At 35.0% G+C, this 72,089-nt stretch overlaps 4 protein-coding genes and 1 long non-coding RNA gene across 9 annotated transcripts; 3 read left to right on the top strand and 2 right to left on the bottom strand.

Annotated features, from left to right (window-relative positions):
* The first annotated feature begins 3,211 nt into the window (after positions 1-3,211).
* On the top strand, positions 3,212-7,308 carry LOC145158130 (putative E3 ubiquitin-protein ligase ARI8). The gene is made up of 15 exons (XM_079077066.1): positions 3,212-3,795; positions 4,142-4,266; positions 4,357-4,462; positions 4,537-4,627; positions 4,738-4,910; positions 5,000-5,104; positions 5,199-5,287; positions 5,358-5,465; positions 5,636-5,726; positions 5,831-5,920; positions 6,012-6,059; positions 6,170-6,241; positions 6,370-6,469; positions 6,551-6,677; positions 6,767-7,308. Exons 1-15 carry the CDS (start codon positions 3,631-3,633, stop codon positions 7,029-7,031), a joined length of 1,755 nt encoding a protein of 584 aa, XP_078933192.1. The 5' UTR covers positions 3,212-3,630; the 3' UTR covers positions 7,032-7,308.
* Positions 7,309-16,179: 8,871 nt separating this feature from the next.
* Positions 16,180-18,637, top strand: LOC145158133 (uncharacterized). The gene is made up of 8 exons (XM_079077070.1): positions 16,180-16,317; positions 16,899-17,067; positions 17,151-17,213; positions 17,312-17,369; positions 17,458-17,558; positions 17,648-17,692; positions 17,762-18,226; positions 18,301-18,637. Exons 2-8 carry the CDS (start codon positions 16,933-16,935, stop codon positions 18,469-18,471), a joined length of 1,038 nt encoding a protein of 345 aa, XP_078933196.1. The 5' UTR covers positions 16,180-16,317; positions 16,899-16,932; the 3' UTR covers positions 18,472-18,637.
* Positions 18,638-26,254: 7,617 nt separating this feature from the next.
* On the top strand, positions 26,255-28,353 carry LOC145106628 (uncharacterized). Of its 4 annotated transcripts, none has more exons than XR_013707612.1 (7): positions 26,255-26,358; positions 26,467-26,514; positions 26,656-26,728; positions 27,439-27,483; positions 27,709-27,848; positions 28,000-28,161; positions 28,276-28,353. It is a non-coding gene; the product is annotated as an uncharacterized LOC145106628 (long non-coding RNA). The 4 variants fall into 4 exon arrangements; XR_013707611.1 differs by having other exon boundaries at positions 28,000-28,031; positions 28,102-28,353; XR_013707609.1 differs by having other exon boundaries at positions 28,000-28,353.
* A 638-nt stretch (positions 28,354-28,991) lies between these two features.
* On the bottom strand, positions 28,992-32,269 carry LOC145158139 (probably inactive leucine-rich repeat receptor-like protein kinase At3g28040). The gene is made up of 2 exons (XM_079077076.1): positions 30,666-32,269; positions 28,992-30,596 (listed from the first exon to the last, which is right to left on the bottom strand). The coding sequence occupies exons 1-2, from the start codon at positions 32,195-32,197 to the stop codon at positions 29,123-29,125; spliced, it is 3,006 nt and encodes a 1,001-aa protein (XP_078933202.1). The 5' UTR covers positions 32,198-32,269; the 3' UTR covers positions 28,992-29,122.
* A 10,733-nt stretch (positions 32,270-43,002) lies between these two features.
* On the bottom strand, positions 43,003-46,320 carry LOC145158145 (putative WD repeat-containing protein C2A9.03). 2 transcript variants are annotated; one of them, XM_079077082.1, is made up of 10 exons: positions 46,111-46,320; positions 45,400-45,571; positions 45,111-45,269; positions 44,941-45,027; positions 44,744-44,878; positions 44,428-44,538; positions 44,235-44,326; positions 44,056-44,161; positions 43,700-43,786; positions 43,003-43,626 (listed from the first exon to the last, which is right to left on the bottom strand). In XM_079077082.1, the coding sequence occupies exons 2-10, from the start codon at positions 45,526-45,528 to the stop codon at positions 43,213-43,215; spliced, it is 1,320 nt and encodes a 439-aa protein (XP_078933208.1). In that variant the 5' UTR covers positions 45,529-45,571; positions 46,111-46,320; the 3' UTR covers positions 43,003-43,212. The 2 variants fall into 2 exon arrangements, with proteins under 2 accessions (XP_078933208.1, XP_078933207.1); XM_079077081.1 differs by having other exon boundaries at positions 45,111-45,278.
* Between the last annotated feature and the right edge of the window lie 25,769 nt (positions 46,321-72,089).

The raw sequence follows: 72,089 nt of genomic DNA on the forward strand, positions 1-72,089 counted from the left end.
TGATGATTTATCTTCTACTAATAGATACTCTTACAACACTGCTTTTCATAAGAACATATAAGATTTTCTTGAGGAACACTTTTCAAAAAGGATCAAAGAAACATTTTCCACAAAAACTAAATGCTTATGAATTCACCAGCTTTATGCTGATATTCTTTCAAAACTGCTTGTATTCTCAGGAAATCAGTAGACAGGTACCTGCTGGATTTTTAGAAGCTGGAGCAATAAGAGTCTTATGTTATTATTTTAGATACTTTTGATGTACCTAAAACAAGATTTCAAACTGATGTAAGCATTTTACTTATATATCTACCCACTGTATTGGTTGTGTTGCTATGTTTCCTATTATTCATTGGTTGTGATACTAAACATGACGTCCTCCGCCCCCGAACGTTTCCGCCGTTCCGGTTTGGGGGTGTGACACCAACATATTTGTAGATATAAAATAAATATACAGTTTGAATCATTTAAAACATGTATATAAAATCATTCATCCAACACAGACAACAAGTATTCAGATAATATGCACACATAACACGTAATTTATATAAAATACTTCATATCTATATGTAAGATGAAAGTAACTATGCACTCACCTGAGAAGGTGGTGACTCGGCACTCGAACAACACTTCATTACTCTCAACACAATTTTCCTCGGACAAAACAACGGGTTTTCTCGAAAAACCGGGCTTCGCTGGAGCAGCGTTCCCGAGCCGAAAGGCTCTTTTCTCGGGACTCCGGGAGCCTCGGGGCTTCCTTCGGGTGCTAGGGGGTTTACCTAGGCTTAGGGGGGGTTAGGAACCCTTAGAGAGAGAGTGTAGAGAGAGAAAGTTGAAGGGGAGAGGTGTGAGAAATGAAGGAACTTGACACCTCTATTTATAGGCTGATTTCCTGATGGACTCGCCGAGTCGGTTCACTGACTCGCCGAGTCAGTGCCATGTGTCATCACCTGATGGCTTTTCTTGGGGAGAAAGCCTTGGCCCATATTCAGCCACGTCACCCCTTTTGCAGCAGCACCCTGCCGACTTCTAAATCCCGTAACTTTCGTATACGAGCTCCGTTTTCAACGTTTTTTTTCCACGCGTAGGTAAAAACAAGATATACAACTTTCATTTAGACTCCATCGGTTAATTCTCGACCGATCTTAAATTTAACAGTAGGAGGAGATTAGACTGTTAAATGACCGCGGAAAATTCGTATCTCCTTCATACGGACTCCGTTTTCGTCTGTCTTTTTACCGTTGAGTTCCTACTAATGAGATATTCAACTCTCATTTAGGTCGCGTAAGCCAAAAACTGCTCGAACTAAAATTCGAGTTTCGGGTCGTGCACTGCTATGCCAAATCTTAGAAAATTCATAACTTCGTCATACGAAGTCAGATTTGGGCGTTCTTTTTTTGTATGTTCTCGGTTTAATGTACACTACAACTTTTGTTTAGATCACTAAGGCCAAAAAGTCTTTTACCGTAAATTCACTATTTACGTCTCCCGGTGCCGTGCCGGTTTTGCCGTAAAACTTCGACGGGCCATAACTTCTTCGTTATAACTCGGATTTTGGCGTTCTTTATATGTACGGAACCCTTGTAAAATATACTACAACTTGGTTAAGATTAATCCTTCTAAATAATCTTCCATCAAAAACTCATTTTTGATGCTCATCGTCTCTAAATTGACTAGCCCGGATCTACGGGCGTTACAGTATTAATATTTATATATATAATTTTAGACATAATAAAACAAGAATCAATGTTTCCTGATGGTTCGCGTCTTGCCAAGATTTAGAGGAAGCTAGTGTTCGAGTCTCACTGCTAGCATTTTCCGAACTTTTATTCTAATTTTTAATTAAGACACAAGATGCTGACGTGGCTAGTCCGTGCCTGCCAGCTAAGCCGAAAAAGGCAAAAATGACTTGTTGAGGACCGGGAAACCGGTTAAATGGCATAAATGAAAAAAATATTGAAAATGTTAGGCATTATTGCACCAAAAATCGTTAAAGGGACTAAACCGACAAAAATGACGAAACTAAAGGATTTTTATGTCAAAAGCCTAATATGTTATTAACAATATCATTCAATAATGATTCTTGAACATATAAATGCAACATTTTAGAGTTTATTAAGGGTCTTTTGAGGATTTTCTTGAGCACTCAGCTCCGTCTCGCAAGGTTGATTAGATTGTTAAACTAGCATTCAACTCTGACATTTAGATCTTACACATATATGTGATATGGTCTGAAGGAGGCTTCTTTGGCTCCCACTTTTATAAATATTAAACCCTATATTAGATGGAGTATATCTCTTTGTAAGTAATTCGAAAAACGACTTCTTATGGTTGATCATTAGCTTAAATGTTCTCATGGTTAATCCATTGACAATTATTCAGCCCCACTCAATTTTTTCTTCTGCTTCCATATTCATAAATGTTATTACCGGACAGAAATCCAAGAATTGAAAACAAAAATAAAATACATTGGTATTCTATATAATGTGTCTAAAAAGAAGCTGAAGATGGGAAGGAAACGAAGAATACCCATCTCAACTACACATAATGATTTGCTACTTTTACACCTATAAAGATCCCATGGACATGAGACAATGAGGCGATTTATGTCAATTAAAAAGAACAAAATACGTATACATTTTACATCCGAATATAGAAAATTCATAAATAACATACATGAGTAAATATCACAAATAACGCATACATCAATGTACTTAAATGTATATTTGTGTTCTAAAGTGTCATATTAATATGTATATAAACGATGACCTATCAAACATATGTGATAAAAAAATACCATATTTATTACATCCTATAACAATCTTCACACAACACGATCAAATATAGACAAATTAGTCTATTTCCTACTATATATTAAAGGTGATAAACTTATGAATGCTAATGATTTATTTTCATATTTTCACATATTGCTTGTCTTGTACCAAAGTATATACAAAAAAAAAATGTTTGACACTTTGACTAATGAATAAATTCTTCACACACGATCAAATAGACAAATTAGCCTATTTCCTAGTGTGTATTAAAGGTGGTGATAAACTTATGAATGCTAATGATTTATTTCCATATTTTCACATATTGCTTGTGTTGTACTGTTGTACCAAAGTATTTACAAAAAAAAAAAAAAAAAAAAAAATACATGTTTGACACTTTGACTAATGAATAAATACACTTATACGAATACAAGATTGACATGGTTTATTCTATACCACACGCCTACCCTAATATGGTCGAACAAAGAATTGCTAGGGCGAATTCTTGAATCTATCTCCCAATCCGGTTGATCCGATTAAACATTGATTGTGAGATTTGGGGCTGCGATCGCGACAATCGAAGGGAAATCAAGAATCGATAAACCTGTTAAGCGGCTTCTTTGTTGTTGTTTGTTTTGCGACTTTGCGTAGACCAACGAAATGATCCAATAAATTAAAACCCTTCCCACGAAATCGCACAATTCATCTTCAGTTTTCCCCAAAATATACCACTCATCGATCACCGTTTCTTCTCGTATTCCTGTCTGTTGGACTTGTATAATCATCTTTCTGATAATCACACCGCTAAAACCCTAGGTTTGCACTCCCCGTTGTAAAAATTTCTAGGGTTTTTCTCGCGATGGATTCGGAAGATGATATGCACGATGCGAACGATATTGATTCTTATGAAGAAGATTACTATAGCGGCGATGCGATGTACAGCGATGATGATGATGATGCTGGGTATGAGTTTTTGGATAACGCTTCTGATGATTCCGATGATGTATCAGTTAGTCGGCAACAGGTAATCGAATTTTACCGAATATATATTTCTACTCTCATACTGTTTATTCGTCCGATTGGATGCATTTTTACTATTAAATTTGGGGATTTTCTTTTATTCATCACTACCCTCTTCTGTTTCAATCATTCCAAGTTCATCATATAACAAGGCTTCGGTGGTTTTATTAGCTAATGATTCGATGATGAGTTGGTTCTAGGACATTGTTGACTGGTGTCGATTTCTCTGTTTTCTGTTCTAATATTGTTTTGGTTAACTTCAATGACAAAAAATTGTCGACATATATTGTTTTCTATCTGTTCGCTCTTGCCTCCATCCAAGCTTTATCATTTCTTCTTCTGTATTTCAGAAGAATTACACTATCTTGAAGGAAGATGACATACGCCAACGCCAGGAGGAAGATATCACTAGAATCTCTTCAGTTCTATCAATCTCAAGAGATTCTGCATGCATGCTTTTGCGCCGTTTTAACTGGTAAAGTGATTAATTTTTCCTAATAACAAATTCTTCTGTATCAAGATTTTGAATTTCTTCTATTTAATAAGTTACTATCTAACCCTGCAGGAATGTTAGCAATGTTCATGAAGCATGGTTTGCCAATGAAGATGCTGTTCGTAAAGCTGTTGGCATGTTGGATAATACCAATATCAATCCACCAAAAGCTGGAGAGGTAAGTTAGAGTAAAATGGTAAATAAGTTAATGTTTAGTGAAGTTTTTAGTCCTTATCTTTGTATCTTTTGAAGCTACCTTGTGGGATCTGCTTTGAATCATATACACTTGATAGTGTTAGTACTGCTGCTTGTGGTCATCCTTTCTGTAACACATGTTGGGCAGGTTTGTATTGATAATGCAATGCTCTCTGTTTTCATCTCATTATACATTTATATGTTTATAATTGGGATCCTGATTTCTGTTTCTTTTAATGTTTTTATTGAATCTGGTAGCTTACATTAGCACATCTATCAATGATGGTCCTGGATGTTTGACTTTGAGATGCCCAATTCCATCTTGTGGTGCTGCTGTTGGTGTGGACATGGTCAATATGTTGACTTCAGATGAAGACAAGAAGAAATATCGTCGTTACCTTCTTAGATCTTATATTGAGGACAATAGAAAGGTATGTAAATTGTAATTTATCTTAATGATTTCATAATCAAGATTTTGATTATACTTTTATTATTGATAATTTGAAATTTGATATGATAGACAAAGTGGTGCCCTGCTCCTGGATGTGATTGTGCTATTGAGTTTGATCTTGGAAGTGGAAGCTATGATGTAACTTGCTATTGCTCATACAGCTTTTGTTGGAATGTGAGTATCATGATTCAATAACTTCATTCATTTTTATAAAAGTTTATGTTTTTTCTTTATAAAAGATAAAATCTTTTTATTGCTATTGTGGTAGTGTACAGAAGAAGCTCATCGCCCTGTGGACTGTGAAACTGTGTCCAAGTGGATTATGAAAAACAGTGCAGAGTCTGAAAATATGAATTGGTAAATGTCTAAACTGCCCCTTCACCCTTGTTATCTTTCTTGTTTTGATGTTTATATAATGATTTTTCAGGATTCTAGCAAATTCTAAGCCTTGTCCAAAGTGCAAACGTCCAATTGAGAAGAATCAAGGTTGTATGCACATGACATGCAACCCTCCATGCAAATACGAGTTTTGCTGGTAAGATTTATGTTTTTTTTTGTTTGGTATATGGAATGGAATCACAAAGGGGAATGGAATGACTAATGAGTTATTGTATTCCATTATCATGTTTGTTATGTACATTTAGAAACTTAAATGAAATTAAGTTTATGCTTTATAAATTTAACTTTATAAAATTGTAAATGTAGGCTTTGCCTTGGTCAATGGTCAGATCATGGAGAGAGAACTGGTGGATTTTATGCTTGCAACCGTTATGAATCTGCAAAGCAAGAAGGAGCTGTAATAAAACTAGTCACATTTTACTTTAATTCAATAAAACATTACCATTATTCATTCTTTTAAAGTCTAAATCTTTAATCTTGTAATTCCACTTTCATTTGCAGTATGATGAATCTGAACGCAGAAGAGAAATGGCAAAGAATTCTTTAGAGAGATACACTCACTATTATGAACGTTGGGCTACTAACCAATCGGTATACAAGGGCATAATTGTAATTTTCTATATTGTGTAAATTTACGTGTCTGATATATAATAATACTTTGGTTCTTTTTTCACAATAACAGTCGAGGCAAAAAGCACTTGCGGATTTACTGCAGATGCAAACAGTTCATGTAAGTTAGAATTCCAATATCTTTTTTAGTAATATTATATTAAAAAGTTTTTTTTTTTTTTTTTTTTTTTTTTTTTTTTTTTTTTTTTTTAACATCTGGTAAAATTTCAGCTTGCAAAACTTAGTGAGAGGCAATGCCAACCCGAGACACAGTTGAAATTTATTCTAGAAGCTTGGTTGCAGGTATGCTTACTTATATTTAAACTTTAATATATATATATATATATATATATATATATATATATATATATATATATATATATATATATTCTAAATGATTTATTGTTTTAAATGATGGTTTTGTATTGCAGATAGTTGAATGTAGGCGTGTGTTAAAATGGACATATGCATATGGGTATTACTTACCTGAGCAAGAAGTAGCAAAAAGACAGTTTTTTGAGTATTTACAAGGTATGTGTCTATATTCCCATTTCTCCTTCCCCCACATTGTACACAAAATAAAAGTGGTAAATGACCATATTACCCTCGCAGGTGAAGCAGAGGCTGGTTTAGAAAGGCTTCATCAATGTGCTGAAAAGGAATTACATACTTACATTGATGGAAATGCCTCTCAAGAGGAGTTCAATAATTTCAGAACAAAGTTGGCTGGTTTGACCACGTAAAATTCAATCCTTCTCTTAAAGTTTTGATTTTTTTTTCTGGGTTTATAAAATCTTGAAAAAGTTATTATTATTATTTTTTAAATAGTGTGACACGCAATTACTTTGAGAATTTGGTGAGAGCATTAGAAAATGGGTTATCTGACGTGGACTCACACGGGGCATCAAGCAAAACAAGCACCTCAAAACACGCAGCAGGGACAAGTAAGTCAAAAAGTGGAAAAGGAAAGGGGCCCACAAAGGGTGGTGGGTCAACTCGGACCGATGATTTGACCGGGTGGTCATGCGATCAGTGCACTTATATGAACCCAAAGAATGCCACTTCTTGTCAGATGTGTCACACCAGTCGGTGATATTTATTAAATCAAAAAGTTGACTATGTGTTGACCTTCCGGAAGCAAAAGGATGAAAGGATTGGAGGGCATATAAGTTATTTCAATTTGTAATGTGGGGGTGGGGTGTATATAGATGGATGGTTGGGTTTGTTGTGATGATGACTGGTTGGTGGTGAAAGATGTGTAGATTTGATGTTGGTGTTTTTTTTGAATTGTGGATGGTTTGTGGTATGTAATGTTGTAATGGAGTTTTATACAAAAACTTGTTTATGTAGGCATGTTACTTGTTTGTTTAGTTTGTTTACTCAAAAGTATGTCATCTGTAAAGATGATAGCAATTGTTGGTGTTTCCTCTACCCTTCTTGCCATTACTTATGTGTTTAAGATGATGGTTAATGCAGAAGAAAACAACCATGCAACATATAGGGGAGAGAAGCACTCCAAGGAAAAAAAAACCATAATGTAAATGCCAACTAAGCAACATTAAGGATCAATGCACTACAAAAGAAGACACAAAGACATGATAAAAAAACAAGAAAACATATGTTATAATACGGGCATGCCTTTTTTTAGTTGGTGAATTGTTGGTTTGTTATTTAACAATTAACGACGATGTTGTTAATGTAATGTTCTTGATACATATTATATAATGTAATCGTTGTTCTCTTGTAACGTTCTTGTTCCCCATTAATGTAATGTGTGTATACATCAGAAACAACATTAATATAACAAACAAGTGCATTAACTTAGAAACAATTGCTTAGAATGGATGTGGGAGCCGGAGGACGAGACGAATGAGCATTATCCAGAGTTATTTCCGACAACAGACTTCGAGGACGAAGTCTGATTCAAGTGGGGGAGAATTGTAGCACCTGAGCCGTCAGGTATGCAGTCTTCGACTTAATCTATTTTCAATTCAAGTTAAGGTGGTGGAAGGATGGTGAGTACGCTGGGCATACATTATGTACGCATGGCATACTCGATGCATGCGCACCATCGGGGGATCCTTAACGTACGTTGGGCGTACCCATCCGTACGCTGGGCGTAATCAAGTCAGGGGCAAACCCTAATTTTTAGGGTTTGCACTCTATTTAAAGTCCTTAAGTCCCTCATGATCTTTACCCTCTCAGCCTCCATTGACCTTCTAGTGCAAATCTCGAACCCTAGCTTGCTTGAGTGCATCTTTGAGCATACATTGGTTATTTTGGTGATATTTGTTGGTTTTGAAGAAGGAAGGTTGGGAAGAAGCAAGTGAGAAGAAAGTGCTTGTAGATCCAGAAGTTTGGCACCATTTCTAGCCCATTAAAGGTATAAAGTTTTGAACCTTGATCATTACAAGCTTAGATCTAGGTTTAGGGTAGAAAATGGTATCTTTTGGTCCCATAGTTTGGATTCTAGGAGTATGAGCAACTTCAGGCCATATGAGTTGTCCTTTTGGACTCTTGGAAGTGTTTTTAGTCATAAAAATCGGATCTTGGTGGTTAAGACCCCACCATGCAAGTGCTAGTAACCATCCAAGTGAGTTAATTGACTTAATTCATGATTTGAGCCCCATCCTTGCATGCAAAAGCATAAAGTTTGCAACTTTATGGCTTAAGACGTTATTAGGGACTTGGATCTAAGTTTTGGACGTTACGACTTAATGGATTAAGTCATGGTAGTGTGTTTGGGTTGGCAGACCAGTACGCCATGCGTACTCCAATGTACTACGCTGCGCGTACTAGGTCAGCATCCTGACTCCGGATCAACACCAGCGTACGTTGGGCGTATAAACTAAGTACGCCGCGCGTACGCGGTCAGTGGGCCTAGAATATTTTTTGGGCTCGTCTGGTATTGGGCTTTGGACTTGTGTAAGTTGGGCCTCGGGCCCACCTGATTGTAGCATGTCATTTTTTTGGGCCTAAGGCCATGTTTGGGGTTCTTGGGCCATATTGGGCCTTAGAGGTCTTATAGTTGGGCTTGGATGCCCTTTTTGGACTTTGATTAGACTTGGGCCTTGGGAGGAGGGAGGCCTAATGAGGCAAAAATAAAGAAGCCCTTTTGCCTTAAGTCAAGACTTAGGATTTTGGACTTTCGGTTAGAATGTGACCTAATTTCTAATTAGGGTTTTATGCTCGTGCAAAAGGGAGAGGAGTTCGCGAGTCATCCGCTGAGTGCGATTTGATACCTACAGTTTGAGGTGAGCCTTCCTTCGCAGTATCCGTGGGTCGAAGGCACAAATGTCGGCCCACTAGTTTATGATGTAGTGTGATGATTGTCTTTGTGACAATTATCTGTTATGACTGTATTTGCTTAATGACTGTGATTTCTGTTATGATATTATGTGGTAGTAGTAGTGGGGGTGAAATAGACCCGGTATGCGGTTGAAATAGACCGAAGGGGATTGCAAGCACCCATATATGCTTGATAGTATTCAGTTAAAATAGACCGAAGGGGTAGGCAAGCACCCAGATGCTTGATAGTATCCGATTGAATTAGACCGAAGGGGTAGGCAGGCACTTAGATATGCTTGACAGTATGTTTATTTAGTATGTGGTATTTTGGGAAAATCACTAAGCTTTGTGCTTACATCTTTCAATTTATGTTTCTAGTACTTCCAGTTCGAAGGGGAAGGGCCCAACTTGATTGCACCACATTACTCTATGATTTCCGCACTTAGTGATTTAGGGAATTTGTACTCTGATAACATGTTACTATTATACTCTTTCGACTATTTTGATATCAGTTTCTTATGAATTGAATGAATTTAAAAACAAAATTTTATATGTATTTTTGGGACGTTACATACTTGAATTAAAAGCAAAGTCATTTTGGGTTGCCTTCAAAACTAGTAATTGTCTAGAATGACTTTTGGAGAGAGAGGATGATTTATTGGTTTATTATATGATTAATAAATATCAATAAATAATAAGTTAATATATTATGATACTAATATATTAATTAGAAATAGTATTATTTAATTAATAATTAATCAGAAATTAATTAGAATTAATTTTGGGATTAATTGGATTAATTAAAAGTGCAATGACTTAAGCTGTAATTGTTCAATAGTTGAGCAATAAGGTATTCCATAACCTTCCTATGCCTTGGATGGTTTTAGAGGCATATAGGGTTTTTAGAATATTCATTAAGGATAATTACTAATGTGGATAATTACCTAATTTGAAATAAAAGTATTATATTCAAATTAGGGTTTCCAGGGTTTCCTAGTTCATCTATAAATAGGACCTTTAGCCTACAATTTTCGGCCACTAATATTCTAAGAAGAATAGCCGAAAATTTCATCCCCTCCCCCCTCTCCTTAAGTGTTCTAATTGCTAGGGTTTGGGTACAAACCATCAGAGATATTAGATTTCTGGTGATTGCTTTCTAAGAGCTTCTTGAAGAAGGATTTGGTTGATTATTTGTAATAATAATCAAAAGGTATGTTAACCCTAATTCCTTGTAATTTTCAATTATAGTAGCGTTTCTTTAGGGTTCTTGATGTTCATAGATTGGTGCTATCAATAGAGAAAATTTAGATCAAAATAGGTTGCATGTGAACTTAATGGTTAAGTTTTTTCGCCACATGTTTTAATTATAACCTATAAAACCATCAATTATAACATCCATGGAGAGAAATGTTTTATTCTTTAAGAGAATTGTGCTATTAATTCACTCCAAACTGTATAAACACATACAATAATAACAAGTGGGGAAGATAGAACATTAGCAATCAATATCGACTAGGGAACACTATACTGATGTCTCATTGTATTGAAACACAATCGAAACACGATGGTAACGAATGACCGATACAATAATCACATTGCAATACTAGACAAATATGTAAAGATATAATCTCCAAACCCTTAAATAAATGAAAATAGATGACCTATAACTCTTTAACGATGAATATTTATGTCGGGATGGTTGAACGGAACACCAGAAACATACAAAACATTACTACTTGCAAAGAAATAGGTGCACACACATGCTTGACGACTTTTATTTGATAGACAGTTGAATCATCTTAAATATTCCCCATGAAAATAACGGGTGTTCATGGATGTTTATTGGTGATGTGTCAGAAAAGGTTTTCCAACAAGTCCGTATGCATTTATTCACGACAATAGTTATTGAGTGTTGCTTTGCATATCCCCTTGAATTAACATAAATAAAACCCCTTCTGATTTGACATAAATAATCTATTTTGATTTAACATTTTTTTTGTCATTTTCATGTTTGTTTATTTGTTTATTTTGCTTTTTTTTTTTGTTTTGTTTTATTATTATTATTATTATTATTATTATTTCATTTTTATGAACGATCCTACATATTGTTCCGACTATCATTGTATTATTTTTTCGTTCCGACTATCTCTGTGTTATTTTTTTCGTTTTGAGTAACTAGGTACTACTTTTTTGTTCGGACTAACTATGTTTGTGTGTGAGTTTTATTTAATGGCTATAAAAATCGCAACAAAATAATAACATCAAATAGTTCGAACTAAAAAAATAACACAGTGATAGTTCTAATGAAAAAAAAAACACATTGATAGTCTGAATGAAAATAATAATAATAATAACACCATGATAGTCCAAATGAAAAAATAACACATGAATATTCGGAAAAAAATACAGAGATAGTCGGAACAAAAAATAACACAGAGATACACCGAACGAAAAAAATAACACATAGATAATCGGTACGAAAAAAACAACAGAATGTTAGTCGGAACGAAAAAATAACAAAGGGTAATCTAAATGAAAAAAATAACATATGAATAATCCAAACGGAAAAATAACATAGAGATAGTCAGAACAAAAAATAACACAGAGATACACCGAACGAAAAAAATAGCACATAGATAATTGGAACGAAAAAAACAACAGAATGTTAGTCGCAACGAAAAAATAACGAAGGATCATCTAAATGAAAAAAATAACATATGAATAATCCAAACGGAAAAATAAGATAGAGATTGTCAGAACAAAAAAAAAAAAATAAGAACACAATAATTGTCTGTATTAAAAAAATAACACATACCAAATGACTTCTAACTCAGCGGTATCTGATGTTGCCTTCCCTCATTGAGGTTGAAGGTTCAAGTCCCGTCGTAGACATAAGTGGATTTAAGGTGTAGTTTAGGAGTATGTTAGATTTGCCGTTTAAAAAAAAATAATAATAACACATAGATAGTCCAGACAAAAAAAATAGCATTGAATAATTCAACCGAAGAAAACAACGCAAATATAATATGAACGAAAAAAATAACACAATGATATTCCAAACGAAAAAATAACATATTGATAACCTATATAAAAAAATAATACAAAAAGTAGTCTGAAACAAAGATAATCGGAACAAAAAAATAACACGAACGAAAAAATAATATAGTGATAATCTGAATGAAAAAAATAACAAAAAAATAGTCAAACCGAATAATAAAATGTACTTTTAATGTTAATAATAATAATAATAATAATAATAATAATAATAATAATAATAATAATAATAATATTATGTATTTATTAAAAAAACAAAAATAAAATAAAATAAAATAAAATAAAATAAAATAAACAAAACATCACATGGGGGGGGGGGTGGGGGAGGGGTATGTAAAGAAAAGACAAAATTGCAAGAATGGTCCCTGTGGTTAGGTCGAAATTGCCACTTTGGGCCAAACAGGTTTGGACTAGCAATTATGGTCCAAAGGTTTTCATTTTCTTGTCATTTTGGTCCAATTTACTTTAAACTTTTTTGTAATGACGATTTTGCCCTTGGATTTTGTTTTTTTTTTTTTTTGTTTTTTTTATTTAAATACTTTTATAATTAAAAAAGTAAAAAAAATAAGTCTCTCTCTCTCTCTCTCTCTCTCTCTCTCTCTCTCTCCCTCCCAAAACCATTTATCGTCCTTTTTTTCCTTACTAGATAAACACCACCCAAACCACCGGAGTCGGCCGTCATAACCAATAGTGTCGGAATCCTAACTCCACACATCTCATCTCCGCCACCCCCTCTTCAACGATTTAATCGATGGCCATTACCTGTTTCCACTTCCATTTCTAGTTTTGATTTGGGGATTTAAGTTCGTTGAGGAGGGTTTGAAAAGTAATTGCTAGGATTCTTTTATGAAATCGGTGCTTCAAGCTCTTCCCCTGTCAAACAATAAATTCAAACACCCAAACCAAACACCCACTGATTTCTATAAAAAAAATGAAGGCAAACAGCCGGAGCTGTTGCCTCGTTTCCAACCTCAACGACTAGCTGGAGACCCTTTCCCTTAATCAGATTCTTTCAAATCGAAAAAAAAACGGAGATACCTTCTGCGTTTGAACTCCAATCACCTAACAATCTATACTCGAACCTTTTCTCATCCTTCCGTCGATCCTTGCTAATAAACTGTCCCCACCGGAGATGCCTCCCTTCCTCCTTCGCACCTTACAGTTAGATGGAAACGAGCGAAACTTTGCTACTTCTTCACGCCTTCGTCACTTCGGTCTAGTCGATCCCACAGACAATCTCGGCCTGCAATTCCACCGACGAAGCCTTATGCTCCATTCTGCCAACGTCGTTGATTTTATCTATGTTGATTCCTTCGTGTTCGACTTCCTTTCGTTTGACAATCAGACAAAAACGGGGGCATATGAGCCCTAATTTCATTAAGTTCGACCACTTAATTGTATCTCATGAGATCCCTTTTTACATAAAAGCCCTAAATCATTTTGTGTTTGAGAGAGAGAGAGAGAGACGTATTTTTTATTTTTCTTTTACTTATAAAAGTATTTAAATAAATAAAAAACTGAAAAAATAAAATCCAAGGGAAAAATCGTCATTACAAAAAATTTTAAAGTAAATTGGACCAAAGTGGCAAGAAAATGAAAACCTTTGGACCATAAGTGCTAGTCCAAACCTGTTTGGCCCAAAGTGGCAATTTCGACCTAACCACAGGGACCATTCTTGCAATTTTGTCTAAAGAAAACCTAGTTATTTTGTTAGAATATAGTTGTGTGAAAGTATAGTTTCACGACAAAATTGCAAAAATGGTCCCCGTGGTTGGCAATTTTATGTGCTTTTGGTCCAAAACGAAACGTTGGTGCACAACTGGTCCAAAACTGGATCTTTCTATCGTTTTTGGTCCCTATCTAGTTAAAAAGACCAATATGCCCTTATATTTTGTTTTTCCAAATTTTCATTTATATTAATGTTTTCAGCTAATTGAAAATACAAACAAACACACAAACACACACACACGCTCTCTCTCTCTCTCTCTCTCTCTCTCTCTCTCTCATTCTGTCTTTGACTTGTGAAAGTCAAATGGACTTATGAGGAAACATGCTAAAGCACTTTCCTTCCCTGATCAAATTGAAGCCATATATAAGTGAATGAAAGAAAATTAATCAATTCTTCTTTTTCTCCTCGTAACCATTTACCACCTCCATCTTCTTGAAATGGTGATAAATATAGGGCATAACCCTCTAAAGCCTCACGAATCTACAGCCCCAATTCATCAGTTCTGAAACACCACCATTTCACACCCCTTACCCCACCATCGGACCACCTTGCATCACTCACTATTGACCAAAATCACCACCAAATACTACCCAACCTTCATGTTTTCTATTTACCTTTCTTCCTTCACTGACGAGAACAAGCACTACCAAGGAGTGGTGTTGTTGTTGTTGTTGTAACCATCGAACACCACTAAAAACCACCATCGGTGGCTTTTGAACACCGTGAAGCACACCAATAACCCACCACAAACTCAACCTTATATCCCCTACAATTAGATTAATCAAACACTACCCAAGCACCCTCAAACAACACCAGTCGCCATCCATAGTTCCTCCAACCACCTCCTCCCACCAAGGTTGCCGGAAAAACGAGAAAGAAGGAAACCCGAAAACCCACTGCCACCATCCTCCATAACTGTTATTGTCGAAATCCTTTCCCTTTCATCTCCAACTCGTCACTTCCATCGAGCAGAAGCAGGAACGAAGCAGCAAGAGACCGCCAGAGCAGCGTCCTGCCGCACGTCGCCACCAGCTACCGCTGCAAATTTCTGAATCAAAATCCAAATCCGGATAAATCAGATCTAGTTGAGAGGATACGAAGTCGATTTCAAGGATATGCGATTGACATTCCCCTCCTAATTTGAGTGGTCGATGACATCGGCTTTAGGGTTCTTCAGTTGTGCTAACAAACCCTCATTCAACCTTCCTTCTTCAAAAAAAAATCGTTTATTCTCTCTTAAAAAATTTCAAACAATCTCTTCACAATGTCCCCTTAATCCTAACCCGAGAGAGAGAGAGAGAGAGAGAGAGAGAGAGAGAGAGAGAGAGAGAGAGAGAGAGAGAGAGAGAGAGAGAGATGGGTGGGGGTGGGTGTAGTAATTTCTTTTTCTTTTTCTTTTAGATAAAATAATAATAAGTTAAATAAAATAAGTTAAAATGAAATATTTAAGGGCATATCGGTCATTTCAGGTGAGGTATGGACCAAAACCACATCAAAATACCAACCATAGGGACCAAAAGCACACAAAATATCTGAAATTGGACCACTGATACACCAACGTTTCGTTTTGGACCAAAAACACATAAATTTGCCAACCACAGGGACCATTTTTGCAATTTGTATACACTTAATTCTAGTTTTTATGTATTAACCATTCTTGTTTTCCTTTATTAATATCTAATTATTAATATCTAATACCAACCAAATAGCCAACAAGGCATCATCAACATAAACAAATCCCTTCAATCTCATAAACAAATTTCTACATTTATATTAAAAAATTATGATAAAATTTCATCTATTTATTTATTACTATTAATTATCTTCATGGAAGAAGTGAAAAGACTATTTTACCTACCACGAGAATGACGTGCCATGCACGTGGCCATAGATGACGATATTCCCCGTTTGCTCCTTCCCCCTTTTCATACCAGCCAACAAGGCATCCGTATCATCAACCAACCGCTAAAGTTGTGGTCCAATTTACCCTCACTTTTCTTCTTAATCTACCTCCAAACCTACCCTCGCCACGTTGACTTCCTTCTATTTTGAAAACGTCAAAGGACTTAATCGTCATTATAGCAAAATATATACCCACCAGCTGCAATTTGCAAAGGCAAGTCTGTATCCGGAAGCTTCTGTTCTTCGATTTTTGGTGTTTTCTTTTGACCTTTGAATAAAAAAAACCCCTTCAATTTCTACTAGGTTACAGCTATTATATATATTTCATTACATCTCTTTCGTTGAATTCGTCGTAGTTTGCATCCAAGGATCGTGATTCAGTTCCAGTTCGTTGTTTATTGCTTCGGTATGTTTCTGTTCGTTTTTCGTTCATCGTTCTTCACATCAATTTGTATAATTCTGCTTGTTTGTTTTCGAGTTTTGCTGTTTAATGGCTTGATTATCGGTTTACGTATGCTGAATTTTGTTGACTGATGGAAAAGTTGTTAAATGGAATGCTTGATCCAAAATCGTAATATGTTTGTGTTTCTGATTAGTATAATCAGTTGTTTTGTTTGAAGCTTATTGTAGTTTTTCTGGAATTGGATTTCGATCTAAAATTTCTGTTTTGTTTTGCAATTTTTGAACAGTATGTGCTACTTTTCACTTTGTATTTTTGTTCTAGTAGTGTCTAGATCATTTTACATTGATAAAGGTCAAGATGTTTGTCTTGTTGTTTGTCTTTTGGCTTTAAGAATTTCTAGAAAATTTCAAGTTAGATGTGCAGTTAGTACAAGTGTTAATAGTAGTCTTCATCAACATGTCACTCTCACACCAGTTTCTGTAAAGCTTAAAACACAATTTGTACTTCAAATTCAATATATGTACTATGTGTTATGCCATATATAAAAGGCATAATGGAATATATAATCAAGTGCTTTCTTACAGGATTTTCTTCTGAAAGAATTCAGACTTAATTAGAATGCGTGCACCATCATTGTTTACACAATGCTTGCCTGGATTGGTGCCCCATGACAGGGTAGCTCAAAGCATGTCCATCACATCTGATAAGGAGATGCATCTGCCTTCACCAGCTGTTGAGATTCTACCCTCTAAGGTACTTTACTTTCTGATTTTCTCCACTCTACATGAAACATCTTGGGATTTTGGGTTTAAAATGCACAACTTTTCTCTCCACAGATGAGATACCCTTACAGAAATGCTGTTGAAAACATAGATTGTCAAGAAGTTAGCCTCTTCAAGGTGCAATATATATTATCCCCTCATATTATATCTACTAACTGCTCATTTCCCAGATTCTGTAGTAGTGACTTAATGCTTTTACTTTATTTTCAATGTAGGGAAGAGTTAGTGTCTCAGATATTATAGGTTCAGAGTTGAAATCATCAAAACCTGATGGTAACTAACTAACTAACTACAATCTTGAATTGTTTACTATAAAAAATGAATTGTTATATTCTGGGAATCTAACATGATTTTGTTGCAGCATCTTTGAAATCCTGGGATAGCTCATTTGATCTTGTTAACATCCTTAAGCATGAGATTCGTGATGGACAGTTGAGCTTTAGAGGCAAAAGGGTACTTGAGGTATATACTCAGATTATTATACTATTTTCTTTTTTCTGATTCACAAGATTACCCTAATTAAATATCCTTCTCTTTTCTCCTTTTTACAGCTTAGTTGTGGCCATGGAATCCCAGGGATCTTTGCTTGTCTAAAGGTACAATAATCTTGGATAAAAAAGACTTACATTTAATCATTTATTTACTAAGGTACATTGGTATTTCAGGGAGCTTCAACAGTGCACTTTCAAGATCTAAATGCAGAAACAATAAGACGTACAACAATCCCAAATGTCATGTCTAATCTTGAACAAGAAAAGGATAAACAAAGCAAACAGCCTGAAACTCCACTTACTCCATCAAGACAAATTCTCTCTCCAACAGTTCACTTTTATGCTGGAGAATGGGAAGAGCTTCCTGGAGTTTTGTCTGTTGTAGAGAAGAATGTTCTAGAAGCATCACCAGTAATGAACCTTAGTTTCTCAGAAGATGATTTTATCGATAGGTGTAGCTACAGCAGCCATGATGGTAGCATCATGGGACAAGAACATTCTTCTAGAAAGTCAACTGGAAGTAGGGTGTGGGAGAGGGCTAATGAGAGTGATGTTGGAGGTGGATATGATGTTATATTGATGTCTGATATTCCACATTCGGGAACTTCTTTAAAGAAGCTTTATACACTCATTAAAAAGGTCAGTTTCTATATTGCAAAAGAATATTTGAATTTCATTTAGGTTTCTGATTTATTAATTTTCTTGATAATCAGTGCTTGAAGCCTCCTTATGGAGTAGTATTCATTGCTACTAAAAAAAATTATGTTGGGTTCAACAGCACAGCTCGACAACTAAGGAGCCTGGTAGATGAGGAGGGCATTTTTGGAAATCATTTAATTAAAGAAATGACAGATACGGAAATTTGGAAGTTTTTTCTTAAATGAACATATGATTAAACAAACACCCACACAAAGTAATTAGTAAGATTGCTAATCTTTCATTTTTTTTTTATAATCTTTGGTATAGTTGCATGTCTAGAGCATTTTGCTTATATGTTCACTTTATAATTTGATTTATAGTTAGAAATAAATAATGCTAGGCTTCCAATTCTGTTGTCTTGTGTTACCATTTTAATTTCATTTTTGAGCTCTACATTTTGATAGTTAGTGATCCTTTTAGTTTTTTTTAATTAGATAGCATGTGTATTTTTTTTTTCCTTATTTGTATGATGAATTATTAAGTTTATGCGTACCATTACTCCATTACACCTTGCTACATATTTACTGTATTTGTTTTCTTGTTTGTAAAATGTATTATTACTAGTAACAGGTAATGTAAATAACAAAAAAAAAAAAAAAAAAAAAAAAAAAAACGGTTTTGGATCGGTCTCGGTCCAGTTTTCTTTTCTTTTAGGCCAGTTTCAGTTTGGATCGTTTTTTTCCTTTTAAAATTAATTTTTTTTTATTATAAAACAACTTTTTACATTATCATTTTGTAATTAGTATTAACAAAAAGCTTAGAGAAACTTCTAATAAAAGTTACAAAATTTCACCAACTTTTTTATATAACCGCCATATCTACGGTTATTAGTTACATTTCTATCTAATAAAAACATATGGGACTAGGAGTAAAAATGAATTGCCCAACGATTCGGATTAGACTGTATGGTTCACATTATGTTGGATTTTGGATACTAAAATGAAAACCATATAATCTTTCCAATAACAAAAAAAAAAATAAACATTAAATAAGATTGGTAAGATGACGATCATGTCCTTAATGAATTAATTTCGATCCAACGCTCCACTTTTAGTTCTCGGGAAACTTTGAGTTCTCAACCGATCTCAACCCTATATATATATATATATATATATATATATATATATATATATATATATATATATATATATATATATATATATATATATATATATATATAGGGTTGAGATCGGTTGAGAACTTAAAGTTTCCCGAGAACTAAAAGTGGAACGTTGGATCGAAATTAATTCATTAAGGACATGATCGTCATTTTACCAATCTTATTTAATGTTTATTTTTTTTTGTTATTGGAAAGATTAATAAAAGTTCTAAAAATTAACATAAAAAAACAAATTTCATATTTAAAAAAATAATAATAATTTTCGTTTTTTTCAATGGAGATTTTTTTAATTTTTTCAGAAAAAATGAATTTTCAAAAAAATGATTTTTTAAAAACTGCAATTTTTTCAAAAAAACTGCAATTTTTTTTAAAAAAACTGTATTTTTTTTTTCAAAAAAACTGCAATTTAAAAAAAAAAACAGTAATTTTTCAAAAAAAAAACTGCATTTTTTTTCAAAAAAAAAAATCTGCAATTTTTAAGAAAAAACTGCAATTTTTTTAAGAAAAAACTGCAGTTTTTTTTTATAAAAATTGCAATTTTTTACAAAAAAAAACTGCATTTTTTATTAAAAAGTAAATTTTTAAACATCAGTATATTTAAAAAAAACTATAATATTTAAAAAAAAAACTCTAATTTTTTAGAAAAAAATCAACGTTTTAGGTGCATATATACATATTTTTTAAAATGCATATATGAATATTTTCTTATACAATCATATTCGTAAGTAAATCATAAAAAATCTCAATTTTATTAATCAATCTATAAACATAATACTACAAGTATTTTATTCAATACAAAATAAAATATAAAAAAAACTACAACGATTCACAATACTATCATTTCTTCATATCAAGATTTTCATATTTTCTTCAATTTATCACTTTTCACCTCTTCAATTTTTTCCACAAATTCTTCAAATTCTACAAGAAAATTAAAAAAAAAATGATTAATGCAAGAACACTCACAAAATTGTACATGTATATATCATGTAAGATTCACATGAGATTATATCATCTGATTATATAATGTGTATCTTTTAACTATCATGTGAATGTATCTTTTAAGATTCACATGAGATTATATAATGTGATATTCACATGTGATTCATATGTGAATTACATGTGAATCACATGTAATTCATATGTGAATTATGAATTACATGTTATTTACATATGAATCACATGTAATTCATATGTTTTTCACTCGTGATTTACATGTGAATCACATCTGATTCATATGTAAATTACATTGATTTACATGTGAATCACATGTAATTCATATGTGAATTACATGTGAATCACAAGTGATTCATATGTGAATTACATGTTATTTACATGTGAATCGCATGTAATTCATATGTGAATTACATGTTATTTACATGTGAATCGCATGTAATTCATGTGTTTCACTCGTGATTTACATGTGATTCATATGTGAATTACATGTAATTTACATGTAATTACTATGTGATTTACATGTGGATCACATATCATTCATATATGATTTACATGTGATTAATATGTGAATCACATGAGATTTACATGTGAATCACATATGATCTACATGTGAATCACGTGTGAATCACATATAATTCACATGTAAATATATGAATCACATCCAAATTAATACAATGGATATTATATACGACAAAATAATTAAATTTGGATAATAATGTAATGAGTTGTTGCAAGATAACTAATTATTGAGATATATGTAAAATTTCCTAACTATCCCTATCTTTTAGCAAATGATTACTCATTTTTAAAATTCACATCTAAAAACTATCTAGGACCCATGTCATAAATAAAAGAACAAACCTTAATAGGTGTAGTGCATAAATACAGAGGGCTGACTCTTGAGTTTTCAGGGAAGCAGGTTGAATGCTGAAAACAATAGACTATCAGGTCTATTTTTTGCTCGGAAGTTCTCCTCCTGATGGAGCTAGATATGTGATTTTCTTCCTGAAATTGTAAATACAACACAAAATTAATTTGTATTCTATATTTAATATTTAATAAGTTCAGAGCTCTCAATCAAACCTTGGAATATCAATATCAGTGATCCAAATAAACCCAGCTATGTTGCTACATTCAAAGCAAATAAACCAAAACAATAGTAAGCACCATATATAATAAGTTCTATTAAAACAATTTTAAAGAATACCTTGAAAGAATCTGAACTTGTTCTTTTGCAAAAGAGACAGCAAGAACTAAATTGAGCAAATCCCTGTTGATGTTTACAGGAACTTGTGAGCTGCCTTCTTCTAAATCATATACTTAAACTTCAAGTTTGAACTTAAATTAATTATATTTCCATTTCATTTCTTTATTAGGATTATGAGGCCAGGAGATACATTGATCAACCAGTTGAAGTTCCTGTAAGTTGATTATTTGTTCTATAAATTCTGTTATTTGTGCTTATTATGGGATTTACACATTTTTATTATGCTGTCAACAGAGTCGAATCACAACAGAGGAGTACTTGATGAAGCTGGATGAAGCACTTGAGGTAATTAAGTTTTTTTTAAGTATGAAAATCACTTGAGGTAATCACCACTTTCTGTTCTTGAAATCGAATGAATAAGTATCTTAATCAGCAATTTGCAGAGGCATAGAAACACAATAGTTCAAATCAAATGGACTAACTAAAACCTATCACTTTGGCATTGGGCTTAATGATGAACAAAACTTGATTGAATATATACAGAGGAGGCATTAAGATGTATCTTAGAAGACTAATTCGAGTCTAGATTAACACATCTCACCAATCGAAAAAGGAACTCGTCTGTCAGGGGATTGTGAGAACCATCGGTAAAATCCTCTCCGTTCCAAAAGTACAGTTTCAGTGATTGAAAAAGTGAAGAAGATACTAGAGATGGTGTCGACATGTACCGAAGGACGGACCTGCGTTGCGATGAGCAATAATCGACTTTATGTGTGTGATTTTGATCACTTGTGCTAGAAATCGATGGTGATTTCATTGAAATCGGCGATGATATTGTTGAAAATCGACAATAACTGTGGTCCTTCATCGATCTTCAGCGCATGTGTGTGAGTCTGATCTTCAGTGGGGATCTCTTTCTGTACGACGTGATTACACATACTTCGGCTATCAAAGATCCATCATAATACTGTCGCAATTGAAGATGAAAACTAATGACATCGATCTCTTAGCTCGTGGATTCACCATCGATGATACGGAGGATAAGGACCATGGATTAGTAGTCTTCACCTTACCTGATTCAATGAATAACGGAGACATTTGACGGAGGAAACCATAGATGTCAGGCGATGGTTCTGGATTGGGGAAGGATCGACGATGAATTTGTAAGAGAAAGAGGGATGACGGACAAAGACGATGAGGGATTTGAGAGCGGCATCGATTGATTTGGGGGATAATCTCTTCAGTACCATAAATGCCCTTCGATTAATTTCAGAACCATACCCCCGTGTTTAATTTTCCCATTTATTTACAAAAACGCCACCGAGCATCCTAACCTTTTATTATTTTGATCTAACGGCTCACAATCGGTTCTCGGGTTCTCGGGAAACTTTGAGTTCTCAAATGATCATTTCTCTCTCTCTCTCTCTCTATATATATATATATATATATATATATATATATATATATATATATATATATATATATATATGGAAAATACCGGCTATAGACATTTTTTGGGGTTGAATTCCAAAATTTAGACACAAAATTGAATTTTTGGGCATAGACATGGATTCCGCGGAGGTAGCTCCGCGGAATCCACTGTAGCTCCGCGGAATGGTAAAATCGTAAATTAATGAGGGAATTAAAAAAAACTCAAGATCCATTTCGCGGAGCTACCTCCGAGGAATGAACTCATTCCGCGGAGGTAGCTCCGAGGAATCAATCTTCAGATTTTTTTTTTCAAATCGATTCTTCGGGGTTTATATTTATTCCTCAACTAATTATTTTCAAGAAAAGATTATGATAATATGAATTTTTTTTTTTGACATTGTTTGGAATGAATGTGAGGTGAAAAAAAATTGGTCTTTTAATTGAAGATCTTTAGATAAAAGAATCATTGGGGTGATTTTTTTTTCCTGAAGATCCATTCCTCGGAGCTACCTCCGCGAAATGAGTTCATTCCTCGGAGGTAGCTCCGCGGAATGGATCTTTATTTATTATTATTATTATTATTATTATTATTATTATTATTATTTTTAAATTCCCTCATTTATTTACGATTTTGCCATTCCGCGGAGCTACAGTGGATTCCGCGGAGCTACCTCCGTGGAATCTATGTCTATACTCGGAAATTCAATTTTTTGTGTCTATATTTTGGAATTCAACCCCAAATAATATGTATACCCGGTATTTTCCCACATATATATATATATATATATATATATATATATATATATATATATATATATATATATTCATTTTAAACCTACTTTTTATTAAAATATCCTAACATCTTCTAAATTTTTCCGTGTTGGAGATCAATGATTTTGCACTTGCTAATTTGGAGATCAAAGGTTTTGTGTTTGCTAAGTGAAGGTTCTATGTCTGTTAATTTGAAAATGAACAACAATGCAATGACTAAAAACTTTGTCGACTCTGCTATCATTGATATAGTTATTTATGGGAAAAAAACAAGTCTTAAGGAAGCTAATTAAATTATTATGGATCAAATCACTTATGAGATTGAAAATATCGAACGGAAAACATGAAAACTGAAATTAAATATCCAAATTTCTTGTGATTCTTAAAACAATCTAAGATACCAAACTAGTTTTGAAATGATTATTCTTCACATGCTACATTCTTCGTTGACTCTACCAATATTGATATGACTATTGATGATGCAAAGTGGTGCTCCTTGGGTAGTTTCGATGGGATTACCGCCTGTAATCGAACCCCATGACACAAAAGGTAAACTCGTCAGGCGTTCTCCAGGAGGTGATCCCGGAAGGATGCTCCAACGGCCAAGTTATCTATGAGAGAGTAGTAGTGAAAGTATTAGCCTTAAGGACCTTAATGTTGAGAGTGTGGCTATCGCCCTTATATAATTAGTTCATGGGGGATGTTGGTTGTGGTGCGTGAACCACTAAGGTTGTCGACTAATACCGCTTTGTCGCTAGGCGACTTTCCCGTCGTAATCCGGCCGAAAGAGGGTGTTAAAAAGTTGTCCCCGTGGGCGTTGCTTTCTAGACTGGCATAGGATCGCTCCCGCACAATCTCAAGCATGTGTTTCGAGGCGTCGCCACCTGACATGGTTTGGCGTGGCCCGATGGGCCGCTATCAACTATGGGAAAAAAATTAAGTCTTAAAGGAAACTATAAGATTATTATGGATCAAATAACTTTTGAGCTTGAAAATGTTTCTAAAGGGGAAAACCTGAAACCTAAAACTAGATTTCCAAAACATTGATTGGAGTGAGATTTTTTTTTTTCTGTTTGATGTTAAGACAATCTAAGATCATGCTAATGTTAAATGTTGTTCTTCACCTCCTACAATCTCTAAGCATCATGTAAATAAGATTTTGATAAGTGTTTTGCAAGCAAGAAAGGAACATAACAACGTTTCTATTTGTTCAAATAACAATCTAATGGCTCATTTAGATTTTAATGTAAAAGTCACAAGAACGCCATAAGCAACAACAACAAGAAGAACCAAAGAATTTTGAGCTAAAACGAAAAAGTTGGTTCAAATGATTTTTTTGTCAAGTGTGAGTTTTTTTTTTTTTTTTTTTAATTTCCAGAACCTTTTTTTCCTATTACCAGAGGATAAAATGGGAAAATGTGAGATAAAAAGCATAGGTTTAAATAATTTTTTTAGAATGTATGGTTAGTTTTGTAATTAACTATTTTTATTAATAATTTATTAATTTATTGGAGTTGCTTTGTTTCTAATTATATTAAATGGTTTGGAGTCGATTATTTGATAAAACTGAATCGTTTAGTGTTAAATAACATCAACATTTTAATGGTTAATAGAAGGTAGGGTTTCTTAACCGTTCAGAGGTTTTACCAAACACGTTGAATGCTAACCAATTAAGATGTGACCTCTACGCGCCAAATGTTAAACAATTCAATCGTGGCCTCTAAATGATTCCATTTGGAGGTTATCTAATGACTTTAAAAATTACATAAGCTTTTGGAAACGTCTTGATTATTGAAATCCACATTGTAAAAATGATGCACAAATTACAATTTGGTTGGTAGGGTTCATATTTTAATTTATTTTAAACTATTTGGATGCATATTTGAAAATCAAAATCAATTTCAATTTTCTTGATCAAATGATCAGCTCAGATTTCAATTTAACCATCGAATAGAAATACAACTCTACCATTCAATTATTTTCTGTTAAGTCATCAATACTATATTGAATTTTTATTAATTGTCATCACATATCCACTCATCAATCTCTTGTTAAACTTGCATTGGGATGTCTTTAATATTCTAACAAGTCACAATAAAGGCAAATCTTTATAGTTAGTAATTGTAAGTTAGATAAAAAGTTAATGATATTTATTTGAATTTTTTTTATATTTATTATCATACTATTTACTAAATATATAAATATATATGTTTAAATGATGCTGGTTACTAAATATAAAATTCATTGTTGGTTAAATTTATTTCCATATCCACATATCCTATATATATATATATATATATATATATATATATATATATATATATATATATATATATATATATATATATATATATATATATATTAAGGAAATGAAAGTTAGGAACAGTAAACTGCATGAGAGGTTGGTAAAATTGGTCCATAAGTTTTTATATTTTCGTTTTTATATTTTTAGTGGTTCAGATTTTTGGCACTAAATCTGACGATTTTGCCCTGTTTTTCCCCTGAAAGTTAGGAACAGTAAACTGCACGGAGGGCTAACGTTGTCGGTGCTTTCCCCTGTTTTTCCTTTTCCAGGTTAATGAAGAGGTAGATATTGCTTGAACTAGTTTTTAGATTTTGTTTTTACCAGTTATCTAATATTTCATATTTATGATGTTTATAGTTATGGAATAATGTATGTGCTTTTATATGCAGGTTTTATGTGATATATTGGTGGATAATAATGGTATTAAGAAACTCCAGGTAAATAGCAATTGTGTCGGTGATGAGATTACATTTTTATTTATTTTATTTCAAATTTTCAACATGTTAATTGTTGTGTGAAATTTTGCTTCGAAACTCAAACATCAACTGTGTTTTCCCCCAATTTTCACTTTGGCTCAGTTTGAATTAATCGCTTCAATGGGTGTGGTCCGTATGTCTTCAGGATTTCCAGTCAATTTTCGCATTGAATGAGGTAAATACATTCTGATATAAAAATTAAAACATTTGAGTTGATCTTGGACATGAATTTCTGTTTATTGGTATTGAGACACAAGCATAAGCGATGCAGGTGGTTAGTCGAAATATGTATCAGCACCATGATTCATGGTCAGATATGTTTTTTGTATTACATTAAATAAACTTTCTAGGGGTATATTCAATAATGAACATGGAGGGCATTTATGCCTTTTTTTCCACATACAAATTACCCTTTTGTTGATGATTGTCATTTATGGAATTCTTCAAACCAAAATATGAGATTGCTTCACTGTTTTACTAGGAAATAGGAAGAACGGAAACAAGTTTTTACTCATCTCAAAATTCATGTAGTTCATCTGGGCAAGGATGCCGATGTATTCGTATTTTGAGTTTTATCAAGATTTAAAAAATATCTTTAAAAAGTTGCTTTTTGTTTTAGCATCCACCTGTTTCTACTTTAGGAGAAAAACAATCGGCATACCAACTATTTTTGGTTATGCCTCTATGCTGATTTGTTCGGTTTTTTTTTCATGTGTTCATGTCCAATTTTTCAAACGATTGAACCACCTAGGGACACCAAATCCCTTCTGAAAGTTTAAGTAGCCCATCTGGAATCAAAGCTTTCCTACATCAAATTACATATACATAGGAGTAAATTACAATTTTGGTTCTTGAGTCTAGCTGATATGCATTTTTAATTTGCAGCTTTTGCTTCTGAAGGCTTTCCAATCTTTGGTCCGGTAATAAGAGGTTATCCTATTAAGTGCATTTTCCATTTTTACAAGTGAAATGCCCTAAATGGCAACATACTTTCAATTTATATGTATTTTTTTTTTCCATTTTTACGAGTGAAATGCCCCAAGTGCATTCTCATTTAGGAAAGAAGAACCATGGATATACCTGAACTTCAGCATTAATTATTTATGATTTTTTTACACTAGTTTCATTTTTTTTAATAATTTAATATGTGATCAGGAGAAGATGCCACAGAAATCCCAAAAAAAGAAGTGGCAATTGAGTAATTAGATAGTAGAAAAATTGATGCATCGCCAATTGAGTATGATGTAAAGCTTGAGGAGGTTGAGTCCTTCTTTGGACTATCTGCCAGTGCCAAGGTAAAAAGGGTGCTACTTTTTCTTTATATTTTTTTGCTGAACACACATACATATCAATTTTTTAATAGTAAGAAATTTATAGAATGACTTTTTGGTGGCTAGATATGGAATATGAGATGTACTCCTAACTTTTATTGAAAATGTGTTGCAGGGATTGGATTCTAACAGTAATCATTTTTGTTGGTAAGTTTGTGTAAGTATTGAAAATGTTTTGCAAAATGGCAAAAAAGTAAATTTGCAATGTATATCATAGTCCTTTTCAGAAATTTGATTCGAGTTCAGCCGTGGAGGTTGGAAGGAAGCTTTTGTGCAGGTACCATACCTATTTATTGCATTTAGTCCAATAATGAGCTAAGTGCAAGATATAAGAATATAATTCTCTAATCTTTTCCGGTACATGGACCAATTTTGTAATGTTTTTCTACAGAAAGACCAATTATGTAAATATTTTCTGCAGCAAAGACCATTTTGTAATGTTTTTATGTCACAAAGAGAAATTCGGTAATGCTTCTCTACCATAGTTGTCATTTGTGTGATATTTTTGTGTACATGGACTATTTATGTAATATTTTTATGTATACAAACCATTTTTGTAATATTTTTCTACAAACGAACCATTTTGGTAATGTTTTTGTATCATAGGAACCAACTCTGTAATCTTTTTATCAAAAGTGACCATTATATAAAATAATTCTTCCACAAGGACCAATTAAGTAATCAATTTCTGCTTACATTTCCATTCATCCGATTGATGACAAATTATACATAATAGCACATACTTTAATTTCGATACCAATTTATGCAATGTATTTCCTTATTTGTCTCAAAAAACAAAGACATTCTGCCCTGCGTGTTACCCGTCTAGTTGTTATTAATCTTATGTTGTAAATTAATAAAAAAAATTAATATATAGTTTATGACCGATCAAACAACAAATTTAAATTGGTTTCAGTTTTTAACATGTTTATGACCGATTTTAATACGATTTTAGACCGGGTTTAGTTTTAGCCAATTTATAATTGAAATTAGTTTCGGTGTATGATTGATTTAACCGTCTTTTTTAAGACTGTTTTCAGATGAAGAACCGTTTAAATTTCAGATTGTTTTGCCCATCTATATACATTTTACAAACAAAAGCCAATGTTGATAGACATAGAGAAGGCAAGTAATTACTAAAATCACCCATACAAGTGAAGAAAACATCAAATCCCAAAGAACAAAAACCTACTACAATTATACATAATCAAACTTAAAACTTTGCAACACTCTTAATCTTAATAAGCTTCCATCCTATGACGAACAGGAGTCCTAATAACTTGCAATATCTGAACCACTTCAGCCATTGAAGGCCTACTCGAAGGTATCTGAGAAGTACACACCAAAGCCAACTTAAGAACAGGCAAAACCTCATCTTCACGATACTCCCCCATTCTCATATCAACACACTCCAACACATTCCCTTCTTCCAACATAACCCTAACTTCTTCACTAAGTATCAAAACATTATCATCCCCATATTCAATCGGCCTTCTTCCTGTTACAACTTCAAGAATCAACACCCCAAAACCATAAACATCACATTTCTCATTTACCCTTAAACTTTGACAAGCCAACTCTGGTGCCACGTAGCCCAATGCACTTTGAAACCTTTTACTCATTACTTGTTTGTCAAGTTTCGCCATTATTCTAGTCAACCCAAAGTCCGATATTTTAGGGTTGAAGTTTTCATCTAGAAGAATGTTGTTAGCCTTGATGTTGTAATGAATAATAGGTGGACGAAATGAATGGTGTAAATGGGCTAGCCCGTTTGCGGTTCCTAACAAGATCTTGAACCGGGTTGACCAAGAAAGTTGACTTGAAGTTGACGTGTCATGGAGTTTGGATTGTAAGCTTCCATTACATACATACTCTGTCACTAGAAGCTGTAATTCAGGTTTCCAGAAATACCCTTTGACCGATACAAGATTAGGGTGTCTTGCTTTTGATAAAACGCGAACCTCTCGGTCAAAATCGTCATTTGATTTCACCATGTTTGATACGATGAGATTCTTGATTGCAAGATCTCTACCTTCTTCTCCTAATGAAGCTTTATACACTGTTCCGATTATACCCCCACCGATCTCAGCTCCTTTGGTTAGTAATGATTCAGGATTCGAAACCCAACCAGGGGCAATCTTGGAATCGAACCAAACTAGCTTCCCGAAGGATACACTGCGAGTTGACCGGGATGAGCTCGAGCAACTCTCGAGGGCATTATCGACAAATTGCATCCGTTTTCTTGCGGAGATATTTAACAAAGTTATCACCAACACACCAATGGAGATCAAAACAGCTGCTAATATCGCGATAATGACTGAAACACTTAAGAATCTCCGGTGGTTGGAATGTTTTGACGATTTTGCCCCTGCTCCATTTTCATGACTTCCGATTTGGTCCCCGTATGCATACGGGTCGAGAACTAAAGGCTTTGGGACATCCATTTTACATGGTCCTTTTACGAAAGGCGAGCAAATACCGAGATTACCCTCTAAAGAACTTTCTTGTAAGCTTGGAAATATACCCCTGGATGGAAGTCTTCCTTGTAGTCTATTGTAGGATATATTTACCACTAGGAGGTTTTCTAAACCACCTAGCTCCGGTGGTATCTCACCACTTAGCTCATTAGAATCTAACTTTAGAATCTTGAGTTTTTTCAATAACGACATTGATCTTGGAATAAACCCACACAAGTCGTTATGAGACAATGTCCTGCAACATTTAAACATCAATGTCAAATTACAGTTTTGCCCCTACACATATAAAGATGCTAAGACTTACAGCAAATAGAGTGATGAACAGTGCCCGATATCGTCCGGGATGGATCCGGTCAAAGAATTTCCATCAAGTTGGAGGATTTCGAGGCTGCCCGAGTTGCATATATCGCCCGGAATCGACCCGTGAAAAGCTCCATTTCGAAGATCCAACACGGTTAAATTCGGAAAATTCCCGACATCCAGGGGCATTCTCGTCTCGAAATTATTCCATGATAAATTCAAGTATCTTAAATTGGAGAAAAGTGTCATTTCAGCCGGGATGTCACCGGTTAACCCGTTTCCCGATAGATCCATGGTCTGAAGAGCTGTGAATAACCGATTCGATCCAGGAGGGATCGAACCGGTTAACTGGTTCCTCGAAAGGTCAATCTGGGTCAACCCGAGTTCGAATAAACCTTCGGGTATGCTCCCATTGAACCTATTACCTCTTAACTTAACCACGGTTAGTTTACTCGAGTAGATTAATGTCTCGGGAATGTTTCCAGTTAAACTATTACCAGAAAGACTCAAGTAAGTCAACGACCCTAAACCACCAATCGACGCCGGTAATATTCCGGTCAAACCGTTTCCCGATACTTCCAAGTAATCAACACCCTTCAAATCCCCGATCCATTTAGGAAAATCACCGGTTAACAGATTGTTCGCTAGATTTAAATAAGTTAAAGACGAAAGACCCTTGAAAGAATCGGGAATTGTTTCTGTGAAAAGATTATTACTTAAATCCAACTTTTTAAAGTGTGAACATAACCCGATATCAGAAGGCAAAGATCCTATGAAGTGATTGTTATGTAAAGAAAGCTCTTTCAAGTAATGCAAACCCGATACCCCATTTGGTATCCGACCCGATAGCGCATTGTGTGAAAGGTCTAATGTTCTGATCCGGGTTAACAACCACAGACCCGTGGAAAAGTCTGGGTTACCAGAAAACCGGTTTTTGGAAAGATTAAGGTGGTTTAGGATAGTGCATTGAGAAATCGAATCAGGAATCGGACCTTGGAGATTGTTTTTTGACAACGAAAGTACTCGAAGAGATGAGCAGGTTGAGAAGGTGTCTACCGGAATGGGTCCTGAAAGCGAGTTGTCAGATAAATCAAGGAACTTTATCCTGCCGGAGTTGATAAGCGACGGCGGGAAGCCGCCGGAGAAAGAGTTCCCGGAAAGATTTAGGGTTTGGAGATTGTTGAGGAGAGAGAGTTGAGGGTGGAGGTTTCCGGTGAGATTGTTATGAGCAAGAGAGAGTACCTGGAGGTTTTGAAGCTTCTCGAGGCCTCTTCCGATCTTCCCGGAGAGACCTAAACCGTCGAGAGCCACCTCGGTGACTCTTCCGGTCGCCGGATTACATGTTATGAACTTCCATGAACATGGAGAGTTGTCCTCTTGATTCCATGAGGATAGATGAGCTGATGAGTCGATAATGTCGGCTTTGAATGCTATAAGCCCAAGAACATCATCATCATTATCATCATCAACACTCTTACAACATTTGAATGAAGAAACTGAGATTAATGCGAAAATGAAAAACTCAAGAAAACCCATTTAATCGTTTTCCTTTTCTACCCTTCTCTCTATCTATCTCTCTTTGAAAGCTACAACATTGAAGATGTTGTCATGTTACTGATTGTGATATATGAAGATGAAAGTCCGTCAAAAAGGATGTTTTGTGAATGGCAAGAAAGAGACAATCTAGCAAAAAGATGTGGGACCCACTTGGCCACATGTATTTTCTCGGTGATCTGAGTTCTTTGTTTCTAGCTTCATCTTTATTCTTGTGTGTTTTTCCTCAATTTAAGTATCATTATAGGGAATAACAAAAGCTACTCTTAATGTTGTACCTTTGGCATTAGTTTTTGTACCTTGTTGTTTAACATGGAGCTTTAACGAACAACTGTGCATATCTCAGTGAAGTAACTGACATTAATGTAAAGGTTCATATATGAAAGTTTCGTTTGTTGTGTAAAAACATAAAACGTTGTGGGACCCATTTGGCCACATGCATTGCTTTGGTAAATTGAGTTCTTTGTTTCTTGCTTCATCTTTATACTGATGTGTTTTTCTTCGGTTCAAATAATGCATAGGGTCAATCAAATGATGATCATGTTGTAGAATTTGGTTTAATTGTTGTGTGAAAAGTCATATTGATATATTATCATGTATGTTGATCATGTTGTACGTTTTCCATTAGTTGTTGTACCTTAATGTCTCATATGGAAATGGATAAGGTTGTGGGGTGTGGGTGCGGTCTTTACCGCACCTTTTGCCACATAGGCAGGGGAACACCGCCCCCTGACTGCGGTTTGGTGCGATTTAGGCCGCAGTGCGGTACTCTTTTGCTGCACTTTTATTCTCTCTCTCCTTTTTTATTTGTTCTCTCTCTTCTCTTTTAACCAATCACCTTCTTCTTTTTTTTTTTCTTTTTCTCTCTCTTTACCATAATCTTACTCCCTTGGTGTGGCATGAAACCACACTTGTATGGTAAAAAGTGACGTGGCGTTTATGTGGCGGGGGAGGGAGTGCGGTTTCGGTGACACCACTCCCTCCAACCACTTCAAATATCTTTCTTAATAAATGAAGATTTTTTTGTCACATGTCAATCTCTCATGAGTTTTGATACTTGTCATTTTGTGATATTTTTGAAATAAATATTATCCACTTGTCAATTTTTGATTTGTTTCAATTTTTAAAATTAAAGTCATATACTTATATATGTAAAGTATTAAATATCATATATATATATATATATATATATATATATATATATATATATATATATATATATATATATAATATTAAATTGCAATAAATATGTTTCTTTCTTTCTTATTTTAAAGTTGTATATTAAAAAATATTTTCTGTTTACACTTTAATTTAATGTTTTTTTTTAAATCAACCCGTGTAATACACGGGTTTCACACCTAGTACTAATTATCAATTTGAAAATCCATTGTCACTTCAAATATACTAATTATCAATTTGAAACACATCTACTCTAATAAATGAAGGTTTTTTGCCATATGTCCTCTTCTCCTTCATTTGGACACTGTTAGCTGCATTTTGTGCACCTTTTTTGCACAACCTTTAGCCATTTGTATGTATGTTTTTAGCATAATTGTTCATTGCTTTCATTGCATTTCATCATATTTAGGTTAATTTCTGGAACAACCTTATTTGCACTCTTTAATGACATTTTCAGGTAAACCGGAGGTTGGAGCGCGCTTTTGGAGGTGCCGGGGGGCATTGGTGAAGATTGCGGGATGATCGGGCGTAAAACGGAAGAATTGAGAAAATCAAGTTCGGACTCGGCGTCAGAGGGCAACACGGTGCGTGTTGGGTTTGGCCTAGAAATCCAACACGAGGCGTGTTTGACCATCCCAGGCAGTTTGACCTCACTGAACACGACCCGTGTTCATTTACTCTATATTAACACGGGGCGTGTTGGTCCAGTTGAACATTTTTTTAGCATCATACTTTAGAGTTGGAATCGAAGTTGAAGGGTGTGTTTTCACTTAACACGACCTGTGTTGATTTACTCTATATCGACACGGGCCGTGTTCAACTAAAAAACTGCTTTTTGGCAGTTTTTCCCTTTTTCCTTATGTCGAGAATTGGGTCATTTTTGAGAACACACAACATATCAGAGCACCATTGGAGAGGAGATTTCGAAGGTTTTTGCAAGGGTTTGTCCGTTAATCATTTGGAAACATTAATTCTCATTTTTGTAAGTTGTAATTACACTTAATTTCATCTTTAGACTTGTGATTTTGTTCTAGCCATGTGTGGCTAGAACCCTAGTTTCTCCAACTTCATGTCTTGACTTCTTAGTTATGATTTCAATCATATGACTTGATGTTTGCTTTTAATTTCTATCTAGTGAATTTGATTTTGCTTTAATCGAATGTTTGATTCTAATTGTGATTCTTATTGGCCATTTGAATTAGGGTTAGGTCATTCAAGTTATCTCTTTTACAAGATCCGTAATTGTTTTGTGAAATTGAACAAGTAACAAGCACTAAACTGATTTCCATTGAATGAATTTAGTGTAAATCTTATTCACACACTCTTACGCTCCCGAGCTTGTGAGGAGTATTGGGTGTTGTTGGGAACATTCACAATAAGCTTAATGCAATCTTTTAATCTACTTCTAAGAGCTTGTTTAGATTAGGTTAGTAAGGTTAGGATTAATCAAAGAGCTTGTTTTGATTGATTAATGTGGTGAATGGAAAGTGTTAGAGCTTGTTAACACTTTTAAGTACCAACTTAGATAGAATGAATCAAATGTCTTGTCATCTTTGATTCACATTGCTAGATTGTCATACATGGAGTTTGAGTCCTTACAAAATCTGAACTTAATTCATTGGTTTAGTTGTTTACTCGTGTTTTAAATTGATTTGCTACATCATTACACTCAACCCCCCCCCCCCCCTCTTTACTGTTGGTGACCATAGTACCTTGCGCAAAGAAGTATAGACTAATTATCATGTGTCTCTGTGGATCGACCCTGCTTGCCTTGTACTACCTTTTAGTGCAATATAGTGTGATTCTTTTGGAGTATATCGTACCCCTATTATTTGTTGGGTCTGACACGCCTAACAGACACATGACATTTTCTAGAATGTTTAAAATTTTCTATTTTCCACTTGTCATTTTATTGTATTTTTCATTCTATTAAATTAAAATTTCATATTTAATATGTAAGGTAATATATATGTAAAGTATTTATTAGAAATGGTTTATATATGTAATGTATTCAATACATTAAAGCCTTACTAATTTTAATAATTTAAAATTTTTCTCATTTTTCTTATAAATTCAAACTTTTTTAAATTGTTAAAATTTCATATTTAATTTTTTTTAGTTAAACTCATGTAATATATGGGTCTCACACCTAGTATTTAAGGAATAAAAGAATTTATAGAAAAAGACTATTGGGAATGAAATGCTGTAAGATAATGTGGAAAAAGATGTGGTGGGACCTAACTGACCACATGCATATGTATGGTTAAGAATTGTCTTTACCTTCATCTGTGTACCGCTGTGTTTTTCTTCAGTTTAAGCATCAACATTGGGGCTACTATATGTTGTACCTTTTGCATTGCTTATTGTACTGTGTTTAGTTCAGTTCAGCTTCTCTCTTTTCTACACCGATAGTTGTGTAGTGTGCAGTGGTTGTTGTACGTTATTAATTGTTCGACACTGGTATTCGAATAATCAGTTGCGGATAATGACAAGTCAGGACTATATAGGTTCAGAATGCACTGGTTGTGGTGCATATGCTATTGTCAAAGAACAATGTTTGACCTACAATGACAAGTGAGTATTTTAATTTGAAAATCGAGTAAATTTAAGGGAGAATCATGAAAAATTGAAAATGTAGTTATTCTTTTAATAGCGTCATTTTAAAAATGATCACCGATTTGGATTTATTGATTTTGTATAGGAATATCAAAAACCGTTAATATTACATTTCAGACGCTATTTTGGATTTTGAAATATTACATTTCGGACACTATTTTGGATTCTGAACTTCGGATTTTGGATTTAGTATAACATTATCATCAAAAGGCATTTTCCTTGAGCGGCAGCCTATTTGGACCACTTATCTAGTCTAGAAGAATAAAAATATTGTAAATCACATTATCTGATAGAAAACATTTTGATTCAAGTGGTCCCAGCTTCAAAACATAGCAGACAAGGAAATCCATTTTAAGCTTAGTTTTCAATTTCTTGGAGTGATAAAAACTCATTTACTTTGGTTGTCCATGTTTTTTAGATAAGAATGAACACCGTGGGTATTTTGAGATAATGATGTAGATTGTTTTGAATGATATGATGAACAATTACATTACACTTGGTAGAAAGAGAAATTTAATGAAATCTAAAAGCATTTGCGTAAGGGGGTGTTTAGGATGTTTTTTGAATTCTAAAAGTACTTTTAAATAAAATTGTTTATTGGTTTATAGTGGTGGTAAAATGAGTTTTTTAAAAAGTGTTTGGATTAACTTTTATGGTGATAAAAAACCAATAAGTTAATAAGTTAAAAAAACGTTTGACTTAAAAAATATTTTTTGAAGTTATTTTGGTTAAAAAACCAAAAGCAATTTCAAAAAATCAAGTTTTACATGCTTTTTAAAGTGTTTTTTGAAGCTAATAAAAAAGCTATTTTCAAAAATGCTTTTGAGTTTGCCAAATTTTTTTTTTTTAACTTATTAGTTTTCAAAAAGTCAATAGATCAATAACTTGTTTTGAAAAGCAATCCCAAACACCCCCTAAGATGATTGAGTAACATCTAAGTGAACACATTGGGCAAAAAAACCAATTAAAACAAACGGTTGTAGTATAACATGTCTTATAAGGGTTTTTTGTGTGGCTTTCATTGGTTTTAGGGCATGTTTGGCAAAACTAACTGAAAGCGGGTAGTGTTTGATTTTGGAGCAGTTTGTTGAAAGCTACTCCATGTAGCTTTTGATTTTGGAGCGTTTTGTTTAGGTTAAAAGTTAAACGCTCCTGTCGCCGAATGAGACTTTTGCTTTTTTACTAGCGTTTTCTTAAAAGCTAGAAGCCACAAGCTCCCAAACGACGTCGACGTGTGCCGAACACGCCCTTAATGTTTTGGTTATATTGATGTTGTTTAAGACTAAATAATGTCAAGGCATTTCCCTAACTGTAATATATATATATATATATATATATATATATATATATATATATATATATATATATATATATATATATATAAAGGTCTTTGTATCGTTTTTTATTATTTTGGTATGAGGATTGAAAATGAAAGAAAATGACATATTAGTGTTCAATATACATTATATAATCTCTTAAGAAAAATACATCAAACATGTTATATAATTCAATGGAAGAATTGTGAAGCTTCCATCATACCATCATGTAAGTGAATATCAAACAATTCAATATAACTTCCAGTTAAGTTCATGACATTGTGGGTCAATATAATTCAGTCCAATAGTGGTGGAGTCAACAAGTGTACATTGTAACGCCCCGATTCTCAGGTATTGCTTAAATAAGATTTTTGGGTTAAGCTCTACTCGACGAGTTGGTTGACCTACTCGTCGAGTAGCAGCGAGATGGGATCGCGTGTTAAGTGACCTACTCGACGAGTCCATATTGGGACTCGGCGAGTAGGAGCTGGCAGATGAAACCCTAAATCCTGGGGTTTTGCACCCTATTTAAAGGAACCTTAGCCTCCCTTGGGCCTCTTTACAGTTCTAGAGAGTCCTTGAGAACCCTAATTCGTGTGTGTGTGCCTATTGTGTGTTTGAAGCTTGAGAAGAGGATCTTTGGAGGGAGAAGGCTTGGAGGAGAAGGAGATTGGAGCAAGTAGAGTGTGGGAATCAACACTTATCTCAGTTATCATCTCTGGAGGTACCCAAATCGCCGTTTTTCCCTTGTAGATCTCTTTTATTGGTTGAGTTTTAGGGTTTTGTGGAATATTAAGTTGGTAAGATGAGCTATGGGCTAGATCTGAGGTTGTAACTTCAGATCTGGACCCCCCTTGGATTCTAGAAGCATAAAGTTACAGTTTTGGTCATGATTGAGGTCCCTCTTGAGCATGAAGCTCCATTAAGAACTTAAAATAGGCATTTAGAGCCTCTATAGCCATGCATGCACGTAAAGTTTGCAACTTTACGTGATAAGCATGCCCTAGAAGCTTGGATCTGTGATTTGGAGCCGCTGCATGGCTCAAATCAAGTCTGTATGGAAAAAGGACTGAATGGGCTCTGCGAGTCACAAGGTTGACTCGGCGAGTCACATGAAGATGGCCGTGAACTCGACGAGTTGGATGAACAACTCGGCGAGTCCGATGAAGATTGTCATAGACTCGGCGAGTTGAAGAACAACTCGGCGAGTTTGATGATTTTTCTCCAGGATATGTATGAGTGTGTATCCGTCGAGTTGCAAGGAGGAAACTCGACGGGTGGCCTTAAAGTTTGATCGAAAATCGAGGGAACTCGGCGAGTCACCCCGATGACTTGGCGAGTTGGAATGTGCTTCAAGGAACTCGGCGTGTAGCCGAGGGTACTCGGCGAGTTGAGGTCAACATGGACTATTGACCTTGACTGAGGACTTTGACTTTGACCAGGGGTTGTCTAGTGGGTTATGGAGTACCTTATAAGGTTAAGGACTTATGAGTATGTTGTACTATGATATTAGGTGGTGGGGCCTGTGTCAAGTGATCCGAGAGTTGGAGTTTACCTTTCGAGTCGACATCTGCGAGGTGAGTTATCCTCATTGTATCGATAGGGTCTACGGCACCAAGGTCGGCCCTTTAGTTGTTATTGTTATGATATGCTTCATGTGATTATGATCTGTTAGATCGGAACCAGGGTAGACAGTATGTTATGCTCTTATGATCCGTAAGGATTGGTATGTTAGTGACCTGCTAGGTCGGTACTCTAGTTACGAGAGAATTCTATGATTGATAGTCAGTGAGATAAATATGTTTGATGTTTGTATATGCTGGTATATGATAATTATGCGCACATGGTTATTTGCTTGTTGGTTAGGTTGAGGCGGTCCTGCTTTGTGCTGAAGGCCAACATACCCTATGAGCGGTCTGGGGAGACTGCAGGCCCACGTGGCGGACCAGTCATGCCGAAGGCTCGGGATAGATTCAGATAGACTGTAGGCCCAGTAGGGCGGTCCATTCAGGCCGATGGCCCAGTATGCATGTTGATTGATTGATTGTTACTGATATGGTATTGTCAGTGTGGTATTGGTATTTTGGGGGTAGCTCACTAAGCCCTTGGGCTTACAGTTGTCAGTTATTGTTTCAGGTACTTCAGGAGATCGTGGCAAGGCGAAGGCGTGACCGTACCGCTCCTCATCCTTATGATCTGTTTATGGGACACTCTGATGAAAAATGATTTGAAAACAATTTGTAAACAATCACTAATTTGGGTTTTAATTGTGAATGGAAAAGTTTAAATTTGGCGTAAATTTTATGGATGTTACATACATCTTTAGTTATTTCCATTGAATTCATGACCTTTTCTACATTGTTAGACATTGTAATAGAGAGTAGTTGCATATATGTTGAACCACTGATTGTCAAACGTTCTTGGTTTCCGATACCGATAAGGGATCTCTAAGATGTGCAAGAGGCTTCACAAATCTTTAACTGAGAAGTGAAGTCCAACGCAATATTGTCAACAATACTATGCCGGTTGACCTTCAAGTATACCACTTCAGATTTTAATGTCGACAGATACGAAGTTGATAGAGTGGATTCTAGTGATTTTGAAAAAAATAGTACAATATAATAACTAGAGGGTGGAAATCTTGTTTTAATGGAAAAGATGCCATTTGAGGTATTTCAACTTTGGTGTTTTTGGTTTTTAACCTAATTCCAGTTATGACACTTATGCAATGTACTAGAAGAGTTGAAGTGACCTAACACGTAAAGTTATGGCCGGGAAATTTCCTTATGCTTGTTTGATATAACTGTAATACCTCCACCTTCTTGCAATCCAAGATCTTCGGTAAGTAGCTCCAAAAAACATTTCCAATTTTGTTTGTTTTAAATGTACACGACAACCTAACATATAAGATATATTTGGTTATTGACATCCCTTCATATAGTTGTTAGGAGTTAACACTTTATTTGGCCTTTCAAAAAACACACATCCAATCGTATTGTTCTTGTACATCCATTAATCCATCCAGTCTTTAATGCTTTGAAACAAACATAAAATCTATGGAAGTAATGTTTTCCATCATGGTTTATATTTACACCCACTTGAAGAGTAAATTTTATCGACTTCTGCAACATAATACTAAATTTTAGCATAAGGATCACTGATCTTCCCTTCAAAGTTCAATCGTTATCATTTCCATGTGTCTTGTCATGTGACATTTATTTGTAGATACGGTACACTTAATTTTTTCACTATGAATTCTTTCATTTCCATGAGTTTAATGGATGGCCTCAAAATAAGCTCCTTCATAAGATGAAAATCAACCCATTCAAGGAATACAAGGTGTCTAAAGGTGAAGCTTCTTGAATATAAGTATTTGTTCTTGATGGACTTGGACTGATCTTCCTGTATTCATCCATGATGCATACAAATGAAAATGACATTTTTTCTTGTCAACATCTCTGCCACATCTAGCAACTATCCTAGTACATTCAAGCTTCTAAATCTTAGGGGTACCCATTGGCCATAAAGTAGTTAATAAGACACAATTTCAGTTGCTGAAACCCCTCATAGTTCCCTCTAACCTTTGGTTTGATGAGATTCCATTCTATGGTAAGATCTTGGACAATAACTTCACCACTAGTGTCATTCTCATCATCATCATCATCAAGATAGGCTATGTTCTCATCACCCTAAAGATTTTCATCTATATCATCCAAAAATTAAATTGATCTTGACAAAGGATTGTAAGAAATGGATCATTACAAGATTAGAAGGTTGCATATATGACCTCTTCCATTTCGTAATTCATGTGCATATTTGTCAAAAGTATCTCATTCTCGAGCTCCACTTCATAATCAGGATCAACATTCTTCAATTTCTTATGGTGCTTCCATGACGTGCTTCCTGATGTCATCTCCTTCACTTTCAAAACACTATTCTTGTAATTTGAGAGAGTTTAGCGGTGTTTAGAATTGCTTTTCAATCAATTTATTGGCTTTTTGGAAAAACTAGAAATTCTTGGTTTTTTACTAAGCACTATTTTAACTTATTGAATTTTTGAAAAAACCAATAAGTTAATACTACATCCGTCTCATATTTATTGTCCACTTTTGACTTTTGAAGTCTTTATTCTTTAACTTTGACCTTAAATATTTTTGTTTTTGATGTTTTAAATGTCTTTTCATTGTTATAAATTTCATCAAGTAATATATAACATAAATAAAAATATTTAAAGTCAAAATTGAAAAATAAAGACTTCAAAAATCAAAATTAGACAATAAATATAGGACGGAGGAAGTAAGTCATTTTGAAAAGCACTCCCAAACACCCCCTTAGTTGTCCTCTCTGCTCTATACTCTCTTTTGAGTGCGTTTGAGAGAGTTTAAGTGACCGGTGGGTTCTAACATATACAAACGTGGATATTTTTTTTATTTGATGAGCCAACTCAACAAGGTTGCCGGTTGGTAACTTGAAACCGGATCTCCCACCCAAATAACAAAATAGAGTAAAAGGTTAGGGTTTTTTGGTAAAAGAAAGGTTATGGTTTAAAACAAAAGAATGTAAAAGTATTAGGTCTTTCATGAAATTGCCCTTTCATTTAATGTGAAAATGTGTAAATATTATTAATAATCTATTTCTACAAATCATGGTCAAAACTACCTGTTTCTAAAAATAAAAAAAACAAAACAAAAAAAAAAACAAAAAACAAAAAAAAAGCCCATTTCTAAAAGAAAACTCTTCATCTAACCTTTGGATCACTCAAAAAAGAAATATCCTGTTATTTCTTCTTGTGAAGCACTGGGCCTTGTAAGCTTTGATACCAAACAATCAAACATGAGAAAGTAAGAATTTTTTTTAGAGAACTAAATATAATTGAATACTGTGATATTTTATTGAAACATTCACAGCTTTAAATACCCTTAAAGATAACCAAATGACTTGTTGCAAGGCAATATTAGGAGGGTTCATATCCTTTTCATTTGTATAGTTTAAATAAAGGACCAAAATCATAATGGAACTCATTGATAATGATAATTAATAGAAAATTATCATTTTTGGCTTTCATTGAAGAATAAACTCGGACAATATTTATATTCAAATAGTGAGTATTATTTACATACAAAATTAATAGAAAATGATCCTTTTAACCGTTGGATCTAAAAAATTATCTGATCTATAAATCCTCACTTCTATCAGTAGTTATTTCCTTTCATATAGCTTTTTCAAACAAAAACACTCTTGAAATAGAAAACCTATTAGATGAGCTTTTTCAAGTTGCTTGTTAATTAACAAGCTTTTCATATAAGTTTTTTCAATGATTACGTGGGTTGCATATTTTTTCAACCAATCATAACTAAACCACACATACAAACATCCTATAAAATTCAAATTGAAAAATGTCTCCCATTGTTAAAGACACAATTAGCTTTATTTTCCTTCTGATTTCTTCTAATGAAGAAACTCCATTAAAAAAAACCATCCTATTATGGAAGCCCTTACCCATACTAAAACCGGTTTATAAAAAAACAGTCGTGAAAACACAAAAAACATACTTTTGTCATGAATCTCACTACGATCACATCACATTCATGATCCCATAGAAAGTAATACACTCATTTATACTTCGATTTTTTTCTAATTCAAAGAAAAAAAAAAGCACATACTTAACAACAAACATTTAACAAGCAACAACACCACATTTTAACACATACTTAACAACAAACAAACATTTCTCAACTTGACATACTTTTTTTTTAACTATACATTTTCTTCTCTACCCAACACACTTTAGACAATACAAGTTCTTAAGTCTCTCTTTTTCATCAAACAAAAACAAAAACAAGTTATTCCAATTCAAGCAATTAATTATATCATTCTTCCATTCTACTACATGAAAGAATCAAGATACCCATACTTATGCCTTTTGTTGAACTGCAGCAAGCTTGCATAAGTCCTATCCCATACTCCAATATAAAGTGTTTCATCATCAGGACTCAAAGAAACCCCAGAAATCTCCCCAAAAAAGTCAATCTCTTGCCTTTTTTCATAGTTTAATTCCGTGTTATAAACATGAACAAAATCCGCCGGCTCAGCCACCACCAAAAACTGCCCGTCTGATGAGAACCTGACTGACCGAACTGCCCCCATGTTTCCCTTCAGAACCGAAACTGGAGTTGACAGGTTTCGTAGGTCCCACACCCTGCATGTTTTGTCTTGGTTTCCTGTTGCAAATATTGTTCCATTCGGGTGCCATGCGGACGCAAATGAGTAGTCCAGGTGGCCTTCCACCGTGGCAACCGTCTGCCACATCAGATATGTCATTAATTATCATCCAAAAACTTTATTTAAAAAAAAAAAAAAAAAAAGTTCTTGCCTTTCCGTTCATGGAGTCTACTAGTAATCCATCAAGATGATCTCCAACTACTGTTATCAGTTTCCGATCTGGACTTAAAGATGTATGCTGCAATAAGACAATAACAAAGTTAATTATGTAAATGGAATCACTGATTCCGTTGGTTGGATGGAATGGAATGAGTCATTACACTCGTTCCATTCCATGATCATGTTTGGTTGGAATGGAAATTAACAAAATACAAGGGATCACATATTCACATTCCATCGGGGAAAACAAACAAACGGGTATTTTTTTTTTTACATTCCTACGGAATATGCGATTCCATTCCGTTCCTTTCCTGATTCCATTGTAAAAAAACTAGCAAAGAAGCTTACATTGACTGGCCAAGGAAAGCGGAAGTGATTCACAAGCTGAAATCCCTCCATGTCATATTCTCTCACACCACAATCATTATTTGATGCCATAAAATGCATTCCACCACTACAAATATTATCAAAATATCAACAAAAATATATTTTTATAAAAAACAAATAGGTAAAAATACAATTATTACCTCAAGGTGTCGTATATCTCAATAGCATTTGTTATAGCATTGTCTTCATAAGTTGTTCTTGTACAAAAACTCACCCCCTGTTTATCCAATCTCTGCATCATCAAGATTCCATGTCAGGACTAAATCAAAATTACATTTTTTTTTTTCGTTAAATCTTTTACTAAAATCTCTTTTTTTTTTAATAACAAATTACCTTACAAGCAAGCTCTCCTTGAAACCCTCCTGCCACCAAGAAATCATTATTCACTGCAAGTGTACTAATTTGAGTTTGTGTAAAACCTTCCAACAAACTTCCTGCATGTTTCTGTATCCCAAAAACAAATATCAGATTTTCAAATCTCAAAAAGATTTAAAATTTATCAAAGAAATTAACATTCTTGAATTTTTTTCACAAGATTTAGGTCTAAAGTTAAAGAAATGATACAAGACAAAATGTGACAATGTCATTTCTGTCTTTTTGCAACTTCAAGAACATTATGATGAATGAAAATAAAAGCAAGTATTAGTACCTCAGTAGGTGCCACGTGTCCAGAAAAGTTCAGAATCTCAGTCAAGTTTTGTGATAATGATGACCAATGCATGATTGAATAGTTAGACATGAGATACACATCATGCTTTGAGGTAGCCCATACCAGGTTCCTTAGCTGTATAACAAAGAAAAGTTTAGAATCTTCGAGGGCTTTTTGGTAATATCAATCTAATATACCTGAAAATGAAGGATTGTAGGTTTCACTGATCTTGTATTATGAAAGAACTCATAGTAGTTACCACCTTTGGACTTCTGTTTGCATTTCTGTAAACAACAACAACAAGAAGAAAGTTTTCAGAATATGAAGAGTGGAAAAAGAATGAAAGTAGATATTGTATTTGTAGTACCTTATCAACAGCATCACCAGATAAGGGAATGTTTTCATAGTTTCTGTATTGTTCAAGTCTTGTACGCCTGTAACTCTCCCTTGTTATATTCAATCTTTCCCATGGAATGCCCTGGATATCTTTCCCTGATCTTGCTTGAGCAGAGGACGTATCCGTCACCTTTGTAAGCTACTCAAAATTAGAACTTAAAAAGATATGAAATCAAGGGTATTACATAATACATATATATATACATTTGATGTTAGATTCTGGACTAAAAGGGATGAAATTGTTAGACTAAGTAACTAACCATTTCGTAATCTTCAAGATTTCGATCTTCACCATTGTTTTCCTCTCCATCTACATCATCTGCGAAATCTGACATGTCACCTTCTTCTGCCATGTAGTCAATTTGGTCAACTTCGTTGTGAGGAGGCATCCTAGAAATCACTAGGTATGATGTTCTTTTGTTTTCCAACAATCTACAAATGGTAGATAGCCAATTAGCCAAAAGAAGATGCAATTAACTTCCTCACGCAATTCGGAAGCATAATTTGGTAATTTGCAACAAAATCAAACATATACGATAAACAGTTTGCAAGTAAAGGCACACACAAACGAAGAATGAAACAAAAGAGAGCATCTTTACATTGCAGCATAAAAACAAACAGGTAGTGTGCATGTTAACTTAATGGTTGCAATCTCTTCCCAAAAAAGGGAAAAAAGAAGACGAATTAACGGATCACAGTGCGAAATAGTTACATAATTTAATTTAATGTATGCTCAAGAAACCCTACGTACTGAACAAAAGGAACAAAAAAAGAAGACCTAATTCATCAACTAACCGAACAAAAATAGAAAACCCTACTCGTAAATTACTGAAATTTACGATCTGAAACAATCCCAGAAAGCGAAACCAAGAGGGGCGAGTAAAATTAAAACGAAAGAACTCCAAAAAATGTGTATGTTACTTTCTAAAGGTGGAATTGTAAGAGGGGAGAAGGGTTTCGTACGAACGCACCTGATGAGAAAGATCCTTTAATTTCTTCCTTGGTTTCTGCAACAGATGCAGAGGGATCAATCAGCTCAATCTCTCCTCCAGTTGTGTGTAAAAGAAAAGAAAAAGGAAAAGGAAAAGGAAAACCCCCTTCTCTTCAAGTCTATCTCCTCCTCATTAATCCTCCCATCTACTTCTAAAAATCCGATTACATGAATCATTTGTATTTTCTGAATACATTATACAGTTACAATTACAATTACAATATAAACTGTTTCTTTACAATTGGAATTGTATAATTTATTTAAATTTGTTTTAATAATCTATAACGTCATTTTTGTATTCTTGTGATGATAAGTAATTATATTATATTATATCTAATATATTTATTATATTATCAAGTCAAACAATAATTTTATAAGTTATTCAAATGATTTATTTGGTTTGCTTTCAACTTTACAGTTTTACTAATTGATAAAGTTCCCAAAAACTGATAATTTGTATACTTGCGATGTTTTCTAGAAATATTTGAAAAGTTGACGTGTGATGAAACAAAGACGAATTATGTTAAACTTGTGCTAAGAATGTGTATCTAAATGTAACTCTTCCTTAACATAAAATGCTTCTTCATGACAAAATACTTCTTTGGGAAAACCCTAGAAGCCATTATTACATGTGTTTTAAATCGTTCATCATATGTTATTTCCTATTAGATGCCATGTAAATGAAATGTAGTTCCGATCCACTTTGAAGTATTACCATCTATGTCCTCTTTCACAATCAATATGTTTCGTGTTAAAGAGCCACACATCCCATGTTTAAACATAGACATCGATGCATACCCAATCCCCTTAACCATTGCGGCTAGTGGTTTCAAGTTTCTTGATACGAGGAATCATATAAGGGTGGAGGATCGAGTTTGAGGCAAATGACCGATGCTTTGAAAGAATCATTTCCCTCGATGATGGAACCTTTTAACAAATTTCAAGGAGACTGTAACGCCCGCAGATTCGGTCTAACTCAGTTTAGAGACAATAAGCGTTAAAAATGACTTTTTGATAGAATATTATTTAGAATAAACAATCTTAACCAAAATATAGTATATGTCACAAAGATTTTGTACATATAAAGAGCGCCGAAATCCGACTTATAACGAGGAAGTTATGACCCGTCGAAGTTATGCGAAAAAACCGGCACGACTCTGCGTATCGTAAAAGTAAACTTTTGACAAAATACTTTTTAGCCTTAACGATCTAAGTCGTAGTATATGTTAAACCGAGAGTGTCCATATAAAAACGTCCAAATCTGACTTCATTTGAGGAAGTTATGAATTTTCTAAGATTTTGCATAGCAGTATCAGCCCGGAAATCGAATTTTAGATCGATCGATTTTTAGCCGACAAAACCGAAACGAGAATTGAAGATCTCGTTAATAGGAGTTCAACGATATAAAGACAGTTGAAAACGGACGTCGGAGGACAAAGTTATGAATTTTTAACGGACTTTAACTGTCTAAGCTTGTTAAAATGTAACTTTAAAAATAAATTCAAAATTAGCCGACGAAGTCTAAACGAAAGTTATAGATCCGGTCGATACCTACATGTGGATATAAAGAACGTCAAAACGGAGCTCGTATACGAAAGTTACGAATTTTAGAAGATAATTAATTTTAGGCTAAATCTGCGAGTGACACGTGGCGCGATCTGGGCCGCACCTTCTTCCCCACGGCTTGGAACGAGATGGCGACACGTGGCATGCGAATGCCCAGCGTTCAGCTCTTGAACACCCCGCGTTTGGCCTTCAAACAACCTATAAATAGAAGGCGCAAATCACTCCATTCTTCACACCTTTCTCACCCATTCTCTCCCAAAAACCCCCAAACCCTCTAAGCCTTTCCCTAGCACCTACTAGGTGTTAGAAGTGAGTCCCGGAGCGCCAGAAGTCCCCGAGAAGAAGAGCTTTCGGCTCAGAAGTTCTGCCCGCGCAGAGCCCGGTTCCTCGCTAAAACCCCCAGTAAGTGAGTTATGCTTACCATACTTTAAGTATAACTTATGTTTAAGTTCATTATCGTTATTATGAACCTATAAACAAGATTTATCAGTGATTCAAAGTCATCATACTAATTGATCTACTTGCGGAGATGATGTCTAAGCTGTGATTTAGTGAGGTGTTTAAAGTGGGATTTCCAAACAGTATACTTCGTATACCAAACGGACCCTACATCCGATATGATCCTATCTGGTTGTTCCTTACTTGATAGATCTTGAAGTAGACTTTGAGTTAATAATAAATCTAGACTAATAATTAGTCGCAATAAATATTAGACTAAAACTTAGTGATAATGATACTAGGTTTCGTCAAAAGAAAAGACAACTGTTAGAAGCGAAGCGCTACCCGAATTACGAGTCGTTGTTGGAAAATTTAGTATAAATATTTATATTTTTACTAACTTTGGACATATATAAATATATACATATGTTGTATATATAACTAACTCTAAGTGGGTTTGTGTTCTCTTCCACGAGGACTTCGAAACGATATATTATATGTCCAAAATGGAGTATATGTGAATGAGATATCGATACTCAAAGAAGGGTATTTGAGAATAAATTTAGCAAAAAGAGATGGATGTGGGAATGTGTCCCACATTGGTAGAAAGACCAAACTCAACAAGGTTTATAAGCTTGAATGCATGAAGGGCTTACAAGCTTGTGTCTTGGTTTTACTATAATTCCTACCCGCGTGTAGGGGGTGCAAATCTTGGATTTCGTAGACCAAAAACACCGAACTTGTGCATGGGCGCGACCTGCGGACACGAATGCAGCTCCGAAAACTCGGGCTCGCGCTACCCTCGTTTTTGCTAAACTTGAAAGTTTTGGTCCCTATTTTTGAATTCTAAGTTAATGACATTTATTGGCATTAAACACTCAACTATAAAAGTGAGAAATATCTGGCGACTCTTTCAGGCAAGTGAAATATCCGACAGTACACACACTGTTAAGGTTGTTGTACCCTGGGAACAGACGACGAATCTGTTTAAGGGAATCGAGTCCAACTCGAGGCTCAGCCACCACGTTCTGCTACTAATCTTTTCTTTACAGGAAACTTTCAAGAGAAAAACAAAGTCCTTATACTAACAGTCATCACTTTAACAAGTAAGTGCATAGTCCCTTTCACTAACATGATTTTAATACAAGTATTAATAAAAGTATTAAATATATGTTGAAAGTTTATATGTGAAATATATGCTTATTATCTGGAAATATGTGTTATACGTATATTTGATGATATACGCTATGCGAACCAGACATGGTTCTATACGTGTTGAGATGTATTTACATGATAATAATAATAGTAATAATAGAAACTGTTAAGGTTGTTGTACCCTGGGAACAGACGGCGAATCTGTTTAAGGGAATCGAGTCCAACTCGAGGCTCAGCCACCACGTTCTGCTACTAATCTTTTCTTTACAGGAAACTTTCAAGAGAAAAACGAAGTCCTTATACTAATAGTCGTCACTTTAACAAGTGAGTGCATAGTCCCTTTCATTAACATGATTTTAATACAAGTATTAATAAAAGTATTAAATATATGTTGAAAGTTTATATGTGAAATATATGCTTATTATCTGGAAATATGTGTTATACGTATATTTGATGATATACGCTATGCGAACCAGACATGGTTCTATACGTGTTGAGATGTATTTACATGATAATAATAATAATAATAATAATAGAAGTATTATAAATGAGAAGATAAATGTATGTTAATACTTAATACTTTGAATAAAATATTACACCAAATTAGGATAGTGTTGCCGAAACAGAGTTAGTATTGAAAGTTGATTATAAGCATTGTAGGCTTGCTTAGTGATGAAATAAGACTTAAAAGAGATGCTTAGTTTAATTAAGTTTGGATATTGGGTAGTATCTTATTAAGGGTACGTGTGTGATCAGAATGGAGAGTAGAAACTCTGTTCGAGAAGATTGATGATATGTGGAGTATGTCCTACGTATAAAAGTACTTTCTATGTACCAAGTCTTTTTCAAAGCTCTGTGTCTTAGGTGCTGCTTGTGTCAGGGTATTATTATGTTATGGGGTACGAGTCCTACTCATACCAGGGTACTATAATATGCCAGAAGTACTATCATGTACAAAGACCTTTTTTTTGACACTATTGTGTGTAGGGGTACGGGAGCGTACAAGAGTACTTTATGAGTATCACCCCATACTTTTCTTTGGATTAGCTTTGTGTGCCAGCGTTTCCTTTCATGAAGTAATTTAGGGAACTTCGTAGACTGTCTATTAGAGTGTGTCAGTAATAGACCACTACCAGGTATGTATTGCCGGATAGGGTGAGTCTGGGGGTAAAATACCTCACGATGTCAGACCACTACTAGACACAGTTATCTAGATAACCACCCCTGACTTAATTGTCTTGATGTTTTTACGAACAGAGGTTTGTGGTGAAACTTGTTCCATTCCCCTCATTTGATGTATTTATTGATCCTCGTTTGTTGCCAGAGAATTTCCGAAGCAGCATCGTCAGTTTTTTGTTAATATTGACCCTTTAGGCTAGATCTTGTAAGATCTTTGTATAGGATCTATACGTGGGAATCGACGGGATGGGAAAAATTGTCTTAGAGATATGATATATCTGTGTTAATGATAATAGTTGGATTTGCATATTTGAGATATACATTATTATCACATTGTGGGATTGAAAACCCTATGTACTCACCATGTTTCCCAACCTGACCCACTCAGTTTAGTGTATCACAGGTGGCTATATGAAAGATACATTCTGCTGAGAGATTTAAGGAGTATTAGGCCAATAGTTTAATTACTGTAAGGCTTATAATATTTCGTTATGCTTATGTTTTTGTATTAACGATGACATCCCAATGTTTTAATATAAATAAAATACATTTCTTCGGAAATGCTTTGATAATATCATTATCATGTTTTACGGGAAAAAATTCCGCAATATTATTCTTTAAAAATGATACTCTGATTTTTAAATAAGCATAAAGAAATCGGTCTTTTTTGGTCGTGAAATTGGGGATGTCACAATTGGTATCAGAGAATTAGTTTAAGCGAACTAGGAATTTTAGGAAATTTCTAAACTTAAACTTAGAAATGCTAAGCGATGATTGTGAGGAGTGTATCTATTATATTTTAGGTAGTACACCTGAATAGACACGAGGACTAGCTTATTTTGGGAAGATGGCTAAATTGATTTTATGTGCTAAATGATTTATGCTATAAGATGCCTTATATGCTTTATGATACTATCGTTTGATCGGATTTATGGCCTATTGTCAACCGGATCTGAAAATTTTATTTGTCCAGAATTCTAAACGTTCAATTACGGTATTAGAACTGACATGTAACTTTTCGGAGTAATAAGGAGGATTACGCGTCTAAACCTTCTCTATCTTAAAGTTCTCATCTTTAACAATTATTATGGTGTATGGAACATCTTGATAAGGACTCATACCAGACTGAGCAAATAGACGAAATAAGAAAGCTGATGATAGTGAATGATACCTATCAAAAGATACCGTAAGAGAGGTATATTGCCTTTAGAATGCATCTAATAAATAATACATCTAGTACAGGAGAAGTACACTTTCGATTTTCAGAAAGAAAGATTCTTGGTATAATCCATGAAGTTATCCCATCATCCGGAATTTCCTTCACCAACCGAGTTGAAGCAGAATTGGTGACTGAAGATATGCATGGAATAAGTCCTAGTAGAGCCTAGGGAAATTTTTTTGATTGTTTGCACACATTTGTATGTGTTAAAATTGTTTTTGTAATAATAACTTGGAGAACTGAGAGACAATAATTGGGACGAGTATGAGTAGGTGTGAAAGGTAGTAGAGGCCTATACTACCGGAAGCACAGGACTCGCACTTGGATCACGGAAAGTCATGAGGTTACCAAGGCGCTAGTAATTGATTCTGTTTTGTTCATGTATGTTGTTACCATCGTTTCGGTAATGACTAATAAGATGATTGTTATTCCGACCCTAGTGGTCATATCAAATCGAATCCGGATAAGATAAGTATGTTACGTGGTTTAGAGAACTAAGTTCGATGTAACATCCGACTTAATCCAGAGGAATGAAGTGAAAGATAATTGAAGCGATCAATAGAAGTATCGCGATCACCGTTAAAGTAAGAAGCTTGTAGCTAGAAGTGCTACATGCTATAAAGTGATTATATCACATTAGAACATGAAGGAAGGTGTATTCCATTCTGGAATCTGACTCAAAAAGACATGAGTCTAAGCATTGCATCATACGACGAGAGGTCATTACAACATGACCCATCGATCTGTTACAGTAAGCAAAGTAAAGGACTTATCTAATTAAAGTATGTTTAATAAAGAGTAGGAGTCTCCAATAAAGATTGAGTTTGTAACTCGGAGGTTACGATTGAAAGTCCAACATAGTATGAAGAGCAGGTGCAAGATTGAGCACTGTCAGCAATCAAGAAGTACAAGAGTTAGATACTCGTTTGAAAGGACATAAGAGTTACAGTTATTACCTAAGATGAAAAGATAACATATGGAGTCATAATACAAGCCCTATTTTGTTGATGATTCCGGGACGTAATCATTCTAAGGAGGAGATAATTGTAACGCCCGTAGATTCGGGCTAGTCAATTTAGAGACAATTGTTGGGTTTTGAGCACTATAACACTCCTATGGTGCACATACAACCCTAAATGCTTTGGATCTATGTTTTCTCTAATTATACATGCATATTTTCAATTGTCCAAAGCATTGTCCTAACTAGCATACAAATTACCAAATGAATAATACATCTAGTTAGATGACATACCTTTTAGAAGGATTAGTAGTTCTTGACCTTTGAAAGCTTGAGCACCCCAAGTGTGATGCCTCTAATGGTTCACAAACACCAAGTGTGAGCACCCCGGGATTTATTTTGTTAAGATTTTCAGAAGTCAAGGGGTGTTTGGTATCATTTGGACTTATATTGAATAGATTTTGGAGGCTAAGGGGCTGAATGATAATTTATGGACTTTATTTGAAAAGAATGGGAGGAGGAGGGACTAAAAGCGTTAATATGGATGAAGTTTGATTTTTGGACGGGAGCATATAAACTCGTCACCTTCCCATAACCCTAACCCTAATCGTGGATACACCAGCCGCCACCCTCACTACTCTCATTCCCAGCCACCGCCTCCTTACCTGTTGAAGCTGGAGCACCCGTTGTCAACCACCGAGAAGCACCGGAACATCCAGCGCCGTTGTTGCTCCAAGCTGCCGACAAAGATAGACACCGAGGAAACGTCCCTATTGTTGCTGCTGTTGTTCTCGGTCGCGCAGCACCTTCTCCTTCCGACTCGCCGTCTCCCACTCCACCGGCATCGCCGATCGATGACCCTACAGTCGTTGGTGTCGTCCTTTGGTGCAACCATTGTCGTGGTGAAGTTCTGCCACCCATTCGACGTCACTCCGTCGTCGCCCACCTCCATGAATCAAATGCAGCGGCTCGATGTGTGTTCTTACTCATGTATGTATGCGTGTTTAGTATGGTTGATGGGTGTTGCTTGGCCGAACATCACAAGAGAGCCACCACCATCTCTGTGAGGTGGTGGCTAGCACCTCCGACCACCGCCTGCCGCCATAAGGGTGGCTGAGTGTGTGCGTGTTATTTTGTGTGTGTGTTCATTTGGATATCATGTTGTATTATTGTATTTTGGCCGGAATAATCAAGGAAATTTGTCACCACCACCGTGAGGTGGTGGCCGCCGTCGTAAGGCGCCGTTGACCACCACTTCCCGAGGCGGTAGTGGGTGGTGCCCAACTTGATTAACATTAATAAACCTAAAAACATAACCAATGGACTAATTGGCACGCGATTGGGTTGGAAACCCTAATTAGGGTTTAGAAAACCCTAATTTTGGGAATGTGGGTTTTGGATTTGTCGGGACTCGCGTTGGACCGTTGGATTTGGAATTTTGAATTACGCCCGACCACACTATATGTCTGGTCTAGTGAAGTAATGGACTTAATGAATCAAGTCCTTAATGTATTAAGTCCTTAATGGGTTAAGTAGGAACACTTAACCCTAATCGTCATTTTATGTGAAAAACCCTAATTGGGTTTGGGTTCTTTTTGGACCATTTCTTGGACTAAGTTGTTGTGGGCTTTTGTGGGCCAATTGGGAATAGGCTTATGGACTAAGGAAATTATTGGACTTTAAGATAAGGACCATTGGAAAGGCTTGGGCCCAATTTGGAAAATTAGGTCATAAGTGGGCCATAATTAGGCCTTGATGATTATGAGATATTGAGCCATCAGAATATAAGTGTTAGGACTAGAATAAATGGTTGCGCCTTAAGGTAAGACCATGTAGAAGTTTGGGCCCAATTGCAAAATTGGGCCATATGTTGGGCCTTGGTTGATTATTTAGCTTTTGGGCCTTCAGAGTGTGAGTTGGGCCTTGGTTTTGAATCAAGCTAGGTTGAGGGTAAAGCAGTCTTATTACCCCAAGCATGGACTTATGGTTATGTATTGGAACCCAATTATTAATTAGGGTTTTGTTTTGATATGGACAGTTCGGGAGTCTGCGGGACTTCGGTAGTGTGAGGTGAGTCTTCTCACCATACCAATGGGTCAAAGGCACCAAGGCCGGCCTATTTATTTAGTTGTGGTGATTATTGAGAATGTGTTATCGATACATTGTGTATTTATGTGAAGACCATGTGGGGGTTCCCATGGTAGTTAGTTAAGACCATGTGGGGGTTCCCTTGGCAGTTAGTTAAGACCATGTGAGGGTTCCCATGGCAGTTAGTTAAGACCATGTGGGGGTTCCCATGACAATTAGTTATATGTAGTATGCCAGATGTCTTCGTAACTCTTGCATGTAGTGGATAGTTGCGAATGTGTTATCAATATGTTATGTGTTTATGCGAAGACCATGTGGGGGTTCCCATGGCCTATTTTATGATATGTGGATTGTTTTTGATTATGTGATATATGATATGCTAGCAGTCTCTGTGATACTTGCGTGGAAGACCCCGGGGGGGGGGGGGGTTCCCGAGGCAGTTGGATGTCAGACCATTGGGGGTTCCCATGGCATTCCAGTCTAAGACCATGTGGGGGTTCCCATGGCATTTGGTTGAGACCACTTAAGGGTTCCAGTGGAACTCGGTGTATGACCTTGGAGGGTTTCCATGGCATCCTAGTATGCTTGTATGTTTAGTTTGCATGATATTTCCGTGGTTATCTAAGACCATGTGGGGGTCCCATGGCAGTCAGTGAAGACCATGTGGGGGTTCCCATGGGAGTTGGTGAAGACCATGTGGGGGTTCCCATGACAGGTAGTTAAGACCACGTGGGGGTTCTAGTGGTACTCGGTGTAAGACGTTAGAGGGTTTCCATGGCATCCCTAAATGTTTATATGCATGACTTGTGTAGTTGATATGATTTATGTGATTATGTGTATAAGACCTTGGAGAGTTTCCATGGTATCCTTATATGTGTATATGCATGGATTATGCGATTGATATGGTTTATGTGATTATGTGGGGTATGCTGTGGGGAACTCACTAAGCTTCGTGCTTACAGTTTTGTTTATGGTTTCAGGTATCATCGGTTTGGTAAGGAAGGGTCCGACTTGATCGCAGTGCACACACCCGAGTTTTCTACATCATGTGATTTTGGGATGTAACTCTAATAAATGTTTTAATTAAGCAATGTTTTCGAATGGTCGGATTAAGTAACATATTTATTTGACTATATGGAAGAATGAAATTTTTACCCTTGATTTTTGGGTCGTTACAAGTTGGTATCAGAGCCTTGGCTTGAGGGATTCATACATACTTTAGGGTGTATCTGAACTCAAACTGAGGATCTGTAAAGTTTTCAAAAGAAAAATGTTTTCGAGGAAAGAGTTTTCTAAAACAAGAAAAGGTATGGTGCATGCAATCGGCCGAGCTCAAGTAAGTTTTCCCCAGAATACCCATATATGTTATCTGTTATGACTTGATTTATGAATATGAGAATCGCATGTTAGTTAGGGATAGGAGAGACGCCTTTATACGTTGTGTGAGCTGGTAGACTTGCATACTAGTTCTGAGTAGTCAGCGATAGGTTGGCCTGATATGTGATGCCTGTAGCCTTGGAGATATTGGATGCTATGATGGAATGGGAATGACTATTGGTATCAGTAAATGCTAAGTGTATGCTTTAAAAATTGTATATGGTTAGGATCTTATAGCCTTAGAATAGTGTATTTGGCCTTATTTACTGTTCTGTGTATAATTTGCATGCATAAAGCAGCCGACAGTGAGGGTGGATGTGGACAGCATGGGCTGTGGTATGTGGGCCGAATGTTCTATGATAGTTTCATGGGTCGGAGATTACCCTAGGGTAAGCCTACGATGAGATTAGTGACAGGAGTTACCTGATTGCGACTTGTATGTGTGGATAGAAATGCTTGATTGGAGTATGTTGGTTAGTTTTCCGTTGTCCGAATGCTGCTTGCTTTCTGCTTCGTAGGACTCTTAGCAATGTGAGTTAGCTACTAAGTGAATATGCTAAGCCACATGTGGCACAGGCTGGATAATCTCAGAGTGATGGACTTGACCCTATTACGTAGCTCTCGTCTGAGTCCAACCGTTCTTGGGTTGAGACTTTTACTCGAATGATTATTTGATCTCTATTGTATGTGGCTATATTCATGAGGTAGCTAGTTGACATTAATGGAAATTCTTCAGCGGCTGATGGCAGGGTGATGTTGGGAATCTAGGAAAGCCTAGGATATGCTCCAATGAGTTAGCGGGGCGGTTCGGTGAGGTTGGGAACCTAGGGGAGCCTAGGAGTTGCTTCTTAGCGGATATTTGGTGCATCAGTGGAGCTGGTGACTTAGAGGATTCGGGAGGATTGCTGAGGAAAGTATGGATAGGTGTGGAAGGTAGTATCGGGCCCGTACTACTGAAAGCACAGGATCCATACTCGAACTGGTGAGAGTCTTGGAGAATCTAAGAAGCCTGTGGGATGGAGAATTCTTGGTTATGCTTGGACCATGGAAATAACTGTTGTGCAGAATGAGGATGAGCACACAAGGGGAAGGACCAAGGTTTGGTCTCGACTCCGGTAGTGAGCCAGTTAGTGGAAGGACTACCAGGATTTTGAGTTAGCCTTGGATCTCTTGTATCAGGCGGCAAGGATTGATTTTGCGAACTATTGCGCTTATAGGATTGGATACTATGCCTTGGGAGTAGTTGTAGTCCAGTTTAGAGCATAGGTTACTCTAGCTATTGCAGTTCAGCCGTTGACGATTAAGCTGGTGAATGTGTCAGGGTGCGAGACCCTGAGTGATATGATTTCTAGAGCTCAAGAGCGGGAGACTGATTTGGAGCACATTAGGAAGAAGGGACCAGATCAGGTGCATGTATTGGAGGGTTCCGAGAAGAGACCCAAGATTTCAGATCAACTTTCGAGAGGCCAGCAGGGCCAGATACAGTACAGCACGAGCGGTAAACCGTACGATGGAGTTATCGCTCCAAGAGTATGGGTTGCTATAAGCGTAGCAGGATTTATCGTGTCAGCATGTGACATTGCGATTGGGTGCTCGATTTAGGGTGTGTCCGATCCGATGGATCGGCGGTAAGATTGCAGACTGTTGTGATGAGGCGAGAGTGCTGTAATACTGCGGGGTAGCCCGTAGCATTTACCAGTCCATAGGAAGCGGTAAGAGGGTGGTAAATTTGTATTTGCCTTCAGATTTCTTGGTAAAAGGGCGCATTAGGAAGCTATTGGATCATCCGATTGGTTAAGAATACAAGAGCATTCTTCAGGATTTCCAAAGCGGAGTGATCATTGTAGTTAGATAACTATGGGGTGCTTGCGTTGTTCGGTGCAAGATTTGGGCGGGTCATGCATATTGATGGAAATGGATCGGGGGTCCATAAGGTGTAAGAGGTGGAAGAACATCGTTGAGCCCAAGTGGGGGAGAAGCAAGTGGTTGCTTAGGCCTAGGTTGTGTTGGTGGGATTTCAGGAAACTCCCAATCGCCAGTCGGCATCGCCTTGATTATGCATAGTGAGCAGTGGGAATACATAGGTGCGACCCGAACTCCTGATGGGAATTCAGGATGGAACTGGTAGAGACTGTTGAGTCAAGGGTTTGGATCTTGAGTTGCAGGATCATGTGGATAATCAGTATGTGATGCAGAGGAGTCTAGGCTGGGTAGCCTCGATATTGATCTCTTGGGAATCTGATGGTTGGACCACGTGCGAGACTGGTAGTCTCGGGGAATGGCTTAAGGGTATTTACTTATTGGTCAAGTAAGGGATGACGGGAAGTCGTGGTGCATTATGCAAGTGTAGGATTTCGTATCAGTGAGATAAGGTTTGGGGCATCTACATGCCAAGGACATCAAATGTAGGATTCCAGGGAAATTTGGTCTGTGACTCTGTGTTTTGTGGGAACCTCAAGTTATAGGAAGTTGAGTAGCCAGTTAAGAGATAAGTGTAGTGGATTCGGCAATGATTCAATGTGGGCGGTCTGTCAGGGAGACAGACCATCTCGAGACTCCAGATTTCAGATTGAGTAAAGGTGATCAGGTTGCAAGGAATTCGTTCATCTTCGGATTTTAGAACCCTGCAAGGGTTGGTTACGGTTGCCTTGGAAAGGCTGGGGTATGCTTGTGGTTGTGGCCGTGTTGCTCAAGTTATTTGGCGTGTCAGGAGTGGTAAGGAATGATTTCGAGGACTGAATCTAATTTAAGTGGGGGAGAGTTGTAACATTCCGTTTGAAATAGAGTAATTAAATAATAAACCCGGAACCCCAAGATGTAAATTTATATTTTATATTATTTTATAATGGCCCTAAAATCCATAATATTTAGCGGGGTGTTGGTTTCGAGGAGCCAAACGATATAATTTGGACTTTCGGGGGTTAAAGTGTAATTCCAGGATTTATTTTGTTAAGATTTTCAGAATTCAGGGGGTGTTCGGTGTCATTTGGACTTATATTGAATAGATTTTGGAGGCTAAGGGGATGAATGATAATTTATGGACCTTATTTGACAAGAATGAGAGGAGGAGGGACTAAAACGTTAATATGGCTGAAATTCGATTTTTGGACGGGAGCATATAAACCCGTCACCTTCCCATAACCCTAAACCTAATCGTGGATACACCAGCTGCCACCCTCACTACTCTCATTCCCAGCTGCCGCCTCCTTACCTGTTGAAGTCGGAGCACCCGTCGTCAACCAGCGAGAAGCACCAGAACATCCAACGTCGTTGTTGCTACAAGCTGCCAACAAAGATAGACGTCGAGGAAACGTCCCGACTGCTGCTGCTGTTGTTCTTTGTCGCGCAACGCCTTCTCCTTCCGACTTGCCGTCTGACACGCCACCAGCATCGCCGATAGATGACCCTGCAGTGGTTGGTGCCGTCCGTTTGCGCCGTCATTGTCGTGGTGAAGTTCTGCCGCCCATTCGACGTCACTCTGCCGTCGACCACCTCCATGAATGAAATTTAGCGGCTTGGTGTGTGTTCTCACTCGTGTATGTATACGTGTTTAGTATGGTTGACGGGTGTTGCTTGGCCGAACATCACAAGAGAGCCACCACCACCACCGTGAGGTGGTGGCTAGCACCTCCGACCACCGCCTGCCACCATAAGGGTGGCTGAGTGTGTGTGTGTGTGTTATTTTGTGTGTGTATGTGTTCATTTGGATATTATGTTGTATTTTGTCCGAAATAATCAAGTAAATCCGTCACCACCACCGTGAGGTGGTGGCCGTCGCCGTGAGCCGTCTTTGACCACCACTACCCGAGGTGGTAGTGGGTGGTGCCCAACTTGATTAACACTAATAAACCTAAAAACATAACCAATGGACTAATTGGCACGCGATTGGGTTGGAAACCGTAATTAGGTTTTAGAAAACCCTAATTTTGGGAATGTGAGTTTTGGATTTATCGGGACCCGCGTTGGATCGTTGGATTTGGAATTTTGAATTACGCCCGACCACACTGTATGTCTAGTCTAGTGGAGTAATAGACTTAATGAATTAAGTCATTAATGGATTAAGTCCTTAATGGGTTAAGTAGGAACACTTAACCCTAATCGTCATTTTATGTGAAAAACCCTAATTGGGTTTGGGTTCTTGTTGGGCCATTTCGTGGACTAAGTTGCTGTGGACTTTTGTGGGCCAATTGGGAATAGGATTATGGACTAAGGAAATTATTGGGCTTTAGGATAAGGCCCATTGTAAAGGCTTGGGCCCAATTTGGAAAATTGGGCCATAAGTGGGCCATAATTGGGCCTTGATGATTATGAGATATTGGGCCATCGGAATGCCAAGTGTTAGGACTAGAATAAATGGTTGGGCCTTAAGGTAAGACCATGTAGAGGTTTGGGCCCAATTTGGAAATTGGGCCATATGTTGGGCCATAGTTGATTATTTAGATTTTAGGCCTTCAGAGTGTGAGTCGGGCCTTGGTTTTGAATCAAGCTAGGTTGAGGTAAAGCAGTCTTTTTACCCTAAGCATGGACTTATGGTTATGTATTGGAACCTAATTATTAATTGGGTGTTGTTTTGATATGGACAGCTCGGGAGTCTGCCATCCAGCAACTAGGGATTTATCCGCGGGACTTTGACAGTGTGAGGTGAATCTCCTCACCATACCAATGGGTCTAAGGCACCAAGGTCGACCCATTTATTTAGTTGTGGTGATTATTGCGAATGTTCTATCGATACATTGTGTATTGATGTGAAGACCATGTGGGGGTTCCCGTGGCAGTTAGTTAAGACCATGTGGGGGTTCCCATGGCAGTTAGTTAAGACCATATGGGGGGTTCCCATGGCAATTAGTTATATGTAGTATGCCAGTTGTCTCCGTGACTCTTGCATGTAGTGGATAGTTGTGAATGTGTTGTCAATATGTTATGTATCTATGCGAATACCATGTGGGGGTTCCCATGGCCTATTTTATGATATGTGGATTGTTGTTGATTATTTGATATATGATATGCTAGCAGTCTATATGATACTTGCGTGGAAGACCAGGGGGGTTCCCGCAGCAGTTGGATGTCAGACCATTGGGGGTTCCCATGGCATTTGGTTGAGACCACGTGGGGGTTCCAGTGGCACTCGGTGTAAGACCTTAGAGGGTTTCCGAGGCATCCTAGTATGCTTGTATGTTTAGTTTGCATGATATTTCCTTGGTTAGCTAAGACCATGTGGGGGTTCCCATGGCAGTCAGTGAAGACCATGTGGGGGTTCCTATGGGAGTTGGTGAAGACCATATGGGGGTTGCCATGGCAGGTATTTAAGACCACGTGGGGGTTCCAGTGACACTCGGTGTAAGACCTTGGAGGGTTTCCATGACATCCCTATATGTTTATATGCATGACTTGTGTAGATGATATGATTTATGTGATTATGTGTATAAGACCTTAGAGGGTTTCCATGACATCCTTATATGGGTATATGCATGGATTATGTGATTGATATGGTTTATGTGATTATGTGGGGTATGCTGTGGGGAACTCACTAAGCTTCGTGCTTACAATTTTGTTTATGGTTTCAGGTATCATCGGTTTGGAAAGGAAGGGTCTGGCTTGATCGCAGTGCATATACCCAAGTTTTCTGCATTATGTGATTTTGGAATGTAACTCTGATAAATGTTTTAATTAAGCAATGTTTTCGAATGGTCGGATTAAGTAACATCTGTATTTGACTATAAGGAAGAATGAAATTTTTACCCTTGATTTTTGGGTCGTTACAGTTTGTTGATCCTATTGACCCTTTAGGCTAGATCTTGTAAGATCTTTGTATAGGATCTATATGTGGGAATCGATGGGATGGGATAAATTGTTTTGGAGATATGATATATCTGTGTTAATGATAATAGTTGGATTTGCAGATTTGAGATATACATTATTGTCACATTGTGAGATTGAAAACCCTATGTACTCATCATGTTTCCCAACCTGACCCACTAAGTTTAGTGTATCACATGTGGCTATATGAAAGATACATTATGATCAGAGATTCATAGAGTATTAGGTCATTAGTTTAATTACTGTAAGACTTATAATATTTCGTTATGCTTATGTTTTTGTATTAACGGTGACATCCCAATGTTTTAATATAAATAAAATACATTTCTTCGGAAATGTTTTGATAATATAATTATCATGTTTTATAGGAACAAATTCCGCAATATTATTCTTTAAAAATGATACTCTGATTTTTAAATAAGCATAAAGAAATTGGTCTTTTTTCGTGAAATTGAGGATGTCACAGAGTCGAAAATAATGAAAGACAAAAAAAACTTTTGCTTCTTAATTTGGTATTTTATGATTTTTTTAATAGAATTTAATTGATGTTTATATAGTAAAACATGAGACTTCCAGAAGTGGTTTAATTTAAGGTTCCTTAATATACCTTAAAAAGTAAAAAAATGTGGGTGCATGCATTCTTAGTTATTGAGTACAGTCGCTAAAAATTATGCTCATAACTGATAAAAGGCACATCGTCTGCTCTTTTATATATATATATATATATATATATATATATATATATATATATATATATATATATATATATATAGAGAGAGAGAGAGAGAGAGAGATTCAAATGTTTCTAGCAACTATTGTGTGCATGTATGCACCAATGAGAATTAAGGAAATAATAATTTATTAAATAAATCATTTAAGGGTATTATAGTAATCTTTGCATATTTAATTATGGTAGATAATTAGTATGTTTATTATTCCTTTAAATATGGGATGTCAAAGTCAAAACCTGTTGAAAAAACCCTACAACTCTCTTATCTCTTTATAACAACCGATTCTTTCTCTCTTTCTCTGGAATTCATCTTCACGCTCCAAAAATCACCACCGACATCAAAATTGAACCACCATAAGCCACCAAAAGAGCCCCACCAATAAACCTAACGACACCATCACACGTTATCCCCGATTGATACAACAACATTGTTGCCTCCAATTATCTACTACTAATCGGTCCTCTATTTTGCGTTTTCTCTGGTGGAACCAATTTAGCATCGCCATTTACATTCGCTGGTGAAGTCCCTGAATCAATGGTTTGAAGGTTGGTATCTGCCACCAATGTAAGTTTATTTGATTTCCGATTCTTCTACTTCTTGATTGCTTGCAATTCTTCCTCTGAATGCTACTGATTTACGATTCTTCACATGAATTTTCAATTTGATTTATTCACTGATTTTCGATTCTTTGATTTCCGATTATCCTTCCTGTTGATTTCCGATTTCACTAGTATACCTATTGTTCTCTCATTATTCTTTAATTTTAAATATCCATCATTCAAGTTGATTTTGTAATTTAGAATCTGACTTAAATAATGATAGATTGTGCTTGATTTTCCATTTGTTCTTGGTACTTGATTGTTCTAAATTTGGCTTGTTTGATGATAATGCCTAACAAATGTTTGTTGAAATGTCTGAAAAAGAATCTAAAGAATTTAACCTTGTGGTATGCATTCTGTCAGAATTACTAGCAACACATGTTTTATGTAATTGTTTAAAAAGGTAATTAATTTGTCTGTGTATTATTTTGGTTCAATTTGTGATTTTGAATTCCAATTTCTATTGTCCCTCGTTATTGTATATTTGGAATCTAAAATTATATTAGCAGTAAATATGATACTTTTGAATGTATTCTATGTATTCTGTCAGAATATATTATGCCAGAATAAAATCTATATGTTCTGCCATAATGTATTTTATGTATTCTGTCATATTCTATGTATTTGCCAGAATATATAAAGTGATAGTTAATTGCAAGTAACATGTTTTTAACCATTATTAGTTTTTGTTGTATTTGTGATAGGAATGGCTGGAAGAATGCGTTGAAGACCTAATAGAAATAACTTGAAGAATGAATAAAGTTTGATCATACTCACAATTTAAGAATGTTGTTATTTTTTAAGAATTTTATTCATTTTTGTTGATATTCTTTTAAAATATGTATAATTATATTAAAATGTATAAGGATTTTAGTCTGTAAGAATATGTATGAATTTGTATTTAAGTTCGGATGTATAAGAATATATCAGAATGTTGTTATTTTTCAACATCGGATTCAAGAATTTTGTTATTCTTCAATAATATTCTAATAGAATAAAATTCTGAAAGAACATCATTCTAACAAAAAAAATATTCTGACAGAATAAAATCGATTATGTTTACAAATTATGTTAGAATTAAAATTAAATTAATTAAAAAAATTCAGATTTTTAAAATTAGGAGAATTAATTATCCCTAAAAATCCGAAAATTTCCTTTTATAAATGTAGATAATTGTCCAAAATACCATTTTGTTAAAATTTGTGTGATTATATAGTACATTTTATCCCATTGTAATATCATACACTCTTAAATCATGTCCATTGATTAATTTCATCCGTTGGTCCAGTTCTATGCATTCTGGCACATAATAGTTAGTAAAAACAAAATAACCTAAGCATATATATATATATATATATATATATATATATATATATATATATATATATATACTAGCCGTTTACCCGCGCCAAGCGACGGGTGCGAAATTTATATCTTATGTCTCGTTTTCATCATAGATGGCCTTGTTGGCACTTGGTTACCTCAATCACCCAAGTATCTTATGTCATGTTTCCCTGGCTACCTTATTCCCTTGTCCATGAGACAATAAAATAACCAACATAATAGCAAATATGTCGATATAAATAACGAACAAAAAACCTACAGATCTTTTCAACATAATTCATGAAATTTGTACAAATGTGTGAGTTCATACCTGATGGAAGGGGGTTTTGAGCATACGCCATCTTTAAATTTTATTTATTTATTTATTATTATTTTTTATTTTTTAATGTTTGTCGTTTAAAATCACAAAACTAACCATTACAAACTATGAAAACTATGTATTCGACTATTAAAAAGAAACAAACTATAATCTTTTATAATTTCAAATGATAATCGAAATATTAAAAAACAAAAACAAAAACAATCTAGGAAATTTTGCTTTGAATAACATGAAGACCATAAGAGGAAGTATGATTTTATAAACAATAAACTTGGTTCAAGATTGCTTTGTTGCACCTTGGCAGGATCGACGTAATAATTAATTATGGAAAAAACAATAAATAAAAAATATATACAAATAAAGAAACAAATGCAAGACAATCTTGGCATTTTGAGATTACCAATTCATACGTCAAACTTGACATTTTTACACAAACATACGAAATTTTACCTTTGGTCAAACTTAATAGTGATTGGATGAACTTCAACGTCAGAGATCTTCACTTGGTTTGACTTTGATTTACATGATTAAGTATCATTTCTTGTATCCTCCGTTTCAACGCTCTTAACACAACAATCTAGTATTAGCATTTTTTGCTTCAAAAACATATCTTCAGTCACCGGCTTGTGAAATTAAAATCAAATACATGTTAACAGTTTATTTACATCAAATAGATCAATTTGGCAAGTATGTAACTACATCCCAACAGGAAAAAAAATACATGAAAAGTTGAGTCATCCGAAATCACATGATTAGTTAATTTTTTCCAATAAGTGAGCTAGTAAAATTTTGCATCTTCAAAATGTTGTTGTGTAAATTCACAAATAAGATAAACTTCAAATTGATTAAATCTTATTAACATAGACAATCACTAAATAAGCTTCGTAAGATATACCAAAATGAGCAAAAATCTAGAACATTGAGTCTTACAGAAAGGACAAAAGCTTGAGAAGGACTTAGAGCACTAACCATGATGTAGACCATCTCTAGTAGGAATCTTGAACTTCACAAGCCTTCAAAATACTCTAAGAAAATTGAACTTTAGCTATTTACTTTTAGCACAATACATCTGTAGCATAAAATATAATCAAAACTTGATTATGGTTTAAGGATCATGAAGTATAAATACAAGCAACAAAATAGCACCAAATACAAAATTAATGACTCCTTTAGAACTGTATTTAACATCTTAATTATATTATTAAGCATATTAGACACCACAGTTCCACAACATATCCAATCCTCAAACCAGAATCTAAGATTTTTCTTAATTGAATACTTGGAACTGTGTACCTTTAGATCAAAACAAGGAGAGGCAAAAACAGATAACTCAACAGCCCAAACAATACACAACGAAATTTGAAGCAGATAAGCATACAATTGTCATGTTTCTTATGCTATAGAAAGTGAAAGTCAGTTAAAACAAAAAATTTACACATAGGGTGCCAAAAAAAAGTAATGACCTCTGTGGATGGCGTTGTTTTATCTGTTACCAAAACCAGGAAGTGACATGACATCCATATGGTCATTAGTTGTACGTTTTCACTCCATCCCAGCCTACAGGTTACATAGATCAAACAAGTAGTTACAAAAGGCAAGTGTATTAAAATGTAAACAATCCACCAATTATTAAGCCTCTTTATCCTAGCAAGCAACCTCTAACGACTCATATAAGTTCCAAGAAAATTCAAAATAACTCAATTGCACAGTCAAAGTCTTCAACAGCCCCTTGATCCTTTACTCATGTTATTTTCAAGTCACCAAGTTCTTTACTCTGTTTTTATAAATAACTAAAAATATCATATCAAAACATAAGAGAAAAAGATTAACATGGGTAAAGAAAATGCCATCTAAGATTTTATAAAACAAAACTTTATAATAAATCATGCTTAAAGAGAAGATGCAGAACAAATGCAACTCACTTCCAAGAGCTTCTTCATCAGATCGAAGCATCCCCAATATGAGAATTAGTCCCAACCTGAGACATTCATACCTTCTCATGCTACCATTTCAACCAGTACGCACAACACCTGTCATCGTCCATCATCTGTACCTTTTCCATATTCATCTGCCACAAGTAATAAAAAAATGTGAAGTTAAACAATCAATAATTGAATATAAATGTTGAGTTATAATCTTCTAGTAATAAGTAACTTCAAGGAGATACCCTCTACTTCTGTTGTTGGTGCAAATGTGGTGGTTCGATGTTGGCGGCAGATAAAGAAAGAGGGAACACCGCTTTATGGTGATGGTTTTTTGTCACAGGGGAGGAGATCAAAAGCTTTAGGGTTATTTGAAAATGAGATAAAATGCAACATTAGAGTGAAAGAGAGGAGTTTAAGGCATATGCACTGTTATAAATGGAGACGATGATGGTGGTGAAGTTCTCTTGCAGGTGGTGTGGTCCGATAATGATGGTTGGTTTTGAAGGTTACGGTGTCTAGTGTTTCTATGATTTTGGAGAGAAGAATTGAGTAGTGGTGAAAGCCATGGTATGACGGTGTATGTTGGACACACTGAAGGCCGCTAGGGTTTCGAAAAGTTCTAATGTTGCAAGGGTGGTGCGACATTGAAGACTGGGTGGTGCTACGATTGTGGTGGCTCTAGTGGCAGAGAAAGGTGGATGGAACACCACGAAGTGGTGCAGGCTTGTTGTCGCAGGGGAGGAGATTAGGGTTTTGTGATAATGAGAGAAAATGCAAAATTAGAGAGACAAATAGAGGTGTTTGGAACGACATAAGTGTGTTTCATCTATTGTATCGTACATACTCAAATGATAAGTTTAACAAGATTGTACATTATGTTATAATATGGGTACCTCTTAAAATTCAAGAAATGTCTAATACGCTTAATAATATAGTTAACATATATATATATATATATATATATATATATATATATATATATATATATATATATATGTTGTAAAAAACGTTTGACATTAGCTAGTTGGCGGACTGATGTTAAGGGATTAATCGGTGAGACGGGGATTAATCGGGGGATTAATCGATGACCATAAAATGCTAATTCGTTGAATTTTAAAAAATTAAATATGACTAACATCATATCAAAGTTAGTAAATACCATTAATATCACAACAAAATAGATTAATATTATTAATACACCACTAGTTATTCCTCAAATAGTTTCTATTTAGATAGAACTCATTCAAAGTATTAAAATTTCATTGTTTGATAATGCGTCACTCAATTGTGTAGGTATGGATTAATTGTTAGGCGCTCTCTAGTTGGTCGGGTAGCGTCTAGGGATTAATCGAAGATTATTCGAGACCTAGTCGAGATTTTCACAACAGTGATATATATATATATATATATATATATATATATATATATATATATATATATATATATATATATACATATATATCACAAATTGTAGTTTTACATTAGAGCTTCTCCAACCACAAACACTAAAATGGTGATTATTAACACCATTTTAGTGATTTCATTCCAACCAACCTTTAAAATGGTGTGTTTTGAGAGGATTTTACATTTGGCCTCTATATTTGGTGTTAAAAAGGAGTCGACACAAAAATGGTGTGACTTTTGAAAGTTGATTGGGGTAAAATTGACCTCTAAAATGGTGTTTTAGAAGTCCATTGGAGTTGGCCTTAGACTGATGAATAGTGTTATGGTTGTCACACCCGCTCATCAACATTACCTTAACTTTACCATATTTTCATTCTTTCTTGCCACACAATAGGAATGGTAAACATCACATGCATTATTTATTTTTTAATTTATTTTAAAAAAATTTAATTTATACAAAAACTTAAAATATTTGAATTAAAAATACATAACATGAAATTAAAAACTTAAAAAAAAGTAAAGAAGAAGAAAAAGAAGACATAACACAATATTAAAAACGAAAAATCAAACCAAATGTTATATTTTTTTTCCTAATTTCGGCTTTTACCACCACTTTTCGCTCCCTTACGATGCAGTGACTTGTGTCTTGTAATAAAGTCGTTATGTCATGAGGTTTTTGTTTCCTAAGCTCTTTATTTTGAGAGAAATTCAAGATTTTTTTTTATCTAATCTTGGCATTTAGGCCCACGATTCCAACCCATCATTTTTAAGCTGTCTGAATTTTTGGATTTATCAGTTTCCTTGCTTTTGGCTTTGTCTATTCCTATTGGACGGGAAGGCGGTGAAATGTCCAGGATATCATCATCATTGAGGTCGATCCCAACACGGGTATCTGAGATAGTGTAGTTGAATTCAGATGTTTTTGACCTTTCGGAATCTCTACTGAAATGTTGTTTGGATGTTTTTACCTCTTTCTATTTTTCTTCATCTCTCACAAATTTCCAAAACCGAACAAATATGAAAGGTTTCTTGTTTTCTTTTTGGTACACTTCTAGCACTTTCTTGAAAATCGAGTCGTCACTTTCTCCGTTTTGCCAGTGACGTTTCGTTTTGTTATACAAATCATTAAACAACATGCTTCTTTTTCTGTCTTCCCCCATTTAGAGTACACTTGTTTTTCCGTACGATATTCTCCTTTCTTTATTTTTTGGTGGAAACGTTTAAGAACTCGCCTACAAAAATAATGAATGTTTCTTGTCGTTGCCCATTTTCGGATCCTCGAATATATCTACCCATGCATGTGCCAATGTCATCACTTCTATTGGTTCCTAAGATATATTTAGGGTATTTCCTTTCTTTTAGGTACTTCGTGGGGTTGACTTTCTGGAACGAATTCGGGTTCGGATTTTGATTCGAGTTGAGTTTGGGGAACCAATTTTGGGTTGACTTTGTGAAACAAAATTGAAGGGATTGAATTCGGTTTAGGAATGGAGTTGTAGATAGGGTTTTGTAGATGTGGTTGATTTTATGGTGGAGTGCATCTGAGTTGCATGTGATATTGACCATAATACAGTAGCATACCGACATAATGGTCAACGGTTCGTGATAGATAGATCGATTAAATTGAGGCTGATTGAGTGATGAAGGGTTTTGAGTGTTTCGTGTAGGTGTTTTATGGTTGTTTTGAATGTTTGAAGAAGACACGGTTGTTGCTTTCAAAAGAAATAGAAGTAGTATTCTGGAAAGATGGAAGAAATATTTTTAGTTGTTATAAAACTGGATGATTGTCGGTGTTATTTATAATATACAAAAAAATGATTTTTGAAGAAAAAAGGGTCAAAACTAGAGTAAAATGAGAGAGAGAGAGAGAGAGAGAGAGAGAGAGTAAAGAAGAGAAAGAAAGTGTGACATACTGTGTGACGAGAGAGAGAGAGTAAAGAAGATAAAGAAAGTGTGACATACTGTCATGTGGTAGTCGATCTTAAGACAAGCCACCCACTAGGGACGGTATGCGCCATAGCTAACCTTGGCTACTCCCTCAAGCCTTAGTAGTTTATCGAAAATTTTTACCTTGAAACAATGTTTCACATCGATACACAAAGTTATGATTGGTGTAATTGCTTAATATTTATGCAAGTTTTAGGCTTTATCTTCTAGTATCAAGCCCATTGCCACTTTTTTCATGAAGCTTTTGTTATGATTTCAATGAAGGGGACAAAACATTATGTTTCATGGATATATCATCGGGAAAACTGCAATAAAATCCTTACATATTGGTCTCATAATCGATTTAGTACTTATATTTTTTTTATTCAATTAAGTCCCCAATACCGGTAATCGTATTCAGTTTAACCCTTTGACCCGATTTTAGAATTTTATTATGAATTCATCTTAACTTTAGTTTTTTTTTTACAACTTTTTTTCTCAAAAGTTTGTTTCTAATATGTTTTTTCTTTATAAACTCATATTTATACACAAAAAACATATTATCACGTAAAAATCTTATATTTTCTATATAAAAAGTTTTTTATATATGAAATATCTACTTATAAAAATAGGTTTGGATTATTTGTGTGATTTCTCTTAAAAATCAATTAAGAAATTAAAAGTAACCATAAATTATACTATTAAATTATAGTTTGTCAAAAACTAGTTACACTCATTTTAATATTATTTATTTGTTTTTTAATCACATTTATAGGACAAATAATGTCAGTTCTTAATTGTAGTTCATAGAAATTTCATTTTATTCCTATGAATGTGGAATTTGTAGATATTCAATTAACAATAAATATGTTTCATTACATTATATATCCTTTTAACCGTTTTATTTGTTTTGAATTAAATAACATTTGGTAAACCTCAATTACCATATTTACACCATGTAATTAAATAAATATATTTGTTAGCATTTTGTCATTATCTAATCTTATACAATTTTTTTAATAATATAACTAATACTACCATCCAATCTAAATTTCTTTTACCATTGATCAACAACCTAAAAATTAAAATTACATTATATATGAAAGTTTAAAATATATATAATATATTAATATTATATTTTATTCGTAAGAATTTTTTTAAGAAAAAGGTTAAAATCATAACTTTGATATATTTTTTATAACTTTTTAATAAATATATCATCTAAATAAAACATATCCATTCATGGCACATGTCCGATCTAGGTTGTGATTTTTTATTGCCAATTCTTACTTGGATTGTTTATAATCTTGTATTTCCTTTCTTTTTTAATGTCTATTATATGGAATGTCGGTTGCAATTTATTATCGATAAACATGTTTTTAGGGGAGTGAGAAATGACCAAAAACACAATAGCAACATAAATATATAAAATATTATAAATACCAATAACACAATAGAATACTTTAATTAAAGTTCTAAAGAATTTACATATGAGTTTGACAAACTATAATTTAATAGTATAATTTAGGGTTACTTTTAATGTTTTAATTGATTTTTTAAGAGAAATCACACAAATAATCCACACCTATTTTTATAAGAAGATATTTCATATAAGATTTTTATGTGAAAGTATGTTTTTTTGTATAAATATGATTTTATAATGGAAAAACATATTAGAAAGAAATTTTTGAAAAAAAAAAGTTGTAAAAAAAACTAAACTTAGGATGAATTCATAATAAAATTCTAAAATCTGGGTAAAAAGGGTAAAATTTGGACCAAATTTGTAACAAAATTTAAAATCTGGGCCAAAAGTGTAAAATTTGACGAAATTTGTAATAAATTTTGAAATCTGGGCCAAAAATATAATTTTTGAAAGTTGGATAACATGTTGACCGGGTCAAATGGTTAAATTGA

Source organism: Lactuca virosa, chromosome 1 (assembly GCF_052849685.1).
Source record: "Lactuca virosa cultivar CGN04683 chromosome 1, Lactuca_virosa_CGN04683_v6, whole genome shotgun sequence".
Taxonomy (NCBI): domain Eukaryota; kingdom Viridiplantae; phylum Streptophyta; class Magnoliopsida; order Asterales; family Asteraceae; genus Lactuca; species Lactuca virosa.

Bases quoted from the DNA above. Each gene is read 5' to 3' on its own strand.
- LOC145158130 (XM_079077066.1), top strand. From the start codon at position 3,631: ATGGATTCGGAAGATGATATGCACGATGCGAACGATATTGATTCTTAT. The intron at 5,466-5,635 runs GTAAGATTTATG...TTGTAAATGTAG, and splicing joins TGCAAATACGAGTTTTGCTG to GCTTTGCCTTGGTCAATGGT. The intron at 6,678-6,766 runs GTAAAATTCAAT...TTTTTTAAATAG, and splicing joins AAGTTGGCTGGTTTGACCAC to TGTGACACGCAATTACTTTG.
- LOC145158133 (XM_079077070.1), top strand. From the start codon at position 16,933: ATGCGTGCACCATCATTGTTTACACAATGCTTGCCTGGATTGGTGCCC. The intron at 17,693-17,761 runs GTACAATAATCT...TTGGTATTTCAG, and splicing joins GGATCTTTGCTTGTCTAAAG to GGAGCTTCAACAGTGCACTT. The intron at 18,227-18,300 runs GTCAGTTTCTAT...CTTGATAATCAG, and splicing joins TTTATACACTCATTAAAAAG to TGCTTGAAGCCTCCTTATGG.
- LOC145158139 (XM_079077076.1), bottom strand. From the start codon at position 32,197: ATGGGTTTTCTTGAGTTTTTCATTTTCGCATTAATCTCAGTTTCTTCA. The intron at 30,597-30,665 runs GTAAGTCTTAGC...TAAATGTTGCAG, and splicing joins TGTTCATCACTCTATTTGCT to GACATTGTCTCATAACGACT.
- LOC145158145 (XM_079077081.1), bottom strand. From the start codon at position 45,528: ATGCCTCCTCACAACGAAGTTGACCAAATTGACTACATGGCAGAAGAA. The intron at 45,028-45,110 runs GTACTACAAATA...TGTTGTTTACAG, and splicing joins CTGGTGATGCTGTTGATAAG to AAATGCAAACAGAAGTCCAA. The intron at 44,162-44,234 runs GTAATAATTGTA...TAATATTTGTAG, and splicing joins GAGATATACGACACCTTGAG to TGGTGGAATGCATTTTATGG.